This window comes from Apodemus sylvaticus, chromosome 9 (genome assembly GCF_947179515.1).
Source record: "Apodemus sylvaticus chromosome 9, mApoSyl1.1, whole genome shotgun sequence".
NCBI classification, from domain to species: Eukaryota; Metazoa; Chordata; class Mammalia; order Rodentia; family Muridae; genus Apodemus; species Apodemus sylvaticus.
This window is the reverse complement of record NC_067480.1, coordinates 72,458,804-72,527,848: the sequence shown is the minus strand read 5'-3', so window position 1 is coordinate 72,527,848 and position 69,045 is coordinate 72,458,804. Positions and strand designations below refer to the sequence as shown.

Below are 69,045 nucleotides of genomic sequence, written 5' to 3'. Positions count from 1 at the left end.
CAGAGGCAGGTGGATGTCTGTGAGCTCTAGGCCAGCCAGGATATGTCCCCAGTGCCACACTGACCAGGAGCACCACTGCACACGTCTCTTTAAGTTTAGAGGGCTGGAGAGATGGCTCAGTGGTTAAGAGCACTGACTGCTCTTCCGAAGGTCCTGAGTTCAAATCCCAGCAACCACATGGTGGCTCACAACCATCTGTAATGGGATCCGGTGCCCTCTGCTGGTGTGACTGAAGGCTTCTATGATGTACCTAAATAAATAAAATATACATGAAATAAATGATTTAAAACGTTTAATTTTTAAAAATGTAATAATGTGTGGCTCCTGTGGGTCCCGGGTCTGACGCAGTGGGTAAGGAGGGCTGACGCAGAAGGCCAGGCTGAGGCTGTTTTGCTTTGGTTTCCTTTTTGGTCTTTGGAGACAGGGTTTCTCTGTGTAGCCCAGACTGTCCTAGAACTCACTCTGTAGATTAGGCTGAATTCAAACTCACAGAGATCCTCCTGCCTCTGTCTCCCCTGTGCTGGGATTAAAGGTGTTCACTCCCACATCCAGGTTTTTTTTTTAATGATTTTTTATTTGTTTGTTTTGCTTTTTAAGACAGTGTCTCTCTGTTTGTAGCTTAGCTGACCTGTAACTCACTATGTACATGAGGCTGAACACCAACTCCCAGGGATCCGTCTGACTCTACCATTTTGGGAGGATTTTAAAAAAACAAACAAAAACAAAAAACAAAAAAAGTGTCACTCCATTCCAAACTGTCCTTTCCCCTCCTCCTCCTGCCTCGACTTTACTTCCGGCTGTCAAGGTGAGAGCGTGTGCTACGGAGCCCCTGCATTTCTACAACAGGAAGAAGACACCCTTTCCTAGACCAGTTCCTTTTCCTAGTCCCATCCTAAGACTGACTAGACCAGGAGACAGACAGAGAGAGGGCAGGGTCAACGGCAGCCTACTGGGGCCCAGATGGAGGGAGGAATGACCCTGTTTTGGGGAGGAAGAGGGTTGTTGAGTCACAGCCCAGAAGGGATTTTGCTCACTGCAGAGAGGTGTGGGGTAAGGCGGGATGTGGGGATGTCATCGCCCCTGAATCCTCTATCTCCCTCCTTCGCAGGCTGAGCTCTATTGCAGGCACCAGGGATGAGGCAGATCTTTAAGAACTTTATCCGCGGGCTGGCAGAAACTGGATTTTGCGCTGTGTAATGTCAAGTGGTGTCGCATGTACAGATCTGAGGTCTCCACGGGCAGCGCGTGTGCAGGGAGTGGGTGCATGCGCAGTCCCACTCCTACCTGAAGACCACCAGGACGGGTTCTCTTCCGGAATGTGCCAGAAGCGCCACAGTCAGTCAGGCCCACCTGTCTGCATGCCATTACCTCGAGGCTGCAGGACTTTCTCAGATACCAAACTCACATGGAATGTGGGACCTCGAGCTGCAGTGGCCAGTGGGACCAGTGGGAGGTACAGAGCACTCGTGTGCATATGCAGGTGACACATGCGCGCGTGCACGAGCACACACAGACACAGACACACATACACACAGAGCGAAGGCTGAGGCAGGTTGGAGTAGCACACAAACTTGGGTCACATTTCAAGTTCTAGGCCTGCCCAAGACTGTCTCAAACACAAACCCAAACAAATAAAATATGCAGGGGTGTCAGCTGTACACGACAACTGAAACCGGAGTGGACAGCAGTGGCTGTCCTTGCCTGTGCTGACCACGCCTCTCACGATGTGTATCTTTCCAGGTGCGTGAGAGATACAGGGTTGGGACATATGGATGGAAGCCATGACCTTCATGCTTTGAAGAGTCAGGTCTGAGTGGACCCCAACAGCAGACCGGCTTCCAGGCCCTGTCTGTCTGTCGCCTTCCCTAGCTAAAAATACCGTTCTCACTGCCCACCTCCCCACGCGGACAGGTCTGGGGCGGGTGCCAACCAACTCTGTCCAGCCCCAAGTCAGCGCCTACTGGCGCCACCAGGTCCCCAAGGACCTGGACCTTGTATCCTTAAAACATTGGCTGGGCACGGGAGGATGGGTGTACCATGGGGAGGGGTGCCGGGCTGGGGTGCAGGTGTCTTTGCCTTGGCGTTACCTTGACGCTTAGCAGGCATAAAGGGTGCCAAGCAGTGTTGGCTTCCCAGGGATCAGGGTCTGGAGGGGACCCATGAGGAGAAGGGTGAGGCTGCATTGACCAATTTGCTCCAACCTTGGCAATTCCAGGTCCTTATTTTGGGGTTTTTAGGGGTGACTGTCCCTGTCCAGCATTGCGCCCCGTCACCTAGACCAGCTCAGCAAGGCTTCCAGGGTGCCCTGCAGGGGTTCTTGGTGCTGGCCCCAGTCCATGGGTGTTCTCTGTAGAAGAGGAATTGGAGCCAGGCCCCTGCCTGGGAGCTCTATCCAGCTTCCTACAGCCTTTGTGAGGCAGGAGGAGGGAGGAGATGGATTTCCCACTCAGTTTCAGCTAAATCAGCCGATGGTGGCCAAACACCAGGATCTTCACGTGCTGTGGAAGCCCCTTGGGGCCTGTTCCTGGCCTCGGGTTCCCCAGTGTGCTCAGAGCACAGAGTCTCTTGCCCAGGTGGGTGTGTGTGCCCGTGCCGGGGGAAGCAGCCCCCGCCCAGGCCTGCAGAGGCCTTGGCTTCCCGTCTCCCACCCACTTCCAACATGCCAGCCACAGAGTGGGGTGGAACCCACCAGGCGATGGAAATGTAAACATTGTCTCCCGCAGCCTCAGCTCTGCACCCGGGCTCAGGCACCACACAGGGCCACCCAGAAGGCCGAGCGTCCCCGTCACACCCACTCCCACTCGGTATGGATTGTCCTCAGGGAAAGGACAACAACCACCCTTGGTGAGGCTCACAGATGAAGGTCCCATCTGGACAGCTGTGACAGATCACCCACCACCACAGGAGTCGATTGTGTCATTAACACCACAAGCAATTGCGGCAGACTCACCGCCAACCTGCGAGAGGGACCCTGGGCGTCAGTGGTCCTGGAACAGGGTGTGTCAGGAGCAGGTTCTCCTGATGTTGTACAGGTTTCTGCCTACCCAGTCCCTAGTGGGCAAAGTTCTGTGTGAAGATCCCAGAACCCCGGCTCTGGGCAGCTGAGATACCCATAGAGAGGTCCCAGATAAAAGGTGTCTGTCCCCAGGGGCTCCAGACTATGACCTCTGGGTGAGCCACTCCTGCCTGCAGGACCCTGGCCAGCCACCTCTCTAGAACCAAGAGGCCACACTGGGGACTGTCTGGTACCTCTGGTTCCATTGCAGCTTTCCACACGCCTTGCAGAATGCCAGGACTGTGCTCCCCACTCGAGGCCTGAGTGTCTCCCTCCAGCGGAAGTATGCCGGTAGCCCAGGCTGTCCTGTCTAGCTCCTGCAGGGACTGAGGCAGATCCCCCAGGCACCCATGTGGATAATGGGGGCAGGAAGCATTTGTAGTTCTTCTTGCTGGGCCCCAGGACCCCTGGCAAGGACCCGGCTTTCACAGCTTCTCTGGGATGCAATCCGGGTGGAGGGAGCTCTCAAACGCCAAATAAAACTTGTATCTGGCCAGAGTCTCCATTGTGTCCTTTAAGGGAGCTGCATATGTCCTTGACCATACACATGCATGTGGAGGTGACCCCAAAGCTTCTGGGAGTCCAGCACCCGCTGACTTAGAATCCCAGTTGGACACGACTCAGGCCACCAGTCTTGGCAGAGAGGCTGGCCTGCTTTGGCCTGGAGGCTCCAGCCACAGGTCCAGCCAGCCATAGGGCATGATGTCAGCGTCGCTGCGATAGGACACGGTGAGGTTGAAATAACCGTCCAGGGCTCACAGACTGCTACAGGGGCTGGGCGACCCCATGCTGAGCCATACCCAGTGCTGGCTTGGTGGCCTTGGCTGAGGTGGCAGCTGTGACCTGGGATTGGAGGTGACTTCACGGTGGTGGACGATGACCACCTCTGCTTGGGGTACACACTCTGGTTAACGGTCAGCTGACAGTCAGCCATGCCTGGAAGCATCAGGGGGACAGAGCCTCTGAGCGGCGGAAGGGTCACGTCCATCCACAGTAAGAAGAGGAAAGGCCACGGGACATGGGTAGCTGGGGTAGAGGGTGGTCCTGGGGGACTACCAGGAGCTGGAGGGCCGGGTTGGTACTGGGGGACTTGGACATAGGAGAAGAAACACAAAGCCCACAGAAGCTGCAGCAGCCGCCCCGAGAGGCACAGAGAGCAGGGACGCTGTGGCCTGGCTACTTGGGTCATATCTGTGAGTCAGGAGACATGGGAAGAGAAGGGAGGTTGATTAACTAACTGACGGACTGCGTGCCTGCCGTGCTGTGTGAGCACGAGGTGCCAATGTTAATATCACTGGTCGTTTGAATTGTTCTGAAGTGTAGCCTGTGCTGGCCTCAAGCTGCTCAGCCGCTGAGGAAGATGTTAGGGCCTTCCCGCTCCAGCATGCAGCGCCACAGCCAGCCAAATCTGACAGAGGTTGTCATTGTTTCTTCTATGACAGATAACAGTACTCAAGGGATATCACTTACAACAAAGAACCCCAGACCCAAGGGCCCAGCCCCTGAGGTACATCTCCTCCTCAATACGGGAGAGATGACCCTCCACCTGGGCAGGCGTCTCCAGGAAAAGATGTTCTCTGGTTCCATCTGGATGCCACACGTTCCCATATTCTCCTCTTGCTTGTTCTGGATAGAAAATCTCACAGGAGTTCCTAGAGTTTTAGTTCTAGGATTCCAGCTGGAGTGGATAAGACTGCTGGGAAGGTCTGAGGTTACAGCGAGGTCCCGCATGCATCCATGAATGGCCCTCACTGTGGGGGGGCAGGGGGGGGCCTCTGCACTCACCCAGTCCTGGAACCATCCGTCTTTTAAAAGAGGACGCTGAGTGTCAGAGACAGAAATGTGTCAGCCATGGACACTCAGAGTCACTGATGACCCAGAACCCCCCATCCCTTCCCCAACGTCTCCCCGACTTACCAAGTGGTGAGCCGGGTTACACACAGCCCAGACCTATAGACCTATAGTCTTTGGACGCCATCTAACTGGACCACAGAGCCCTTTCTGCATGACTGTGGGGAGTGTCTTCCTCACTTGTTCTCGGCCTTACGTTTTGAGACAGTCTAGAGTTCGCGTCTCCACCGCCCCAGCTCTGGATTTGAGACACGCGCATGCGCTTGTGCAGGCTTTTTTATGAGAGTGCTGGCGATTTGCACTCAGGTCTCCATTCCAGAGCAACAGAGTGAGCCAACTCCCCAGACCTTATCTTAGACTTCTCGAGACAGGCTCTCATGTAGCCCAGGCTGGCCTCAAACCCATGGTGATCCCAGCTTCAGCCTCTCTGGGTGCTGTGGTGTCTCACGCTGCCTGGCTTAAGGGGCTGTAAATCCTGGCACTTGGGGCTGGAGAGCACTGAGCATTTAGAGCACCTGCAGAGGACCCAGGTTCCAGTATTCCCAGCTCCCAATGATCGGTAACGCCAGCTCCAAACAACCTACCGCCCCCTTCTGGCCTCTGCAGACACTGCACTCACTCCCATACACAATGAATAAGAAAAATACACCGTGAGGGGGAAAAACAGTAGGAACAAAATAAGGAAAGAAAAAGAAACACAGGTGCTCTACATGCCTGTCACTAAAAAATTCCATATGAAAATGTCGCTCTCTGAATGTGTCCTCCTACTGCCTTTTACTGCAACCAAGACGGACCACTTGAGCCCCATTGCTGGGTCCCACGTGGCGGAAGGAGAGGAGCAGCTCCGGCCTCCGCATGGAAAGTGGTATGTATGAAAACTCTGTGGGTCACATGTAGGAATATCATGGTAGGCCTGTTGGACTATGGTGAAGTTTGGGGGGCTGAGAAAGTTCTAGAAACAGATGGCCAGGGATGTCTGCCAGTCTTTGCTTTCTTTTCCTTTCCTTTTCTTTTTTCTTCCTTCCTTCCTTTCTTTTTTCAGAGCACATGCACTTTATTGAATCCTCGATGGACAGATATGTGAGTGTAACATTTGCATATGTATGGGGTGAATGTTCAGGACTAAGACGAGAGTTTGGGGCAGCTATGGACAGTGGAAGACATAGCCTAGAAGGCCCCAGAATCTGTCATCTACTGTGCGATGCCGCAAGATGGCTAGGTCCTAGTGGCATAAGCGATGCTGGGGACGATGACCACGGGGATACTGAGGACGCTGAGGACCGGGAAGCTGATGTTCAGGCACTTGACGGTGGAGGCGTAGGCCTCGCCCCAGCTGCATCACCCACCATCTTCCTGTCCCCAGACTTTATGGTGGTGGGGGGGGGCATACGCCGTGAAACCCAGGCAGCAGAAATTCAGGAAGAGTGAATTGAACAGGGAGCAGAACATATGATCAGGCGTGGAGATCTCAACAGGCGTGTTGATTGTGGTGGGGTGGTTACTGCGGAAGCTGGGGTGTGGGGACCCCCCCAGTACAACCCCCTCTTGCTGCCCCTTGGGCATCTCTTGGCTTTTAAGGCTGAAGAGTTGTGAATAAGGAAAGAATCGCTGCTGGTCTTTCTAAAGCTTTCCTTTCCTTCTGTCAGGGATGGAACCCAGCGTTTGGGGGCAAGTAGGGGGAGTGAGGCTGCGCCCCACCTCCAACCCATCACTGGGGAATTTTCTGCTGGGCTCCACTCCCTGACCATGTCCCGACCCCCTCACTCCCTAGTGTGGGGTGTGGAGTTGGGGGGTTCTAGGCTGGAGGTCCACCCCTGTTCTCACCTATCCCATAACCCTCCTGTTTACATTCCCTGCCCTAGAAGTTGAATCAGGCAGGAAGGTGGAGGGAAGGATGAGTCCGGGTTTAAACTGAGCTCCTAGCAGGGTGTCTGGAGAGAACAAAGAAAGCAGCAAAGCAGGCTGGCCCAGCGTGGGTCCGAATGGGCCCTCTCCTGTTAACTGAGGAGCATCACTCCGTGAACGATGTTTTTCACAGATACAGAGTTCAGGGTCAGAGTTCACATGATCCCGGGCTGGGAAGCCCTGACCCCGTGGGAGCCATGGCTTCCAAAAGTGACCTGAAGAGCACAGATGGGCGAACTAAGAAGGAGCCCAACTCCTGTCTACACCACTCCGAGATACTTTCCCTAGCGCAATGGGAAAAGCCCACCTTCCTGGAATGGAACAAAAGCCAGCAAAACCCAAGCAAACAAGAGGAATGCCCCCTACCCCCAGCTTGGTATGCGGACACACTTGTGGTCCCAGTACTCCAGACGCTGAGGCAGGAGGACGCAGCATTCAGGGTCACCTGGACTCTATGGCAGTCACATCCCAAAAATCTAAGGCCGAGGGGCGGCTCTCAGTGGTCAGTGCTCCCCCAGTACGCACTTGGCTCTGTCCCCAAGCCAGGCATGGTGGCACCCACTGTCATCCGGGCATGGCGGAGGTAGAGGGAGGAAGATTAGGAGTTCAGGGTCATCCTTAGCTACATAGGAAATTCGAGGTCAGCCTGTGCTATGAGAAACTCTCGGACAGAAAACCAACGGCAACAACTGAACAGACAAGCGGAAAGTCCAGATCCCGCTTTGTCCCTTGTTTGTCTCGTGAGAGAATCAACGGACCCAAGGGAGCCCGTGGACTATATGACTTCCTGTCCAACTCTGGATCAGTGTAAGGTTTAAACTTCTCTAACTCCATCTCTTAAAAGTCAGAAAGAGCCGGGCGGTGGTGGCGCATGCTTGTAAGCCCAGCACTTGGGAGGTAGAGGCAGGCAGATCTCTGAGTTCGAGGCCAGCCTGGTCTACAGAGTGAGTTCCAGGTCAACCAGAGCTACACAGAGAAACCCTATCTTGAAGAAAAAAAAGCCAGAAGAATCTCTCTGCTCCACAAACCCCTATCACTCAGCTTCAATGAAACACCTGCTGGTAGACCCTGGCTGCTGTTTCTGGTCTGGACCAGTCTGCACGCCATCGGACCCTCCCCATTGGTGCTAGACCTGCCCTGGCTGCTACAGAAATCAAAAATAAGCAAGGGCAGATTAGAAGAAGGACAGGCTAAAATGGTCTCTTCTAAGAGCAATGTTCCAGAGTGGGACAAGCGGAATTGTCATCACAGTTGGCCTTACCTGGAGCAGGAAGCAGCCTTGGCCAAAGAGCTTATGAGCACCAACCGCCTTCCTTGGGTTCTGAAGAACTGAGGGAAGAGGAAGAATGAAGTGTGTGTAATTCTATCCTTTGTGCTCCCAGCCCATTTCCAGGGCTGTCCCAGCCACACGCATCAGCCCCAGAGGAACAGTGGCCTGAATGCCAGGTCCCACCTAGGCCTGTGGCTGAGGCCGTGTGGCTAAGTGCACTAAGGGTTCCTCAGCCCCTCGTCTAGATAAAAAACAGGGAGGCTGAAGAGCTTGTGCCAGCGCCGTGAGGCACTGGAACTCCAGAATGCTTTCAGCAACTATGGGCTGTGACAAAGACGGATCTCCGTGGGCGCTGCTGATGAGACTAGAGGGGGCCACACGAAGTCACCCTCAAGCACAGGGCAGCTGGGAGGCAGACGGGCGTCAGGTAGAGGGGTGGGCACTCGGGCATGTGGCTCCAGTCACGCTGCAGCAGAGCAGATGCGCTCGTGTTTGTAAAACCATTGCTTCCTTCCATGGCTTCTCCTGGCGATCCAGGGAACTTTCTTGTGGCAGACAGAGAATGTTCTAGAAGGCTGGTTTTGAATCAGAATCTGTCTTATCTTGGAGATGTAGCTTGAATTCCACCAACTCTTTCTGCTTTGTGCCACCCGCAGTCCCGCCGTCCTGCGTTTGTGGGCATCCTGGCATCCTTGCTGAAGGACAATGCCCTCCGTCTCTGTGACTGAATTAGTCTGTGACTTGTCAAGCAGAATGACTTCTGAGTTGTCTATCTTTTTTTTTTTTTTTTTTTTTTTTGGTTTTTTGAATTTGGTTTTTTTTTCGAGACAGGGTTTCTCTGTGTAGCCCTGGCTGACTGTGCTGGAACTTACTCTGTAGACCAGGCTGGCCTCAAACTCAGAGATCTGCCTGGCTCTGCCTCCCAGAGTGCTGGGATTACAGGTGTGCACCACCACCACCCGGCCTGAGTTGTCTATCTTAAAGTCACCTTGCCCTAGGTCCACGGCCAAGCACAGGACTGGTGGGACTCTGCAACACCTCTCCCGGGAAGCTACCCCAGGTTACCCCCAGTCCATCCAGCTCCCTGACTCACTGAGGCTCGCTGGCTCAGTTTGCTTCTCCTGGCCTGATTGCCTGCTGGGGACAATGCTAGAATGACAAAGATGTTGGATTTTATTTCATGGAATAAAATGAATTCTTGAAGCAGGCCTCCGGGGCCGCACTGCAGTGCTCCTGTCATGTAACATGGGCCTGTCCTTGTCGTCGTCGTCGTCGTTGTCGTCGTCGTCGTGGGTGGGGTTATGGCTTTGACTCTGGCTTCTGGTCATCAAGGCAGTTGGAGCCAAGCTGAGCTCACTTCCCACTTCTACAGCACACCTCGCTGATCCACAGTCTAGCAGCGGGCTTCTTAGTCGAGATTTGATTTCTAGATGTCCCTAATTGCCACAAAGAGAGCTTGGCAATCCCAGCACGGGTCACCGAGGTGCCAGGAGGTAGCCTGTGGGAGTCTGAGAGATCCAAGACCCCTGTCTTCCACCCAGCTCTAGCACGAAGTGGCTCACTCTCATTTGACCCATGGCCAGATGGATTGTGGGGGTGGCACTGGGAATCATCACACATCCACACACAGGTGTGAGGGCCCCTGAAGCCCCTGCAGCAACAGGCAGGCATCCGTCCATCAGCAGTGTGGGCTGCACTGGGAACCAGCAGGCCCCGGGGCTCGCAGGAATTTTCCACACTCCTAAGCCTGACCCTGCTGAACCTCCTGGAGGCTGGAAGCCCCTGGGTGCAGCCTAGTGGGTGTGATAGAGGCCAGGTCATGAGGCTGGTGACAGGGTGATGCTCCCAGGAGCCAGGCCATAAGCCTATGACCCTGGGCTGATCCCCTGATCCTCAGCTGAGCCTATGATCCTAGGCTGAGCCCTGATCCTGGTTTGGACTCGTTTGGTAGAAACCATGGCTTTGTCCCAGGCGGTGACATCTGAGAGCTTTGTGGACGGGTGAGAGAATCTACACCCTAGGCTGTCTTTCCTGGGACTGACTGGGGGATGTATTGTTTCCTCTAGTGTAACACTATATGCTCTTGGTGGCTTTTTTTTTAAATCACTTTTTTCTGTTTTGAGTGCAGTAATGTCATAGTAGAAATGACTTAATAATTCTAAGGTGGATTTATTAAAAATGTATGATAGTAAGCTGGGAGGTGGTGGCGCATGCCTGTAATCCCAGCACTCTGGGAGGCAGAGGCAGGCAGATTTCTGAGTTCAAGGCCAGCCTGGTGTACAAAGCGAGTTCCAGGACAGCCAGGGCTATACAGAGAAACCCTGTCTCGAAAAAAAACCAAATTAAAAAAATGTATGATAGAATTGAAATAACGATTACTGAATCAACTAGAAACTTAGAGAAAGTTTTAGGAAAAAGAGAATATAAATTAAGCAGTTTCCCTTGGGTAAATAATTATTCTTAGAAAGGTACAGAGAGGAGTCCTCGCAAGAATAGATTAGGGAAGTTAATGAACACACATGAACATGATGACAGGAGCTCAGGAACAAGGAACTAATCTATGTAGACTCCAAAATCTCAAGTAGTTAGGAAATAGAAAAGGTTGGTCAACAGGCAACCAGACCGTGTGTAAATGTAATTAACTTTCTTATTATGACCGTGGTTGTACAGGACAGAAATAAAGACACTTTCAGTGTAAACTCAGATAAAAGCTTGGAGTAGGTGTTTAAGATAGAGTATGCTAGTTGATGTCAGAGATGTGCTTGATTGTGAGTCCATCTGCTGGGAAAAAGAAAGCGTGTAAGAAAGAAACTTATAAATAACAAAAAAAAAACTTCAGAAAGTTGTCATCTGCTTCCTTGGAACATGTTTGAAGATTATAAAACTGAAACCGTATGCTTTATGACACTAAAATGAAGTAAATAGAGAGGCTTGAGCCCTCTGGGGCTTTCTCAGGCTTTTGACACCTGCTGGAGCTGGTCTCTAGCTCCTGACCTCGGGCTGAGCGCCTCACCTAAGCTGAGCCCAAGTCCTAGCTGAGCCTCAGCTTGCAATCTCAATTGCAGACGAGGGAGGGTTGGGGTTCAGAGATCATTCATAACTTCTGTTCCATCCTGTTCCTTCTGACCCTCCCAGATAAGTCCATCTGTACATAGGGACTAGGAATGAACCTGCAGGCCTGTGTGTGTGCGTGTGTGCGTGTGTGTGTGTGTGTGTGCATTTATAAGGGTGTGCAGGAGTGTGTGCACGTGTGTATGAGTACATGCAGGTACGTGAGTTCGTGTGTGTGTGTGTGTGTGTGTGTGTGTGTCTGTGTGTGTAGAAGTGTTTGTATGCACCCATGTGCACACATGAGTGCATCTTGTGTATGCACATGTGTGTGAGCATGCCCATGTATGTATTGTGTGTGTGAGTGTATGTGTGTGCACGAGTGTATGTGCATGCAGGCATGTGTATGTATATGAGTTTGTAGTGTGTATACATGAGTGTGTATGTATGTGTGCATGTGTGTGTGTGTATGTGTGTGAATGCATGACTGGAAATGAACCTGCAGCCATGTCTGTGTGTGTGTGAAGGACAGAGGTCAGCCTCAGTTGTCTCCCTTGTTCTCAGTCTTGTTTTCTGAGGCAAAGCCTCACTGGCCTGGAGCTCACCAGTGCGTCTGCGCTGTGTGATCAGCACGTCCTGAGCATCCTCCTGTCTCCTCCCCGTGCGGGAGAGCAGGCGCATAGCAGTATGTGTAGCTTTGCCCATGGGTTCTGGAGATTTACACTCAGGTCCTCATGCTAGGCCATTCCCCAGCCCTTTGATGGCCGGCAGTACTGCAAGAGTAACATCTTCCCTGAGCACCCTGCCCCTCACAGCTCTGTCCCCAGTTCAAGCCACCTTCTCAGCCACTGTTGGCTTTTATGCCTCCAAACTACCTCTTCTTCAAACACCTTCTTTTTCAGAAATGTTTGTACTACGTGATCTTCCTGGTCCCACCACAGTCCCTCAGCCAGGCAAAGTAGACAAGGACTTGAACAAGGCTGACCTGAGCAGAGGGCCAGTCACTGCCACCTCAGGGCCAGTCCTTGAGGAAAGGGGACCCCTGCCCGGGGGGCCCAGCATTCCTCCTGAGACTGCTGTGGGATCCGAGGCTTCTCTTGACTCTCTGAACAAGGGATGCCTTGCCTAGGCAGGGCTGACCATCCCTTCCCCAGACTCAGAGCCCACAGCCCATTCTGATGAGGGTCTGGGCTTCTGTTAGGTCCTAAAAATGCTTCTCTCAGCCTGAGCTTACAAGCCTTCTGGGAAATTCATCCCTGAGACCACAGACTGCAATGATGGAGGGGACCTGCTTGTCACTCGGGATGTGGGGCCCATGCCCATCCCCCATGGACTCGGGACCAGCTCTTTCCCTGCTGCTTCAAAGAAGCTCCAGTGGAGGCCTCGGGGGCCCTACACACAGACACACACACACACACACACACACACACACACACACAAGGAGCCAGGTGTGCTGTGTGGGTGGCTCAGAAACCACAGATACACAGGGTCTAGCTCAGGCCTGGGGTCACTGGTGGCTTTGTTGGAAGCACCCCAGGCCCCCAACAGTGTCACCTTTCACGGGCTCTTTGCATCTTTCTACGTGGAACAGCTGGAACACACCTCTGGCTTCCCCGCGCACTCACAACCACCCACCCTATCCCAGGCTCCCCCTGTGTGGTGTTTCTGTTTGTTACCCACTATCCCAGGCTCCCCTACACAGTGTTTGTGTTTGTTTTCTGAGACAGGGTTTCTCTATGTAGACCTGGATATCCTGAAACTCACTCTACAGACCAGGTCGGCCTCAAATTCATGAAGATCCCCTTGCCTCTTTACTGCTGGGATTAAAGATGTGTGCCCCTACACCAGTCCAGGCCAAGTTCTTAACAACAGCAGGAGGAGGACACTGAGGCCCAGGCTTGGATGCTGTGTTTTCCAGCTCTTGTTTACAATTCTGTAGAACCATATATAAAGACCCTTGAGTTCCTGGATGGATGTCACAAAGCCTCCCATCCCACAGATGGTGCTGGCACTGTAAGGGTCCATGATTCACTGAAGAATGACTCCCTGGACTCAAACAGTACGTAAACACAAAGAGTGTTATTTTCTGCAGAAGTCCAGCATGGTGGGGTCTTCCCCTTACCCCAAGACTATGTAGAGAGACCCTGTCTAAAAATGAATGAATGAATGTGTGAATGAATGAATGAATGAATGACTCGGCTCCTCGCTGCCTCCCACCCCTCCGGTGCTGGGACTGATGGAATCCAGCAGGAGTCGGGGAAACTCCATGTGACAGAAACCTGGCATCCCCCTTGTTGCCCGCCCCCGGACTGTCCTCACCCTGGGGCCCCTGACACGTTGGGGACTGCCTGCTCTGGCACTCCAGACTTGCCAGGTTCGTGCAGCGTTAGTTTCAGCTGGTGGTGGGCAAAGAGGTGGGCCAAACATGCTTAGTTTCCAATTTCTGAAAATAAATGTCACCAGGCCATCTTTTGTCAAGTAGAGGGAAGAATTTTAAAAAGAAAAGAAAAAAAAGCCCCTTGCCAAATAGTGTGTGAAGAAACAAGACCTTGTAGGTGCAGGGCAGCTGGGAGGCAGAGAAAATTCCAGAGACCACGCAGGGCCAGGAACAAAGGGGCCTTTCTCTCAGGCATGTCTTGGGGAGTAGAGGTGTGGTGGTTTGAAAGAAAGAAAGAAAGAAAGAAAGAAAGAAAGAAAGAAAGAAAGAAAGAAAGAAAGAAAGAAAGAAAGAAAGAGAGAAAGAAAGAAAGAAAACAGGGAGGGAGGGAAGGAAGGAAGGAAGAAAGAAAAGAAAAGAAAAGAAAAGAAAAGAAAAGAAAAGAAAAGAAAAGAAAAGAAAAGAAAAGAAAAGAAAAGAAAAGAAAAGAAAGAAAGAAAAAAGTCAAGCATTTTGCCAGATGGAAAACAGTGAGGCTGTGAGGAAGAGTTTAAAAAAGCATAGGGTTTTTTTTAAGGGCTTTTATTTGGGGGACTTTCTTTTTCTAGGACACCTGTCCCACACTAGTATAAGGGGGAAAAAAAAAAAAACCAAAAAACCCGAGCTAGGAATGTCAACAGCCTGGGCAGCGGGCCCAGCGCCACAGGGTGGGGGAGCGTTTGGAGATGGCACGTGCAGAAGACGCTCTGGAATGTGTCCCCTTCCGCCCTGCCATCCCATTAGCATTCTCTAGAGAGCCATAATTTCCCCTTCCCTGGACTCGGAATGTTCCGGAAGCTCTCATTTGCAGCTGGAATCCACCTGCCAGCTACTGAGACTTACAGCAGCCCAGCTGCAGTCCTCAGACCTGTCACCTCCCAAATCAGCATGGTGACAATTCCAGAAACTTTAATGTCCAAATGGGAGGAGAACTGGGTATAAGGCCAATCTCTGCCTCTCTCCCTCCCAGGACCTTCTGCTTCTTCACTGTTCTGACCCCAGGACCTTTGCGCATGCGGAGCGGTGCCACACCCTTCTGCAGGGGCTGCGACTCCATGGAAGAGGACTCACCGAGCATGTGTGGGGCCCCAGGTTCCACCCCCAGCTACAGAGCAAGCCGGAGGCCACAGCCTGGGCTACGTGAGACCTGTAGGGAAATTATCCTCTCTGCCCCTCCTCAGAGCAGCATCCTATGCTACAATCCTTGCACATTTATCCTGGCTTACCCATCTCACCAACTGCTTTGTCTCTGACAAGAGTTTCCTGACAGAGTGGGAGCTCAGTAAATTGAATGAATGAACGAATGAATGAGTGAGTGAGTGAATGAATGAATCATCTTAAGTTTGATTCCCAAACCTCCCTGTCTTGACAGATTCTACCCCCAGACCTGAGGCGTGCGATCTAGATCCCCAAGTCCGCGAAGGGGCAGTGTCTGAGTGGGCTTGGACAGACTCCCAGAGAGACCCCAGCTGGGCCCTGGGAGCCCTTAACCCCCGCTGGCCTCGGAGAGGCCTCAGGTGAGCTGGGCCTTCCAGAGTGGCACGGGTGGGCGACACTGGCTCTGGACAGAGTCCTGGGTGGCAGGCACAGGCAGGCTGGGACTGCTGGGCCAACAAGAATGAATAAACAGTCTTTCCGCGGCGGGCTGGGGGTGGGGGACTCTTTGAACCTCCAGCTTGACTGGGGATGTTTGCACAGGGCTAGCAGCCAGGGGGTGTCATCAGGACTAAAATTAGCCTGTTTCCCGCTCAGCCCCTCCCCGCTGGCCAGGAGGGAGGCTGGAGCCTGGCGGGGCCCCGTAAGTATGGTGGGCCAGACAGGAGGCATAAATCAGAATGGTTGATCCAGCGAGCCACCCGGGTGTCCGCAAAGCTAGTGCTGGCCTATTATTTCCATTTGACAGACGGAAAAACTGAGGCATGGTGACACAAATGAGCTCACGGTCACAGGGCCCACAAAGTGGCAAAGCCTAAATTCGATCTAGGGTCCGTAGACTGCAGCATCGCCTTTGACAGTTCCCCGAAGGCTGAAGAAGCAGAGTAATGTGTCTGCAGAGAGGCACAGGCCCTCGCCTCTGCTGATGTGCTAAGGAACGCAGGGCGTCGTTCAGGGCTCCGCGCTGACCTCGCCCCCAGCCCCTCAGGGGATTCAGGAAAGTCTCCACTGCTGAACTTTACAGTTTTGTTTTTTCCTTCGAATGCCTAAGAGGTGGGGGCCCTCAGTTCTGCTAGGGTCCCCAAATTTTGATCTCCGCGGCTCAGCTGAAGGTTGCCTGCAGAAGGATCTAGTTAGCCCTCACCATTGTCAGGCTGTCAGTCATCAAGGACATCTGCTCCAGTTTGCTTAAGGCCCCAGTCACACTGGGTCGCCAGGAGTACCAACCTCCAGCAGACACTTGGGTCGAGCACAAACCCCGCCATGCTGGGCACTCCCTCTGATTTCTCCCTTTCTGTGGTGATTCTGTACTTCACCTCAGGCAGCCGCAGTCTCCAGTCATCCAGCCTTAGGAGGAGGGTTGAGCTGGCTTTAGTGGCAAATACCTGTCATCCTAACAGGAGGCTGAGTGAGTTAGGAGGATTACGAGTCCCAGACCGACCTGGGCTGCTGCGTGGTGAGAGCTTGTCTCAAAACAGAAAAACAGGCCTCAGGGTGTCTAATGAGGCCATTCAGAGGCCTCCTCGGTGTCAGTCAGGTGACTACTGATGGTCTTTCCAGGTGTCAGGTGTCAGAGACCAGCTGCATGGGAGGGGACAGCAGGCCACTTCTCTCCCCCTCCATCCTCCCCTGCCTGTCAGTCCCCGCTCCACACTGCTGGTGATTTATTCTTAGTGGGGGCAGGGTGGGGAGGGTCAGAAGGCTGTGGGGAGCAGGGGGCACCTCTGCAGCTGGTGGCTGGATAATGGGAGTTTGAAGAAATGAGCACAGGCCAGGAGGGGAGCCCTCAAAGGACCAGCCTGGGACAGTAGGCACCCACACCCTGCTCCCACACACACATCCAGTTTCTTCTAAGGTTGAGGGGAGACATCAGAGATGGCCTTTGGCTGTCCCCAGACCATGCAGACGGGACCAAGTTCTGGACCTCTAGATGGCAGAGGGGCTTCTGGGGGGCTCTGGGTGAGGCTGCACATGACAGCCAGGACATTTGAATCTTCATAGCTGTGCTGGGGACTTGAACTGTCCTTAAATACGTCTCCCATGCTGCTCCTTGACTTTTCTCTCCCAGTAAACTCCTACACGTGCTTCAAGCCCCTACTCCACAGATGTCTGGATATAACAGGAAGGGTACTCAGTGGCTACAAGTGCTGTGATGCCAGTCACATTCCTCTTTCTCTCCATTTACTGTGTAACCTCAGGACTGTGATTATCCTTCTCTGAGCCTTCCATAAAGAGGCTCAAACAACAACAGTTAAGCAAAGCTTCCTGTAAATTAAACGGGCGGGTGGGGGGGGGGGCGCGCGGCACAATGACACAGATTAGGAGGAGGACCTCAGCCATGGGTCCCGTGCTGCAAGACTTGGCGAAGGGCAATGGTGATTTCCCACAAAGCTAATTTGCTCTGACCACAGGATCCCATTGTCACATTCTTAATATTTACCTAAAGAAGATAAAAACCTTGTGTCCATGCTGAGCCCACACGTGTTTGTTAAACTGTTTACGTGATCTCTAGGATCTGGAAGCAGACAGGATATCCTTCAGGCTGGGCAATGGTAGCACATGCCTGGCATCTGCACCCGGAGGTGGAGCCAGGAGGATGAGTTTTAGGCCACACAGTGAGACTGTATCTCAAAGGGCAATAGGAAGAACAAGTGCAACGATGAAACCTTCTAGAGAAGTCCTTCAAAGGGACAGAAGTGCAAGGAGCCACGGTGAAAGTCGCTGGTCCTTGAGCCACAGGGCAGAGGAGTGCAGAGGGGAAACACACGATTTTAGGGTCAGGAAAATGTCCCACCATCCTAGAGGAGTGGACTTGTCCTTTTACCACTCACAGGCTCTGGGGTCAGCCAGGCCATGGCTTCTAACAGGTATTGATAGTACCCATCAGTGACAACCAATGTCCTTGTTTGTTCAAGTCTGGGACCTGTGTGAACAAAATGGTGATTTATGGGACTCTGTCCTTTAGTCTGTTTCTCTGTAAACTGAGAATCGTTCACTAGTTCGCACTTTACAGGTTGTGGGCACAGGGCAGGCTCCCGCAGGAGTGGGCTTTAATGAAGATTAGGGAGGGGCACTTTTTTTTTTTTTGATACAGGATTTCTCTGTGTAGTCCTGGCTGTCCTGGAACTCACTCACTCTGTAGACCAGGACGTCCGGAAACTCAGAAATCCCCCTGCCTCTGCCTCCCAAATCCTCCCCCCACCCCCAGTAGGTCTCCAAATGCTAGGCTAGGATCAGAGCTGCAGTTGGAGAACAGAGCTGAGGCCGATAGAGCCTGAGGAGAGAAGACAGGAGCTGCTGGGGAGCCAGGGGCCCAGGCAGGCTGACTCACCCTCAACAGCCTTTGGAACCTCAGCGCAGCCCAAGTGTGTTTTACCTACTGAAGCACATGCCATAAAGTCTATTTTAGACATACAAAGACAAAAGTGATTTCTTTAATGAGTGGGCCTGCAAGTTTCCAGCCAGGCCCTGGCAGCTGCTTCCCGTTCCATGCAGGTGTAGGCGGGATACTCACCAGCCCCCCTTGCTCCCCACCCACGACCTGCCTCATGGGACGGAGGTGAGGGAGGCCGCGACCACCCAGCACTTTCAGGAAGCCCCAGGGCCTGGCAGGCTGTAAGGGGCTTGTGTGTGCTGATGGGGGTGGGGGGAGGGGGCTTCTTCCAGAAGGACCCAGGAATAGAAGGAAGGCTGTGTGTGCCTCAGTTTCCCTCCGGTTAGTAGGCCAGTGCTGCCCCTGGGAGAGGGCTTTACTAAGATGAGAAATTTTCATTTGACTTTTTTCAAAACAGGGTTTCCTGTAGCGCAGGCAAGCCAGCAACTCACTATGTGACAGAGGATTCCTCTGACTCCACCTGCAGTACTGGGACGGCAAGTGTGCCCCCTCCCACCCGTGACTTAGGCCTGCTCTGGGAGTCTGCCTTGCTCTGTGGGAAATACACCTTCACTTCACTTAGGCTTGACCCAAGATCACGGCTATCCTGGCTAGGCCGCTCTTCCACAGGAGCCAGACTCCCGCGCTGCATCTAAACTAACATTTATATACTTTGTGCCAGTCAGAGGACAATCCAGAGGCCTGTTCTGTTTCCACCGTGTCCATTTCTGATGAACCTGGGTTGCTAGCTCAGGCCTCGGTGGCCAGCGGCTAACCAGAGGCCTCACTCAGACAATAATTCCATGTGCAGGATGGGATGAGGGGTGGAACAGCCAAAACCCAGCCCAGCTCCACACAGGACAAGAGGACAATGACAACACGACACGGCTGCGTGTCAGGATGGGGGCGGGGGGGGGTGCTTCAGGTGAGAATCAGAGACACAGAAGCTGTAGCCAGCAACTAGGGAAGTCATTCAGGCAGTGGGGATGACCTGTGTGCCAAGGCCATGGGACACAGGACACAGTTGGGGAGCGGGCCTAGCGCAAGATGGAGCCTGGCGTGGAGAGCAGAGAGGTCTATGTGGCTAGAGGAGAGGGGAGGAGGCAAGAGGTAGGACTCCTGCTGACGCTTTATTCACCAGCAGACACCTCATGAGCCACTTGTGGCCAGGCCAGGGTTCTCGTGGCCTTGTGTAGGGATGGGCTCTAGGGAAGGGAATGTCTAGCATACTGCATGTGCTCTGGACAGAGGACATCTTGTCTCTGCTGGACCCCTCCGAGGGTCTCTTCAGAGCTGGACTTGTGTTGTCACGATGGTCCTACTGCTCCATACACAGTCTGTGGAGACGGTCCAGAAGGGGGCCGCTGTGTAGAGGTGACGTCAGCCCTTCTCTAGCTAGTAAATGTTTATGACCAATGGGGCCTGGTTTTGGGGCTCCCTAGAGCCTGGTGAGCAGTCACCCCATCCTGCCCCTTTCTGGGGGTCTGGTACAGGCAGGGGGCTGGGGGCTGGCAGGCTACTCTAGCCCTGGCAGCTGGCCCAGAAATGGCTGGGTGGGCTATGTGCAGAGCCAGCGGCACGGTATCCTCAAAGGCGAGGGGCAGGGAGCAGAATGGTCAGCTCTGACTGCTCCTTCTCAGGCCCATGAAGACACAGACATGGTGGTGACCTGCTGGCACTCCTGTCCCTCAGGCTGGATGGATGGGAAAGGAGATGGAGGCTGATGTGAAGTTACAGGACTGGGCACACGAGGCCCACAGGGAAGGACCTGTTGTGATGACCAGGGAGAAGTCGTTCTTCCCATTTCTGGGGCAGAGCTGAGGCTCTGCGCCTGTGCTGAGGGGCACAGCCCGGAGCCCAGGATTCAAAGCTGGAGCGCATCTGGACTCCAGCACTGTGGGGCCTGGGCTCCTGTGCCTTCCGTGCCTCTCGGGGTTTCCCATTCCTTTCTTGGGGAACCCCAAGTCCAGCTTGAACAGCGGTCAAGGTAGCCCTGAGCTGGCGCCTGGGGCTACAAAGGACGTGGTGTAGGAGGCAGGACGCCTGCCACCCGGGGCTGGCCCTCAGATCAGCTCGAAGCTTCCGGGAGGGCAGATGATATGCTCTCCACCCGCAAGTGTCCGGGCCCAGCAGGGGCCTCGTGAGCCAAGCTTCTCAGGCAGGACCCAGACCTTGATTTATGGCCCCGGAGCCTGCTGGAGCCCACGGCTTCCTCCACAGTTGCCAGGAAGCTTGGCCAGTGCGGGGCTGGGCGTCGCAAGCATTCCAGGGCCACCTAAATCAAAGGCTGTCAGCTGCTGGGAAAGGATCCTACGAGGCAGGGATTGGACCCTATGTCACCTGGCCAGGCTGGAAGGCACCAGCCCCGGCCTTGGGCTTGCCGAGGCCTGCAGGACAGGACGGCCCATCCAGGGCTCTCTGCTCCAATGCCCAGAAACTTGGAGCCAACTGGTGTGTGGGGCCCAGGCGTGTTTTCCAGAAGCCGTTGGTTTTGGGGATGGGCCACGGAGGGGAAGCCCACAGCCGAGTGTGGGGGTGGCCAGGTTGCCACTCACTGCTGGTTGACAATGAGGATCTGAGTTGTATCTGCAGAGCCAGGTCAGTGGCCTCTGGGCAGCCCACAGCAGGCTGGCGGGCAGGAGCATGTGGTCTTCTCCTGGCGGCCTGGGAACCCTGTGTGCAGGCCTGGGCCCCTGTCATCTCATCTGCTATGCGCCCTCCCCCGACGGCTGCCTCATGCTGCAAGCCTGCCCTCAGGACACGGCACACAGGGACACACAGCATTTATTTGTCACAGAGTTTGGCTCACACCTTGGGGGTGGGAAACAATTCCCAGCCTTCCAGCTTGCCGATCTTGAAGAGGGCGGCCGCGGTGCCCATGTAGACGCAGCCCACGGCTGCAGTCCCATAGCTGTGAGCTGTGGAGAAGGACAGCGTCAGGCACGGGGTGCTCCAGCTGTGATCAAGAGCATCCCAGAGAGCCGGGGTCTACGGAGCTGGGCTGCTTCAGCCACCTCTCTAGTAGCCCAACAATAGAGGTAAGGGGATGGAGAACTGAGGCCAAAGGCTGTCCTGCACCAACCACCCTTAACTCGAGACATCGTGTGGCGAAGGTGGATGTGGTTGGCCCTGACTCCTGGCAGTGGGGATACGTCCCTGCTGAAGTCTTTCCCACAGCTGAACTGAGGGCTATGAGGGCTGGCATGGCTCTCCTGTCCCCAGAGTACTAGGACTACAGGAGAGAAAGGCAGTTTGGGGTTAAGTCACTTGGTGACCCACATGACCCCTGGTGGGCGGGGACAACTGCCTCAGTTCCCAGTCTCCACATCCCAATGGCGAATGGCTGGGCAGGGATGCCCACTGTAGGATAGGCCTCCTCTCACTATCTGTAACAGGGGTGGCAGGGCAAGACAGGGCTTGGCAGGCTGGAGCAGCCGGCGTGGGGCCCATGACAGTGCTGAGTGCTGTGGGTACCTATAGCACTTGTGACTGTCACGGAGCTGCCTGCTGTAGAGAAGGCGGTGACTGCCTTTGCCAGGGATGGGACAAGAGGGAGGGGCTGGAGTGATCAGTGGTTACCCACTGTCCCAGGGGATGGCAACTCACTGCGCGCTCCCAACGTCAGGCCTCCCGCGCAGCCACCAAGGAAGTAGTTCAGGGGGTCATCCGGCTTCTCTCGGACCTGGGCACTGACACAGGTGGTAAGGCCAAATATTGCTCCGACAGCAGCTGTAAGGGGCAATGGGGGTTCGTGGTAGGGAAACAGAGGCAGTGTCGACTTAGCACCTGACTGTCCTGTGCAGATAAAGCTGGGTGTCACCGCCCACTGCCCTTCTGAGTCCCTAGCCAGTCTTTTTCCTTTTTTTTTTTTGAGCCGGTTTCTCTGTGTAGCCCTGGCTGTCCTGGAACTCACTCTGTAGACCAGGCTAGCCTTGAACTCAGAAATCCGCCTGCCTCTGCCTCTGCCTCCCAGAGTGCTGGGATCACAGCATGCACCACCATCGCCCGGCCCCGAGCCAGTCTTACAGTCTCCTAGGACCCCACTCAGTGGTTCCGGTCGCCTCTGAATGGCCTGTGTCACTGTCAGCAGGGCACTAGCTCACCTGCAGTGAATGTGAACCGGCCAACTCTGGCCACCGCTTCCAGGGCCGAGTCTGCAGGGTTGTGTGTGATGCTGTAAGCAGAGCCTATTATACCTGTAAGAGGGAGAGAGGGTGGAGGTTGTTGGGATGCCTTTCCGGGATACAGCACAACTGGAATCTAGGGCCAAGGCTGCTCGGCCAGAGCCTAGGGCCAGCTCTCATCTCCCCCATACCTAAGGCAGAGCCCTGCCCCAGAGGGTTGATGATGGTTCAGGACACTTGACCCGGGCCTCCGGTCATCAATATGCAGCTGCCGCAGTGCCGCTTCCAGTCTCATCAAAGGCCATGTTTTCCAAGGGTCTGGGACCTTGGCCTAATCCAGCTTGGCAGCAATTGGGCTCAGGATGCCAATCCTTCCACGTGCCGGCAGCTTGGCCCAGACGTGTCCCTACATCTGGCTGGCTCCATTCCTCCCACGCCAACCCCACTGCCACAGCAGTCAGCTTTTCCATCTCCTCCATCCACCCCTGCAACCCCACACTTTACACCACGGTTTACATAACAGGCTGAGGCCACGGTAGGTGGGCTGCAGGGCAGGCGGCACCGTCAGGTCAGAGCGGGCCTCAGCAGCCCTCCTCTACAGCGCGTAGCTCTCTCCGGGTGGCACCGGATCTCTGATGAATTCTGCTGTTAGTTCCCTTTCACTGGAGGTGAAGTGGCCCAGGACAGCAGAGCCACTAGCCTGAGGCGGCCCAGCACAGCCAGTCACAGGGCAGTGGGTCTGGCCCTCAACTCTTCTCCGGCCTCAGGGAATCACACACACCCTTCCTGGGGAGCTCTGGAGCCCCATCTGAGCACCGAGCACTTACAGATCTTGAGTTTCAGTCTCAGCACAGACTGAAGGCCTAGTGGGGCCTCAAAGATGAGGCTGGGTGCTGGGCTGGAGGCCCTGAAGGCTTTGTAAGCTCCCCAGCCCAGCCATCCCTCTGCCCCAACATCAGTGTGGCTTCTGTGTACACAGGGTGTGAGAATGCTCACACGGAAACCCAACACCACGGTTGGGGGTTGCTGGGATGTCTTTCCCAGATGCAGCAGGATTTGAATCCAGGGCTACTGGGAATCTTGATTAGGACTGGAGAGGCCACAGGGACCCTGGGTGACTTCAGTGACCTCATCTAACAAGCCAGATAACTGCTCCCCTGTGGTGATTTTCCCATGGTCCAGCAAAGCCACAGCCAAGCCTCAGCACCGCCTGCAGTATGGGGCCCTCGAGAAGCAGCTGCACCCATGAGCCATCCATTCCTAACTGAGGGCTGTGCCAGCAGGGTAGGAATTCCTTCATTCATTCCTTCATTCATTCCTTCACTGTGTGCCACAAACCACATTCATTCATTCATCCATTTTTCCACTGAGGACCCCAAAGACCTCACTCATTCAATCCTGAGTTCCACCATGTCTCCAAGTTGCTAGATCCTGCTGGGAGGGCAGGGTCACTGCCTTTCTGCAATGTCCCCTCAGAGGAATTAAGTAGGGAGCTTAGGAACAAAGGGGGTAGGATACAGGGAAGAGTGTTCAAACTAGGCCTAACTGTCCATCTCCTCCCTCAGCAGCTCTGACATGGCTGGCACCCCTGGCAAGGGCCTGCTACTCTCAACGTCAACCCAAGATAGACTCCAACCCGACGCCAATGTTGCAAACACTCATTCTCTGAACCAACACCCAGGGTTTCTCTGTGTAGCCCTGGCTGTCCTCGACTTGGTTCTGTAGACCAGGCTGGCCTCAAACTCAGAAATCCGCCTGCCACTGCCTCCCATGTGCTGGGATCAAAGGCGTGTGCCACCACGCCCGGCTTGTTCTGTCCACTTTAAAATCCCCAATCACCTGACCCTACAGCACTTGCCTGTGAGGCCTTGAGGGATAGCACGAGTGAGCAAATGAACCAGGCGTGAGGGCACCTTAAAGGTCCCAAATGCCAGGGCTGGAGCGGTGGCTCAGCAGTAAGGAGCACTGACTGCTCTTCCAGAGGTCCTGAGTTCGAATCCCAGCAACCACATGATGGCTCACAACGATCTGTAATGAGATCTGATGCCCTCTTCTGATGTGTCTGAAGACAGCTACAGTGTACTCACATATAATAAATAAATAAATCTTAAAAAAAAAAGAGAGAGAGAGAGAGAGAGAGAGAGAGAGAGACGCCTGGCAGTAGTGGCCCACACCTTTAATCCCAGCACTTGGGAGGCAGAGGCAGGCGGATTTCTGATTTCGAGGCCAGCCTGGTCTACAGAGTGTGTTCCAGGACAGCCAGGGCTACACAGAGAAACCCTGTCTCGAAAAAACAGAAACAACAACAACAAAAAGAGTCCCAAGTGTCAAAGGTAACCCCATGGCATCTCCCAAGACATCTGACCTTCCAAACAAGTGTGTCCTATCTGGAATCTTCCAGAATTAGGTGCTCATGGTGGTGCCTACTTTTAATCCGGGAACCCAGGAGGCAGAGGCAGGACAATTTCTTTGAATGCAAGCCAGTCTGGGTTACACAGGGAGATCATGTCTCAAAACAATAGTAAAGCGATTAGTAAATAGATAACAGCAATTAAGCATGTTCCGTGGTGGCGAAAAAAGAAACCAAAAAATAACAAAACAAAAAAATAATCTTCCAGAGGCTAGGTCGGGGTGTGTAGCCCTGTCATCCCAGCACCTGAGCAGCTGAGGCAGGAGGATCACACAGGCCAGGCTGGAGATAGGACAATCAGGACCTCAAGGCCATCCTCTGCTACATAGGGCTAGAGCCTTCGGTCTAGCCTAGGCAACACTAGAACAAGTCTTGTAAACTCCGATGACCCGATCACCCCTTAACCCTATAAAATCCCGACGACACTAACGTGACCTTGACATTTTCTCCAGCTTCCGCTCCGGATCTTGACCTATGCCCTTTGAAGTCACCAGGGGCGGCCGGGTCTACGCCCCTCGAAGCTTCTTACAGCCCCGCGCTCCGGCGCCCCGGGACGTCCGCGTGCTCTCTGACCTCTGTCCCCTGTCCTCGGCCCTCCGCCCCGCGCTCACCGCAAAGGCCGCCTAAGGCCGTGGTGATGTAGGCCTTGCGGTGACACTGGGAGCCGTCGGGGAACTCATTGTAGGACTCGAAGAACCGCCTCGCCATTGCCGTGCCTAGCCGGGCCGCTCGGCCGACTCAGCGTCTGGGAGAACTGCAGGGTGGCCGGCTAGGCTAACTCTCGCGAGGTTTCCAGCGCGCAACTTTATTGAACGCTGCGGACACGGACGTGGCGTGCGCGCATGCGCGCGGTGCAGGTTTGTACGGAAGCCTTACTTCACGTAGCAAAAACTGTGTGCTGCTCTGCCCACAAGTGAATCTGGACAGGGACACCCGTGACGTCACTCCTGGAGAGGTAAACTGAGGCTCTGAAGAAAAACGCCTCCAGCCCTAGCGAAGACGACGGAGAATGTTGATAGTCCATCCAAGGGACTGACAGGTTGACAGACCACTGCAGCACAGCGAGTACCCTGTCAGGCGGGTCAGTCGCGGGGCAGATATTACAGCGCGAGGCGGGACTCCACCTAGTTAGCCGGAGCTGCAATGATGAGGCGCGACAAAGCGCAAAAGTGGTTGGCTACTCGGGGCCGACTGTGTAGGGGTGTGGTTACGTGCCCTTCTGAATCGGAACCGCGTGTAACTATTTGGGGGCGTGTTCAGGCGGGGAACCAATCGCAGAGTGAGGATTATAATTGACGGAGATCAGGTCCATTCTGCGCTGGTCTGAGTACTCGGAGGCGTAGCCAGACTCGGGAGCTGGTCCTGAAAGGGACGTGAGCGTTGCCTACGGGGCGTGGCCGCACTTGGGCTTGCCTCTAGTAAAAACTGGCCAATGGTGAGAGCCCAAGAGGAAGCACGCGCCTCATTCCGGGGAGCTTATTTCGGAGTAGGGCGGGGCTTCTGGAGAAGGTTTAAATTAATGCAGCGGCAGCCTGCGAGCAGCGCCTCAGGGGTCGTGTCTAGGGGCGGGGCTTTTTGCGTTGTGGGCGGGACCTGGCAGGGTGGGGTGGAGCCTGCACGGCGGCCAGGGGCCATGTCTGCGCCGCCACCTCTGCAGATCAGGGAGGCGAACGCGCACCTGGTGGCCGTGCACCGGCGCGCGGCGGAGCTGGAGAGGCGGCTGCTGGCGGCGGAGCGCACGGTGCGTGCGCAGGCCGAGCGCCTGGCCTGCCACGACCAGCAGCTGCGCGCCGCCCTGGACGAGCTGGGTCGCGCCAAGGACCGGTGAGGCCCGATGGACATCCCGAAGGAGGCGGGTGGAAAGGGCTGGGAACCGAAAGCAAAAATCTCCAGAACACTAAATGCCCGGCCTTACAGCACTGGGGAGGCTGAGACTGGAGGATCAGGAGTTCGGGCCATCCTCAACTACATGGGGAGTTAAGAGTATAGCCTGGGTTACATGAGAGCATTTCACACTGTTAAAATGAAGCCAGCTGTCCCACAAGGCCGAGTCCGCTGGTACTGCTCGCCCAGGGGGTGCAAGAGTATTGTGTCTGATGATCAAAGGAGGCTGCTGGGTAGGGGGCCACATCGGTAGACAAAGGCACAGAGCCCCCTTATATAGACTGGACAGAGCTGTGACAACCATTTGTGACCACGAGGAAGTCCTGCTGAAGTACACACAAAACTGGCATTGTTTTGTTTTTGAGAGAAGGCTGGTCTTGAAGGCACTGTGTAGCTTTCAACTCCTGATTTTTCTGCCTCCATCTCTGGAGTGCTGGGATGAGGGGGGGCGGGGACAGGCCCGCTGTGGGGTTGAGTGTGCTTTGCCAATGACATCAATGGCTCTGTGTGTAAAGACACTCACTTGGCACTAAGAATAACAAATAATTTGATCCCATGGGTTAGAAGGCGTGAACCAACTCTTGCAATTGTACCTTAGCTTCCACATGTTTGCTGTACCACGTGGGCGCACATGTTCATAAACATGCACGCGAAGAAGCAGTGGAGGAGACGGAGGGAGCCTCAGAGGGTTCTGGAGCAGGTAGACGCCCCCATCCCCACTCCCTGTAGGTAACGACCTTATTTGATCTTCTCATCAGGGAGATTTTCGCCCTCCGAGAGCAGCTGCTGAACTCTGAGGCCACAGTTCGCAGCCTGCAGGCCGCAGTGGACCAGAGGGACCGGAGGATCCAGCAGCTACAGCCTCGGGCTGACCTGCTGCAGGACATCACTCGCCAGCGGCCACCCCTGGCAGCACTGCTAGCAACCCTGGAGGAGGCAGAGGAACTGGGCCCCTTGCCGGCCAGCCACAGTCATGGGGCCCAGCTCCTACCAGATGGGCCTGGCCCACCCCTGGGCAACAACGTGGAGGAGGAGGAGGGCCAGGATGACCAGCAGCCTGCTGTGTTTGGGACCACTGTGTGAGCTGCCCCGACAGATCTCAGAATGTGGGGTCAAGGCCCCTTGGGGATTCCACTCAATCACCAGTGGCCTAGAGGGGTCTTGAGACATTACCAGGATCCCATCTAAACATCAAAACAAGTGAAAAAAACCAAGATCTCATTTAAAACAACTCCCTCCTGCCCCTCCCCCCCAGTGCTGGAGTACCTGCTACATTCCACTGATTTTAAATAGTTTCCAACACAAATGAAGGTGTGGGCAGTAACCAGTGGGTGTAGCACTCTCGCACCCCAGCATCAGTGATGGTAGGAACCAAGCCTCCCTCATCTGCAGGTCTGGCTCTGAGGCTGTGCTGCGTCCCATGTGGGACAGCAGGGTCCCAGGCTTGTCTTTCAGGAGTGTGGCGTGGATCTCTGCTGGCTTGACAGGTTCCCAGCACAGGCCCTGCCTGCGGGGAGTTTGCATTTTTGTTTGAGGTGGGGTCTCTCTCTATAACCCGGCTACCCTGGAACCCTTTCAAGTCCTTGGAAAGAGAAGTGAACCGCCCGGCCCTGCTGCTGGGAGTCCTCCCTCCCTCCTTCCCTCCCTCTCTCACTCTCCTGAACCATTCTTGGTCCCAGGCGGGATCTCCTCTTTGTTTTATGTTCTGTTGCTTCTGTTAAATCATTAACCTTGCAGCTCTTTCCCACAGCTCTACCCTTCCTTCTAGGAAGGACAGGTGGGTTGAGACAGCACAACCAAGAATGCCTCAGCCTTTGTGCTCTGTTCCCGGTGCCTCAGTGTCTCCCTGGTTCCACCTCAGTTCCGTGATACCCGGGTATCTCATGCCCCTTTCTGGAGGGGCCTTCCTGCCAGCATCTCTGACGTCATTCCTGCCAGCTGGTCACTGCCCTGTACTGTGATTGTTTGGTTTAGTTTTCCTGAAGTTTAGTCTTGTAGCCCAGACTGGCCTCTAAACCTTTTATGTAGCTTAGGCTGACTTTGAACTTCTCATCCTCCTGCTTCAGCATCTCCGGTGCTAGTATGACAGGCTTGTGCAACCACTCACAACCTCGTCCTGGGACCACCTTTTCAGCAGGAAGGCAGCAGTTATGAAGCAGGGAATTTTGTCTTCTGTCTCCATCAGTGCCTAGCCCAGCCCGGGAGGCCCTACCTTAGCCAGGAGCCTCCTGGATATCTGATGAGCCCTTTCCTGGTTTCCAGGGACAACTATGTTTTTGTAGCAAGTCTCCTTTTGATACCCTAAGAGAATCTATTTTTTAAATCCTTGTTTCTATGCTTTCTAAGGCCTAAGACGGTGAGGGTAAATGGCCACCTCACCTGCGGAGAGTTTGCATTTTTGCTTGAGGTGGGGTCTCTCTCTATAACCCAGGCTTCCCTGGAACCCTTTCAAGTCCTTGCAATATAGACATGAGCCACCCGGCCCTGCTGGTGGGAGTCCTCCCTCCCTTTCTCTCTCTCTCACTCTCTTGAGCCTTGCCTCTTGAGCCTCTGACAAAGGTGAGGACACCCTTGTTAGAACAGTAAGAGGAAGAGTCCTCACAAACCCTTGCATCCAGAAGTGGTGTCTATGAGTTTCATAGTCCCTGTGCTCAGGGAATTGTCCTTGAGCAGTCACCAAGATAGAAGGTAGGGGCAGTTCCAAACAGAAGGGCCTCCAGGCATCCAGTCTGCCCAGAGTCTGACAGGGACCCTCAGCCTGGGAGACAGAGGCCCATTTTTTCTTGGGGATGGAGGAGAGAAGAGAGCTATTTGTACAGGGGAAGGCAGGCTAGGGCCTGTCTGTACCAGAATAAATTGGATATTTCTCAACCTGGACTCTACATTTTTTTCCTGTTGTGGGGTAGTGTGCTGCTAGGCCTCATATACACTTTACAGTGGAGGGGGCTGGAGCTAGCTGTCTTGGAGCCTCCATGTTCAAGTTATTCCAAGAGACAATTGAAACTCAGCCCAAAGAAGTGAAGGAAAACTACTTCTCTGCCCAGCCAAGGCCACTTCCAATTCAGGGAACAAGGAGAATATTGAAACTCATTACTCAGGCTTTCCAGCCCCTCACTAGGGGATTGTAGGTGGGGCTCCACCCTCTGACCACGCCCCCAGCCCCTCACTGAGTTATCCTAGGCAGGCCCCACCCCTAACCACGCCCCCAGCCCCTCACTGGGCTATCGTAGGTGGGGGCTATAATGCTAAAATATCCCCAGCCTTGCATCTTATTAAGACTTGGGCAAGTGGTGGTGGTGGCAGCCACAGAGCTACACAGAGAAACCCTGTCTCGAAAACAAAAAGACTTGTAATAGTTTGGGCTGGACCTTACAGGCTGGACTAGCTTGCCAAGGATTGAGAGATCCTGATTTCCACCCCAGCACTGAAACGGTTAGCTGCTGCATCTGTAAGACTTATATTTTACATTACGCTATAGAAAAGCAATAGTGTAGCTGGGCAGTGGTGGCACACACCTTTAATCCCAGCACTCAGAAGGCAGAGGCAAGGGGATTTCTGAGTTCAAGGCCAGCCTGGTCTACAGAGTAAGTTCCAGGACAGCCAGGGCTACAAAGAGAAAACCTGTCTCGACCCCCCCCAACCCCCACCACAAAAAGCAGTAGTGCCTTGGGTGTGGCTTAGCAACACTTGCCTGGCATGCCAAGGCTCTGGTTCCATTGCCAGCACTAAAATCTGAAAACAATGAGGCATTTTCTGCTGCTTGCCAATGTTTGGAGCATAACGGGCCATCATCTATTTGGGTAGCAAAATGTCACTTCGGTTTCTCATTAACTGAATCATGATTGGCTTGCAAACCCCTAATTTTTCTTTTGACATTGAGACAGTTTCACATAGCCTGGAACTTGCCCCCCCATCTCCTGAGTGCTAGGATTATAGCCATGTGTCACCAGGCCCCCAGTATTGTTTTTAAAGACAAGATCTCAGCTGGAAGCCCAACTTGGCTTTAGACTTTCAGCTATGTCCCTATCTCAAGTGCCACCATGTCAACTAGCTCTAGGTCGGCTTTGGCTAGGCTGGCCCATGTAGTCCAGAGTGGGACAGTGTAGGCTGAGTGGCACAGGAAACAAGGCCTTTTCTCCAGCCAAATTTCAAAGTACTGTGGCCAGAGGCAGACAGTGGGTTGCTCGGCCTCTTTGGCCGGCTAATGTGCTATGTATCCCTATGGGTTACAGCCAGGCTCCTCCCAGGCCCCAGAGCCATACTGCCTAGCAACAGCTGTGCCAGGCAGGACACACAGTCCTCCCTGGAGCTCCTCGGCAGGGTCCAGTGACACACATGGGGCTAGGTGAGTGGTGTGGGGAGCTCTGCTTGGGTTGTGCAGTATCACCAAGCTCTGTGCCAGGCTGGCTGAGTGCGGAAACTCATCGTGAGTTCCGTCCCACCACAGCTGTTCAACTTGTACCCATGATGGACGCTGTGAACACCACCATGGAGGGGCCTTGGGCATCCAGGGACTGGCTAGTAAGTCTTCACCCAGCAGATTCTGACCTGGGTCCTGCTGGCCCATCTAACCCCATCTTGACTCCCAGGTTTTTCCGTCACCCAGACTCGGATGGCATCTGGTCCCTGGATGCAGGGAGCTGAGGTAGGGCCTGGCAGGGCTGGGGATGGAGGTGGACAAGGCAGAGGCATTATGCAGGCGCTGGGACCCTGATGGCCAGTGGGACCTTAAGGAGTTCCTACAGCTGCTACAGGTGAGGCTGGCCTCAGTGACTGAAGGGCTGGTGATGGGTGCTGATCCCCACACGCCACAGTCACTTGTCCCCCTCCCACAGCCCTCCATGTCCTAGACTTGGGAAGCTGTCATTGCAGTTGCCTTTTACCAAGCTGGACTGGACTGAACTGGATGGTGTGGTGACTGAAGATGACCTGAGAGGGGTGTACAATGGTCAGGCTTACCCCAAACTGTACAGTGGAGAATGGACAGAGGGTGAGACCCTCCATCAATTCGACAACTCTGACACCTTCGAGAAGGATGGGCAGGTGTATCTTCTACCTAGTGCCCCTTGGTCTGGGTCCTCCTCACAGCCAGCCCATCCACACAGGTCACACACTAGCTGACTTCCAAGACTACTACAGTGGACTCAGCGCCTCAGTGGATACAGACCCAGAGTTTGTGGCCATGGTGAGCAGCATCTGAAGCCTCCAACGTTTAGCTGCCTAATACCTGCACTTAGCCTACCCTTGATCCACCTGCCACGCTCTGATACCACTGTCTCAGGGGACCCCAGCTAGACACAGAGAGGGGGGATGTGTGAGAATGGAAGCTGAAGAACTGGCTGAACCAGGTCTCCTGCAGGGCCACCCACAGGCCTAGCAATGGCTGACCCCATCGAGGGGCCCCATAGCCAAATCCAGCCTGCCTGCCTGCCTGCCTGCCTGCCAGGTGCAAAAGAGTCTGGGGCTTTAGTTAAAAGTTTTAATGCAGTTCTCAAATACATTTCATATGACAATATTACATAAATGTTCCAAAACACATGGGTGACGTCTGGATTCACTTGTCACTGGCTGGCTAAGGCTGGAAGCAGTGTGACTCATCTGCTAGGCAGCCTCTGGTGTCCTTGCTGGCTCCCCGGAAGTGGCCTGGCCAGAAGTGGAACCGTGCAGTCCACGGGTAGGGGCTTCATCTTCTGCCCGGGGACAGGCCCTTTGCAGGTTCTTTGCCTCTCAGGGGCACTAGATGGTCAGTCACCTCAGGGCTGGGTATCTGCTAAGGGAGACCCAGGTGGTTCGGGTAGGCAGGCGAGGGGGCAGGAACTCTCCTGGTTCCATCGCCTTCGTCCAGACAGGTGTTCTCAGGCCTAAACCTAGGGGAGCCCTGTGGGGCCAGGCACCACCCATAGGAGCATCAAGTCAGCTCAGCCCACAGGTAGCTTCATCTGTGACCTCGAGCCAAGCCACCAGAGATGAACGGGAGGCAGCTGTCACGTGGGCCTGGCAGAGTGGAGAGCGGACCAGGTAGCAGGTTACTCAACAAAATGTTGAGCCCAGAGCTCTCACTGTCGCTGCCCAGGGAGGGACGGTCACCACGAAGCTGTGACAAGTGTCAATGTGCCATTTCGATCGGAGGAGGGCGGGGAACGTTCTTTCTGCTCATCAATATGATGAGGTCTGAGTCCCAAGCCGCATCCTGGCGTCCCCATCTGCTGCAGAGGGGACACTCGGATCCAGCCTGTGGCCACCCCGGCAATAGACACCACCATGATGCGGCCGGCGGGGAGGGACGGGCAGCAGACAGACGACAAAGCAGCAGCCTGGTGCAGTGGCTCCGCCGCTATGTGCTCCCAGGAGCCTGGCCATCTCCTTCATCACCTGTGCCTATGGGGAGAGCAGGTCTCTCAGTCCCAGCACACAGTCACTGAGACCAGCTGGGGTCCCTCCCACTGGTCCCATGGTGCTCACCAGCCCCTGCAACCCCCGAGGGAGCCAGGACAGCATCCTCATCACTGTCTTCCTCCTCGGTGGCCCGGGGAGCTCCCGGCTCCGGTGGGGGGGCCTTGGCCTCCTGTTCCTGTTCAGCCCGGCTACGCAGAGCCAGGATACGGTGGTGCAGTGCGGCATACAGTTGGCCTGTGTCTTTGGAGCTGGCCTGTGGAGGCAGGGTGTGAAGTGGCAGTGTGTGGCCAGCAGCCACACAGGGCAGTGTCTACACATGTAGGCCCTGGCCTGTCACTAGACCACACTGGCCTGGTCAGCTGACTTCTCTGACAAGAGACAACCAACAAGGTGCCCTTTGGAGAGTTAGGTAGGAAAATGAGGTCTGGGCTCTGTTACCCCTCCACACGTGAGGTCTAACGGGAAAGCTGGAACTACCCAGGGGAGTTTTGTGTCCTGGCCTGCCCACTGCTAACATCCGCAGTCTTCAGCACTGAGCCCGTGCCACCCCCACTTTCCCTCAAGCTCACCGAGATCAGGAAAACCTTGACACCCTGGTCCTCGGCATCTGTGGCTGTGATGCGGATGCTCTTTTCACTGGCCTTATCCATCTGCATCTGGGCCCACAGCTTCGTGTTCAGGATAAGCCGCAGGCTGCCCTGGGTCCGCATCACTGCAGCAAGGGAGCTGTTTAGTGACACCTGCCCCAACCTGCAGCCCATGTCTGCAAGGGGCAGGGGAGACATGCCCTCGGGGAAGGGGCTAGCCTGCAACAGGGCAGGTAGTGTACACTAAGATGGAGACTGCTCCATCCCACCTGAGGAGGAAGCCTGGGCCTCTCCCATGTATGAGGCAAGTCCTAACCTGCCCCTGGCTTGTCACCTGCTATGGGTAGGAAAACCAACACTACTCTGTCCCCAGGGAAGAGGTCACACGCAAACTGCCACGCAAGTACTGTTGACATTTACTGTAGACTTTTCTTTTCTTCTTAACTTTTCTGGCCTAACTTTTAGGGGGAATGTAACGAAATGGGAAGGACATGGCAGGCTCATAGTGGACCAGGCCAGCATGAGCTACAGAGAGACTATTTTCACATCAAGTTCCCCAAACAGGAAGGACAGCTCTGAAGCCCAGGCTGATACTCTTCCTGCCCCCACCTTCCTTCCAGGCTGCACTCTTTAAAAGTGCACTAAAGACACTGGAGCAGGAAACAAGTGTGGAGGGCAGCAGGCCCAGGCCAGAGTGAGCGGGGGTGAGGCTCACTGCTACCCTTGCTCACAGCCATGCCCCTGCTTCAGCTGTGGAGCTTACACTTGTGGCTTTGGTTGTTGACTCAAGCCCACCTGAGAGGGTCTGTCCTTCCCCGAGCTCACCTAGCCGGGACTGTAATGTGCCGTCGTCGGTGGATGCCATGTCGTTGAGCCTGAGCAGTCCCCGGCCACGCTCCACCCATGACTGCGAGGTCTTATCGAACACAAACAGCTTACACTGGATCTGTAATACATGGGTCAGTGACAGGGTTGGGGGTGCCCATGCCCTCTGTACCCCAAAGCATGGGTCCCACTTCAAGCTCAGAGTTACCAGTGAGGCTGGGGTGTCTGAGTGTACTAGGTCCACAGACTGAGGACAGTGGCCAGCGCTGCTGCCCTCTTGTCTAGTCATCTATTGTCTGGTCTTAGTTTCTATGGTGCTGGGAATGGAGCCCAGGGCTCCTGCACTCTACTCTCTAGCCTGGAGACAGGCACCTAGCCCAAGTATGTAAGCAAAAGTGACCCTGGAAATACGGGGAACAAGCACAGAGAGATGCTACCAAGTTCCCAGAGCAAAGGAGTACTAGGTGCTGTGAAGCCATGCCCAGCTTCAGGGAACACACTACAGTGCTGGGGAAGTCCCCTACTGCCCCCCAGAAAGCAAGCACATGCCACACTGCTTGCCAGAGTCTTAAAGCAGAAAGAGGCCCCGTGTCAGCTCACCGCCACCAAGCACTCCCTTCTGACCACTACTGAGCACTACTACTAGCTAAGAGAAACAGTGTCACACATGCCTAAGACAGCCGTAGGGACGCTATGCTCGGTGACAATAGCAGAAACGGAACACCATGAGAAATCCCAAACACCGAGAAATGAGCTATGCCGAAGCCTTGTAGGTGCTGTGGTGCTAGTTCATTGGGGCGGGCCTTATTCAGGGGAGGAGCTGTGACAGTGGTAGTGGAACACATTTTTTTTCCTCTAGACAAAAAACAAACAAACAAAAACTTTTTTTTTTTTTTTGATTTTTTTTTCGAGACAGGGTTTCTCTGTGTAGCCCTGGCTGTCCTGGAGCTCACTTTGTAGACCAGGCTGGCCTCGAACTCAGAAATCCGCCTGCCTCTGCCTCCCAAGTGCTGGGATTACAGGCGTGCGCCACCACAGCCTGGCTGACAAAAAAAATTCCTGATTGGCCTGGAACTCTGTAGAGCAGACTGGCCTCAAATTCAGAGAGATCTGCATACCTTTGTCTCCCAAGTGCTGGGGTTAAAGGTGTGCATCAAAACACCTAGCTTCATTTTGTTGTTGACAACAGGGTCATGCTGTGTAGCACAGGCTGGCCCTGATTCCTGACAGTCCCCCTGCCTCAGCCCCCCGTGTTTGCTCTCACCTGTAGCACATTGCTCTCTGCCTCCTCCCCCGTAATAACCTCCACCTTCTCCAACAGACACGTCCATGCTGTGGCCTTTGTATAGGCAGCTGCTGACTCGGCCAGGGACTCTGCACAGCAGTGGGGACCCAAGGAAACAAAGCACAAATCAGCATGGCAGGACTGATCCTCTCAGGGACGTGGGGAGCCCTGTTGTCAGCAGAGCACGGCCACCCACTACCCATAATGGGCACTTGAGGCCAATCTCTAAGGTCTGTTAGGGCCACAGCTGTCCCTAGCTGGGAATCAGGAGTCTCCCCTGGGGTGCGTGCAGGGCTGTTCCTACCTTTCTTGGGGGCGGCCTCCTGGGATGACGACTCGGACCCTGACTGAGCATGTGCAGTCTCCCTGCTGGTGTCTGAATTGGCTTCATTCAGCTTTGGGGGGCTCTGAGGAAACAAGCGTGCCAGGGCGGAGCTGCTGTGGGTGCTAAGGACAGAGCGAGAGGCCCAGCAGGGACGGCCGCTCAGCACTTCCTGGAGGCCTGACTCCTGCCTGTGCCCTGCAGGGCCTGTCCTCAACAGCCATTCCATTCCCAGTCAAGCCCAGTCTCTCAGGCCCTAAAGAGAGCCACCTGTGTGTAGCAACCTGGGGTAGTGCTTAGGGTCCACACTGTGGCAGACCTACAGGAAGAAGATGCAGGGCAGCTAAGGGTCAGAAAGCAGGAGTGCACACACGCCTGCTACCCTGGCTGCCTGACTGAAGAAGTGGCAGGCACAGCTGGCTCTGTGGACAGACACACAGGGCATCTGACTCAGGGGTGTAGCTTTGAGTGCCACAACTGGCCACAGGAAAGCCTACATCAGTGGGCAAAAAAGACAGGAAGGGTGACGCCAGCCCCTGACAGCTCTGTGAGAAAGTCTTTAATGAATGGAGCTGGTCTCTCTCATTCCTGCACCTGAGTGTCCTGTCTGACTATACAGGAGACAGCATGTCAGCCACACGCTGTATGCGCAGTGGGAATAGGCACTCTGCCGGGGCCACTCACCAAGACGCGCTCACTCATGTTCTGGCCAAACACAAACTTGGTGGAGTTGTCAGCGCTGTGGGTCGAGCTGTCTGCGCTGGAGAGGAGTGGCACCATCAGTGTGGCACGAGGTGCACAGAGGCGCATGCAGCACAGGGGAGCCACACGCCATAGCATGTCTGCCTCCCTCACAACGTACTAGCACGAAGGCTGGGTCCCCAGCCCAGACCATGGGCTTGGTAGGAAGCCCTCTGGTCCCCCCCCCCCCCCCGCCGCCCCCCGGTGGTATGGGAAGCCCCCACCCCACAGCACAGCGCCCTCACCTGGAACTGATGTACTGCAGGAAATAGTTGGTCGCAGCAGGCGATTCTGAGCTGGGATGTGTGGCACTGTCTGCATCCGCCACGCCGGCATTCTCATGCATTAACTGCAGAGACAGAGGGAAGTAGGCTGCTCATGCGGACGTCTGATAAGTGCTTGCCAAGGTTAGCTGTGTAAATGGACTGCATATGGGGTGCAGCTGCCACCAGCACAGCCACACTTGATACAGCAGCTAAGACACAAAGACAAGCTGCAAGGTGGCACACGCCTTTAATCTCAACAATGAGAGACAGACTTCACTCTCTGTGAGATCGGGCTAGCCTGGGCTGCACAGTAAGACCTTGTTTCAAAGAGACAATAGTCTAGTGTGGGCCCACACACCTGACACCACAGTACTCCGGGAGGCTGAGGCAGGAGAATCTGAAGGTCAAGGCTGGAGCACTCTGACAGGCATCCTGGGCACTGCAGGGCGCTGAGCATCACCCGAGTCCTCTCCATGCCTGCCCTCCACTATCCTGGTGGTGCCCATAAGCTAAAAGGGGCCCTGACTCTGCCTAAGGGGGTTCCTGGATCCTGAAGCTAGAAAAGCAGCAGCTGGGTGTCTGGGGTGCCCTAGACCCAATTCTCCAATACTGCAGGCATCTGACGATGGCCGATCTTATCTGCCGGTGATTCTGTGGTGGCACCAATGGTCCTGGCTGCTGAGGCTGGGGTGGGGCTGTTTGAGCCCAGGCCCAGCACACTTGAGCTTTGGGTCTAAGTCAGGCCTGGTAATCGACAACCCTCATTTCAGCACCCTGCACTCAGAAGCTGACGATAGAGGATGTGGAGGCAAGGTCATTCATGCAGAGCCACACGGTGAATTCAAGGCCAGCCGGGGCTATATGCAATCTTATCACAAAATAAAACCCACGTGAAATCAATCATGCAGTCATTAGTTTAGTTATTAGAACGATATTCTCAGGTAACCTGAAATCCCTGGACTTGAGGATTAAGAGTTCTGTTCATCCTTGGTTACATAGTGGGTCTGAGGCTAGCCTGGGCCACATGAGACACTATCCCAAAAAGGGGAGGGATTCTTGGTGGGATGAGGGCCCTGGGCAATGAATATCTGGAACATGTGACTGTCACAGGCACCCGAGGTCATCCTTGTTCCACTGCCCAACACCCACCAGGCCAAATACCTTCACTCTATCTCTCAAATTCTGTCCAAACACGAAGGCCTGTGGGGCCACCTGCTCCTCTTCACAGTGCTCCTCCTCTGAGGTGCCATGTGGGGTTTTCTGAGGCACCTTCTCCTGTAAGAAAAAAAAATTATATATATATATATATATATATAAAATATAGATATATTATATATGTGTGTGTGTGTGTGTGTATATACATACATATGTGTGCATGTACAAAAGACAAAGAACAATCCCCTGGACTAGTTTGAATCCCACCCTAAGTCCTCAGATTTGGAAGGAAGCATTTTTAATTCATTGAGCCCTCGGCCCTTCTAGATGCTTTCAATTGTGACTCTTCTGACCTGGATAAAGAGAATGAGTCCAGTACCCTAGCTGCACATGGAAGGTGAGGTAGAGAAGCTGCAACATATCAGTGACAGCAACTTGCGATGCAGGGAAGGGTGGTAAGATAGTTCCGACTTCTCTGCTAGTCTGTGAAGAGTTTAAATGTTTCTAGTTGCTTGACACCCTACAAATCTGGCTCCGTTCCGACTCTCGTGGTCCTGTGCTTACACAGGGTGTGACTTGTGTGCACAGTCTTTCATATCCTTTTGGGTGCTGTCCCCCACTGAGAACCAGCCCCTGGGCCTGACATGGCTCTGCAAAGGTTTCTACCAGCACAGGGAATCCAAGTCTCAGGATTCAAAGAGTTCCAGATGACATGTATGTCACCAGGTGGCTGTCTCCTAGCCACAATCCTTCCATCTTCACTAAGCTCAGCATTACTGACCAGCTATGTGGCGTCGGCATCACGATCAGGAATGGCTGAGAGATAAGGGTCTTGCCTGCTCTTGCTACGTGATCAGAAACAGTGAGTGTGGTGGCCCTGTCCATCCCAGGACCGCCCGGGAGTGAGGCTCACATCTGGAGCGAGTCAGACCCAAGCTGCACAGTGAGAACCCAGCCTGCTAGTGAGGAGGTGGGCAGGGTGTCCCAAACTGAAGGATGGCAACTGTGAGGGGGCGACACAGCAGACCCTGCATGGTAGAGCCAGATGCCAGCACATGGCTGGAACCCTGGCCCCAATTTCCCTCCTCAGCCTCAAACACTCTCTTAAGATACAGGCTAGGAGTTATTCCTGGCCCTACTTGGGGCACTGAGGTGGGGCGGGCATTTTTCCAGGTGAGAACAGGCACATCATTATGCCTGTGACTCCACACAGTGGCCAGCCTGGAAAGTGGGGTCCTCATCCAGCTGCGGCTGGCACACTGCCCCTAGCCTTAAGCCTGGGTCTGCCCAAGTGCCTCTTCTCTCTTAGGCAAGCTTTTCAGGGCTGACTGCCACAGCACCATCATTCTGAGGGGGTTCATCTGTGACTCTGTGGGGGAGTGGCAGGACCTTGTATGGAGACATAGCAACAAAAGTCATGCATGGGCTCGCTGGCAGTGGGACCCATCCTGACAGTGACTGACAGCCTGCCAACCAATGCCAGGTGTCCACTGGCATGGTGTGGGGAGGACCTTTAACAGGATCCTGTGGAAGTGGGTAGGTCACAGGGGCACTGTCCTTGGCTCTCTGCTGTCCTCTCCATGGCTGCCCACCTCACGAGCACTCCTAGTGAAGTGGGCTGTAATCAGTCAGGGCAGCAGAGCCAGAGCCACACTGCTCATATTTCCAATCTCTCAGCTGTGAGCCAGCATGTTGGCTCTTCTCTGTTTGCAAGCGCCCTGCCTGGGTGTCTGTTAAAGTATGGAAAGGGCGGTAGCCTGGGAATAACCTTGTACAGATCATGCGCAAACCCAAGTAGCCCAAGCCGCTGCCCAAGCCAAAAGTGCTGGAAACAGCTATAGACCTTTGATACCAAGAACCCACACAGAGATCACGTCAGAGCCTGACACTGCAGCCCACCCTGGCTGTCCCCAAGACCAACCAACCTCGAGTGTGTGCGTCCCCTCGGCAGACTCAGAGGGACTCCTCTGTGTGAGGTTTTCTGGTGATACAGACGTGGCTGGCCCCGTGCAGTCTGCTGGCATACTGACCCCATTAGTGCCACTGCTGGGGACTGCAAAAAGGAAAGAGAGAGAGAGAGAGAGAATGGACAGGTGTCCCCAGCCCTTCAGCAGCTAACCAAGCTGCTAGACCCTGAAGTTCATTCATCCTGGGCTGTGTGCAGTGATGAGAACTTTTAATCTCAACATTCAGAGGCAGAGGTAGGTGGATCACTAGGAGTCCGAGGAAAGATAGATCTAGTCAGCAAATTCTAGGTCAACCAGGGCTACATTAAAAAAATAAAGAAAAAAGCCAAATATTCTTAGATTAAAAACAAAGGGGGGGGGGCTGGAGAGATGGCTCAGTTTTAAGAGCACTGACTGCCTGAGGTCCTGAGTTTAATTCCCAGCAACCACATGATGGCTCAGTAATGGGATCCGATGCCCTCTTCTGGTGTGTCTGAAGATAGCACCAGTGAATTCACATACATAAAATAAATAATTTTTTTGTTTGTTTGTTTCTTGAGACAGGGTTTCTCTGTATAGCCCTGGCTGTCCTGGAACTCACTCTGTAGACCAGGCTGGCCTTGAACTCAGAAATCCGCCTCCCAGAGTGCTGGGATTACAGGCGTGTGCCACCACCGCTGGGCCTAAAATAAATAAATCTTGAAAAAAAAAAACCAAAACCCAAAACTCACAGACATGAGGAGCTGCTGCCTTTATTCTAAAAGATACTGCTGTGTTGGCATATAGCTCGGGATGCTCAGGGCCTGGGATTCATCCTCAGGAATACCCACGCACACGCACGCACGCTCGCATATACACACACATGCACAAAAACATGAACAAGAACTGGCTTCCAGTGAGCTCAGAAGCAGGACTTCCGAAAAACGAGCAGCAAAAGAAAACCTATCATAGACTGCTCCATGCAACTGAAGTTGAGCCGGCTTATGTGTGGGTCAGCATTCAAGCCCCAGCACCTCACCTGACAGTCAGAGCCAGAAGGACTCTGGGATAGTGGTGCATGCCCTCTATCCCATGAAAAGGAATACAAGGTGAGTTCAAGAGGAGCCTGGCCTGGCTGCACAGGGAGATCCTGAGTCACAAAAATCCAACTAAACCAAGACAAAATGGCAATTGCCCTAACATGCCAGGCCCATCCTACTTGCCCCCAAGTCAAGATGAAATGAAACAGGAGTCTTTGAGGGTCTACTCTGAGTGTACTATGGCTGCAGGTGGATCTGAGCAAGGAACCCAAGCAGACTTCGGATGATTCATCAGCATGAGGTTCACCAGGTCCCAAGTGGCCGAGCTACTTCTGAGTTTTGAGTAACAAGACTAAAACCCAGCAAAACTGGAAACCCTTGGATGGGAAGCCTTGCAGAGCAGCTTGGGAAACTGACAGGAGACCTGGAGACACAGAAAACCTTGGCAATACCCTATTCGTCTACTGAGGGTGCCATCAGGATGGGTCTAACCCGAGGGGTCCTCTTGCCTCTGTGCTTCAGACTGTGACAGCTGCAATCCCTTACCCGTCTGTGACAGCACCTTGGGCTGTGGGGCCTGCAGCACAGCTGGACGAAGCACACCACGCTGCTGCTCCCTGGGTTTCTGGCTGGGCAGACCTGGAACACAGTGAGTCAGGGAAGCTCGACCCTGCTGCTCCAGGGCATGTCAGTCAACTCCAGTGGTTGTGCAAGGGGAGCCACACTTAATATCAACACTTTATAGTGACAGACACCTGCCGCTGAGACCTGTGACAAGGTCCAGGTCTTCCTTTGCACTGTGCTTCCCAGAGCTTGCATGATGCAAAGGAAAATAGCCAGGGCTGGTACAGAGTCACATGAGTTTGCAGGAAGGAGATACTCTGCTCCCAAAGGTCAGAGCAACTTCCCAGGGCTGCCGCCATGTCAGTCCCAGCCCCAGTAGCAGACTGGGTCTACAGCAATGGTCCTGGAGCCAGGTAGAGGCCTAGAAGTGTCACCCACCTGCACTGGGTGCCTGACCGTGGATGAGTGTTGGGGGCTTCAGCCGGAAGCCGCTGCTCTTCTCCTCTGCAAGCACAAGACACAGCTGAGCTCAGCCTGTGGAGGCAGGAGCACAGCGAAACAGGGTGCATGGTGGGCCTGGGACCCCAGAGAATGGTCCAGGCTACAACAGCAAAGTCGGAGGTCCATGTTAGAATATGGTTCTGCGGCAAGGCCAGCACAGGGGACCTGGAGGATGAAGATGCTGAGACGGGATGACATATCTGCTAGGCTCTGGGCCATTCCTCCCAGGAAGGGCAGTGATGGCACTACTGGGCAGGCCTACAACAGAAGACATGCACGCTAACGATTACAGGACCCGGGCAGGACCTGCCTCCAAGACATGCCTGTTACTCAATGCCAGCTCTGACGGTCATTCACAAGAGCTAGGAAGTAGAGTTGGGTCTGCAGGGACAGCTGGGAACCCAGTGTGATTCTACATTCCGGTGACCTCGTCCTGGTGAGGGAGAGCTAATGTGACCCAGGACAGGAGGAAGGTGTGGGAAAATGCACAGCCACAGGCAGTCTCGGAGGCTCAGCCATCAAGCAGACAGATGTAAACCCCATCCCCATGCGCACAACCCTCCTGAAGGAAGCAAAGAAGAATATAACCCACGGGCAGAGGTCAACAGCAGAAAACCCTCAAACAGAGCTGAGGGGCTGGCTCCGTAGGTAATGTGCCTGCCGTGTAAGCCCAAGAGCCCGAGTCCAGTCCCCAGTACCCTGCACAGCAGAAGCACATGTGCTCAGTCTCAGCTGGAAATTTCGAGAAAGAAGCAGCAATGTCCTAGAGCTCTTGGCCAGCAGGGCCAGCCACATCAGTGAGCCCTGCCTCAGAAAGGAAGACAGTGATAATACTGGCACTGACCTCTGATGGCCGTGTGCACACGCACAGGTGAGCACACTAGCACCCCCACAGCACGTGCACGACACACATACAAAAAGCAAAGTCTTAAGTGTAGAGAGGCTCCCATAGGGCAGAGTCCGTGGATAGGAAATGTCCACCAGTGGGAGACAGGAGGTAGATCCAGGATGGCCACGGCTGAGGATGAAGGGCGCTGAAGAGAGGACTGGTGGTAGCTCACGGGGATGAAGTTTATCTGTAGTTGACAGGTTGATACTGGACACCCTGATGCCACTCCAGCATCTTGTCACATGGGCTCCAGTAAGAAACTGGTCACCCTGGAAAGCCCAGGGGACACCTTGGGGCCAGTCAGAACTGCACTCAAACCCCGGGAATAAAGAGCTAAGTACACTGGCCACACAAGGCCTGGACATGTGACAAAGCAGCCACTGGAGCCAGCCACTGAGTGAGATGGAGGGACCTTCAGGGGGTAGTGCTGGACCACACTTTTCAAACTTGAGATTAAGTTCACAAACTGTGTAACCAGAGGCCCCAAAGGCTGGCTTTAGGTGCCTGTGTCTTGGTCATAGGTGTTTCAGGGTCCTATTCTCCATAGAGGTTAACCCCAACACAACCTTTGAGACTTGAGGGTAAGCTGGGTGGTGGTGACGTACGCCTTTAAACCCAGCATTTGGGAGGCAAAGGCAGGTTTATCTCTCTGAGTTTGAGGCCAGCCTGGTCTATAAAGTGAGTTCTAAGGCAGCCGGGGCTACACAGAGAAACCCTGTCTCCAAAATCCAAAGACTTAAGGGCAATACAGCTGACTACAGGGACTGTAGTCACTCACCTGCAGCCGTGTGGGGCCCAGAGCCTGGCCACTGTGTTGGCATGCAAGAATCCAGCAGGGCACTGCTGTGAGCAGATGGGACAAACAGAAGGCAAGCCTCCCTGCTGACACTAAGTTGGGAGCCAAGGCTTAGAGTTCTGTTCCCAGCCCTATCCATAGACACACAGCCTGGGCTCTCTCGGGTCTTGTAAAGACTCACTTTGCTAACAGTAGATGATACATTGCAGGACTGGGGAGCCCAAGCTCCACCCTCCTGCAGCTGGCTGTTGGGTGTACACTACAGAACGGGCAGAAGCGAATGACTGGGTGAGGGGAGAGACTGCTCACCCAAGGGAGTACCTGCTCAATTGGGAATACACTGAGCCGAGCTGGCCTGAGGCTGACAAAGCTCCCATACCAGTAGCTGGCATGGCTAGGCACTGGGCAAGAACACATGTGGCCAGGATGGCAGGACCAGAGGATGACGAGTAGATCCAGGCCTCTTCTTCAGACTCAATGTGTGGCTGAAGGTCTTCCTGCCTCCACCTCCCAAGCACTGAGATGACGGATGTGTGACACCTCACTGACTGAAACTGGGATTCTTTTTTTGTTTGCTTGCTTGTTTTTTTGAGGCAGGATTTCTCTGGCTGGCTTGGATCACACTCTATAGAGCAGGCTAGTCTTAAACTCAGAGATTCACCAGCCTCTGCCTCCCAAGTCCTGGGATTAAAGGTGTGTGCCACCACCATCCAGCTGAAACCAGGCCTCTTAGTGTCAGGAAGAAGGGCTTAGGGCATTGAAGAACCCTACCACTGCTGGCTTGGAAGGATAGGGCCACACACTCTGGGGCCGGCAAAAGCCAGCGTAGCCTGAGCATCAAGACCCTGCTTGTAGAGGCTGTGCCCAACAGAGAGGAAAGACAGATTCCAGGGCTGAGACAGGACGGTGAGCAATTTCCCTGTGGGGACAAAACAGAAAATGACCAGGGATGCGCTCTTCAGGTTGTCTAGATCCCAGGATCCAACATAAATTTGTGATAGTCCAGAAACCATCAAGCCAGGAAGATCCAAATTCACATCTACCCTGCTCAAACACCTGACAACAGGATGCAGGGAGGGAAGGCTCTGGGAGCTACTGGTGGGACAACAGTAGTGGGGCAAACGAGGAAGAGAGCCTCCTACAGAGCAGAGGTATCCATGCTGGGGAAACACACATTGAAAGATGGTTAGAAGGTAACAACAGAGACAGGATATAAACTGTGCCCTAAGAAACCAAGTAACCCTTACAGATAGCCCAAAGACAGCCCCAGGCCTGAAGACTGCCCTCAGAGGAATTCAGTTCTGCAGAATCCAAGGCATCCAAGTAGGCTAGGGAGATGGTTGAGTGAGTGGGGAGATGGCCGAGTGGGGAGATGGCCGAGTGAGTGGGGAGATGGCCAGTGGGGAGAGCTCCTGCTTTGCCACCTTAAGGCCCTAAGTTTACATCCCAAGTATTTACATAAAAGGAAAACCAATGGATGCAGAGGACGGATTCTGAGCTTGCTTGGCCAGACAGTCAAGACCCAACTGTGAGCTTCTGGTCCTGGTAGAGACCCTATCTCAAGAAAGCAAAACAGAGAGAAGCGCCCCTGCCCCACCTGAGAGGGGCGAGGATGGGGACACAGGACCACCCATGCCACACACGCAGATGCACACACATAGAATAAAGGCGGGCAGGCAGGCCACCGCGGCTGGGGACCCCTCTGTGCTACCTCTACATACCCAAAAGCTGGCACGGGGCCTTTAAATCAAAGCGGTGAACAGCTGTCAAAGGGACTGTAAAGCCTGTTTTGCAGGACCATCATGCTCTAGGTGTGGAGTAAAGACAAGGAGGGAGACCCCCTTGACAGAGCACAGGTTATAACCGCTGCCCAGGATGGGCCACCAACACCAGAACCAGAGCCAGCAGAGGCTAGGTCTTGCTCTTCAGGGCAATCGCCCCTAACCCGAGAGGTGCCTATGTGTGAAAAGGGATGCTGGACTTTGCCTGCCTCCAACTGAGCATCCATCCCAGAATCCCTCAGTCAGATCTATCCTCACTCCTGCACTGGCTGAAGCCTGGAGGCTGGCGTCCATGGCAGGGTGACCACATGGCCTGAGCTGGAGCACAGATGACTGCCTGGCTGGTCATGAGTGTACATGGTACCTAGTGGGCAGGTGCTGTACCCACAGGGAACCTCCCAACTCCACCTTAGGGCAGAAATGTGTCAGCTTTCCTCAGCCTAGGTGGGGCCCCAGGTATCACATCCTTGGGGCTGGCACTACCTAGCTCAGGGGAGTGTCGCTTACCTGAGTGCGTTAGAGAGGATGTCCGCTCACGCTTGATGGGAGGGCAGTAATTTCCATCCTCATGGTCAGAATCTAGACACAGAGAGAGTGGAGTCAGAGAGTGTTCACGTTTGTGCCCTGGACTTGGCTCATGTTCTAGAGACTTCCTTACCTTCTCCGGCTTCGGGACTGGAGCTGCCAGCAGATCTCTGCAATGAGAGCACAGAAGTGGTGAGAGACCCCAAGTGTCCCAAACCTGTGCCTCCAACTCCCCTGTGCCCTGCCAGGGGCTAAGGATGGCCCTGCATGGGTCAGGTCCAGTGATCCATGGGCCACCTTCCCCACAGACAGCACAATCCTCCCTGACCTGCCTAGGGCATTAGCACAGCCCTCAGCAAGGCCTACACCAGTGTGGACATCTGGGCACTAGAGCATCCTGGCTCCCACGCTCACCCTACAACATTCTACAGCACATATGCAAGCCTGCTTCTAGGCTATCAGTTCCAGTTCAAGCAAGCTCGGATGTCGGGGCCAAAATGCTCAGAGATGTGCCAGACTGCTGGGACCCTTCTTCAACTAGAAAAAGGCTTCATGGCCCTCTGGTTCCAGCCTGGCATTCAGGCTGTGAGTTTCCATGTGAGCTCAGCTCCTGTCCAACACAGTCCCAACTTGTGTGTCCACTTAGGACTGTGTTATCCTTATGACCCTGAAGCTAGAAGCCAAGGCCAGTGGTGGACCTACCCCTGGTGAACCCCGCCATGAAGGAAGGAAGGCACAAGAGCCCAATTCCTTATAGTCCTCAAGTGCTTTGGGCTCAAGCTGAACCACACAGGGAATACTGCCTTCAAGAAGCTGCCAAGAACCCATGCAATCAATAAACCCACAGAGCACCAGCAGAGACCCTCCGCTGGGGACCCTGGCCCATTCTCCCATAAATGGCCAGAAAGCCAGTGCTTTTGGCTCTCAGGTCCCATCTCCTCAATCTGCTTATAATCCTATAACAATGTAAACACTGGCGCAGCTCAGGAACTGAAACCAGGCAGAGGGCTGGAGCCTCCAGCAGTGAGCCTAGACACACACAGTGAATCTCTAACAGCCTAGCACCGTGACCTAGGCACTCTCCTCAATACAAGCTCACAGCCTGGGTCTGGGCCAAGAGAAGCAAGCCCACCTCTGCTTCCTAGCACCGTTCTCTCACAGAACAGGAACAGTGATGGTCCCCAGACAGGTTCCCACTCCCACCTGGAGACCTCGCCACTGGGACAAACCCAGGCTCTGCCTTCCACATGATGACAGATCTCTTAGGGGTTGCAGAGGACATCAGGAAAAGGGTCCTGAGCCCAGGGCTCAGTGAGTCTGCAGCACTTAGGGTCATATCTGATCCAAAGCTGCCCCACGAGGCTCAGCTGCTCCTCAGTCTGGCCTTGGGACTACCAGCCCTCTAAGAGGCTGCCCACAGGATCATGGAGGGGCCGCCAGCCTGAGGAAATACACACAAGGCTGTCCTGACTTCAGGATGGACTGAGTGCAAAGAGGGTGCCTGCTTCTGAGGTGTCCACTGGCTTTGGTATCATCAAAGGCAGAAGAAGGTCTGTTGTGTAAGAATTCCTATCACCTTGGCCCATGGTTCCATCAACACAGCTCTAGACATCCTCACGGGTCATGGCCACCTTGCTGCTGCTAGCGTCAAGGGAACAGGCTCTTAGGATCCATGTGGGCCGTTACTGGGAGTGCACATGGGGATGAAAGCTTCCCAGTGCTGCAAGGACAAAGGCTCCAGGATAACACACCAGGAGACACCGGCTGCCTGAGGCATCGACCTCACTAACCAGGGATCCAAGGAGAAAGGCCCGGGCAGCACTCCTACGGATCCTTGGAGAGATGGAGGAAGCTCACACGGTGATCTTTACCCACAGCTTTAGACTTGCTCAGTTCTGCCAGCAAGGGGCACAGGAACCAGAGAGGGGGGAAGTGGAAGCAAGAAGATCAGGAGCTCAAAGCCAGCCTGAGCTACTTAAGACCCGGCCTCAGAAAAATCCTAAAACAAAGTATGAACCTAGCTCATCTTAGCTAGGATCAGAAGCACACACACGCTACTTCTGTGTGCTATCAGAAGCACACACACGCTACTTCTGTGTGCTATGGGGTGGCCAGCTGACAATCGAAGATGCCACCCCGAGCGAGGGCTGGAGAGACGGTTCAGTAGTCACAAGCACTTGCTGCTCTCTACAGGATAGAGCATCTACATGATGAACTCACAACCACATGAACCCTCAGGCCCAGGAGCATCTAGCCTCTGGCCTGCCTAGCCACAGAACTCATAGGCACATCTCCCACACATGGACATGCAACTAAAAGTTATATATACATTTTATTAGTTACATATATTTAAGTTAGGTGTGTGTGTGTGTGTGCATACACACACACACACACACACACACACACGCACACAAAGAGATGCCACCCTCAAGAACACAAAAAGCTGTCCTCAAGGCTGGCATTGCCCTAAGGGCTGTGGGCAATGCAGGGACTCAGGTACACGTGGGGTGCTGCACAGCACGGTCTAGCCACAACCTCCAGGACAGCAGGCTGCTCACGGGCTCTTGGTGGGCAACTACACATCACTGAGGTTCAGTCGCCCTACATACACCCTGGAAGTGTGGCATGGAGTCCAGACAGACCGGGGTGATGAAGGAGCTCTCTGAACTGAGACTTAGAGCACAGCAAGATAAAAAGCCCATTCTGCAGCACAGGGACTGGCGAGCTCAGCCTGCTGTCCCCAGGATCAGATTCCACCCAACTGGATTTACTGCCCGACTCACCTAAATGATAGAGCATCTATGCAGTGTGCCAAACACAAGACCACTTTTGGCAGACAGCCCAGCTTCCCCACTGAGAGCCCTACGCTGGTCTGGTGGCTCACAGCTGTCACCAAGTGGTATGACAGTGCTGCTCCAGCCACTGTGAAGCAGGGCGAGGATGACCTCCGGCTCCCGTTATCTGGAGGTCCCTTTCCCTGGCTGATCTGGGGACTATATTGCTCAGGCTTATAGATGACGAGAATCAAGACACTAGGCTTTATGGGCCCAGTATACCACACAGGACACTGGCTCTGGAGGGCAGCTACCGTCACTGTCGTGAGAGCTCTAGGATGAACTTGCCCTGTGGTTCTGCCCAGAAGCCGACACCTGCAGAGCCTTGCACTCCAGCCAGAGCCTCTACACAGAGCAAGAGGCTTCTGGATACAGGTCACAAGGATTCTCTGTCCAGAGCAAAACCAGAGCACCCTGACCCATGTGGCTTCGGCTGTCACCCCACTTTGTGCAATACAGAGGAGGAGTCTCCTACATACCCTGGCACACCAGGAAATCTTGCTGCTTTCCTTCACAGGGCTGGGAGCTGGGATGCTGTGGAGGGAGGATGTGTGCGGAATCGGGCTGTGCTCGCACACATACCGTGTCTGGCTCTTTATGTAGGTAGGTGCTGGGAGTTTGAACTCACGTCCTCCTGCTTCACAGCAAATGTTAATTCACTGAGCACCCACCTCTGAGGCCCTCACTTATCTAGCAGTAAAGCAGACATTTCCTGCCACTGAGGTGTAATCTACTCACTGATGCCTTCCGCCCGTGCTACGGATGGACAGGCGCTTCCCCTCGTCCTGCTTCACTTCAGCCCAAGCTCAGAGTCTCCAGAGCCCCTCGGTTCCTAAGACCCTAAACTCTGCCACTCAGCTCCAGGAGGAGAGAAGTGGGAGGAAGCCAGTGAGGCCAGGAAGAGCCTGGAAGGCAGTGCTGCCCAGTTTCTGTTGGGGTCCCTCCCTTCTCCCAGGAAGCAGACCCATCATCACTGTGTAGAAACAAGCAGAGGTTTGGTTGCTGTCTAGTCAGTGGCATAACTAAAGCGGCCAAGTAAGTCCTTGCTGCCCCTCCCAGGTGCCTTGGGTGGTCTTGGGGCTGAAGAGACAGGGACTCAGGCCAGGGAGTGGAGTGCAGGGTGGGCTGTGGGCACTTACCCCTGACAGTTCTCGCACACAAGGAGGCTGGGCTGCAGGAGCGGGGGGCGGAGGAGAGCTGGTGGAAGCGCTAGCAGGGGCAGAAGGGTCTAAGGCATGCTCCCCAGTGGATTCGGGGTACCCTGCATCAGGGCAGGGCGCCTCGGCCTCCCCCCGAGGCTCCTCTCCCGACTCCGGCAAGTCTCTGTGCTCTGTGGAGGACTGGGGGGCAAAAAAGACAATTTTCCTTCAATGTACACAAAAGGCCACACTGTAGGGAAGGGTGAGGGATAAGTGTCAGGGATTGTATATGGTATGGCCCCTGGGGACAAGACAGGCCACTGGAGAAGGGGAGGGGCCCTGTCCCTACCTTTGCCTTTCTGCATAGGGCTTGTGGGCAAGTAGGGCCTTAAGCTTCCTTTTCAGAATAATGGTCTCTACGGCTCTCAGCCACTCCAACCAGACATTGCAGTGCTGTCAGTGGACACGTGAGTGACACAAGGGCCAGGAACCCACAGACTTTTGGCCTCTGGCTTTCCCAGGCTCACCCCACACACCCTGGGTGCAGGCTTATTTGGAAAAGGGCAAAGGATGCAAAAGCTAACATCCAGCAGCCTTTGCAGTTCGTAGACCTGGGGGCTCTGAAGGCCTCTAGGCCAAGCACCCATGGCCCCGACTTTCTCAGAGGTGACATCCTGCCACAGTAGTCCAGGGCCCCAAACCCCATGGTGTTCTCCACCAGTTGTTCTCAGCCCCAAACTAAAATGGCTGTGGCTGTCTGCCAGAGAGGAAGGACCGGTCTCAAGGGTGTGACCTGCCCACAGGGCTGTACTGTGATTTGAGTCTTGATGCCCAGGTCACCTTGAGTCCTGTGATCCAGGGACCCTCTTGTCTCAGCCTCCTGGGTGGCTGGGACGCAGGGCTGTGTCACCAGACGTGGCATGGGTGCTACTTTGAAACATGACCCCCATCAAAAGAAAACACAACAAACGCAGAGCCCTGTGGAAAGAAACGGCTCCATCAAAGCTCCTTCAAGGCTGGCTGTAGTGGAACAAGCCTGCGATCCCAGCACTCGGCAGGCAGAGGCAGGAGGACCTTGAGACCCAGACCAGCCTAGGCTATGTCGTGAGACCCTGGCCCAGAGGAGCAGAAAGAGATTACAAAGTTTCTACACAGGTCACTTCTTGCCTAGTCTTAGCATCAAAGGACACCACCAGCTTCCTAGGTCACAGCGGCCACTTAAGAGTAAAATTTAACCCCTTGTTGGGAGAGGGAGCCAAGACCAGCTGACTGGAGTCACATGGAGGGTATACGGTAGGCTCTCAGGAGCCAAGAACACAGACAAGGAAAGAGGGTGTTCTGCCTCTGTCTTCCATTACTGAACTATACCAACGCCAGCCTGCTACCCAATTCTGGCCCTTGTCTTCCCCAGGGGCAACCACATTAAAAAGCCAAATGGTCCAGATGCCATATGAACAATGGGCACAGATGCAGGGGACAGCTTGTCACCTGCCCAGGGAGGACCAGATGTCCAAAGCAGCATCAATTTCTGAGAGCTACTGCTGAGGGGAAGGGAGACTGACAGCTGTGTCCTGCCACTGACAAAATACAGCAAGCACAGAGAAGGAGAAGCAGCTACCTCACAGGCACACAGAGCGATGGCCTCATACCCACACCACACAGAGAACAACATCCCTAGGACATGGGGATGGAGAAGGGGAAGTGGACGCTGTGTGGCCAATCTGGCCACCAGTATTCAGGTGTCTAAGCCTGGAGTCCAGGGAGGTACATACCTGTCACCTCAGCACTCAGAAGTGTGAACTTCAGCCTGGACTACAAATCAAGACTATCTCAAAATAAGATAAAACAATAATCCGGTCTGTGGCTCCACTGTAGAGCACTTGCCTCCCGTGTAGAAGGTCCTGGGCTCCACCGCTAGTTCCCATGCCAGCTTCCCACTCAGGAGGTCAAGGCTAGCCTGGGACACAGTGAGCTCAAGGACAGATGGAGCTATAAAAGTCTCTGTCTTAAAAATAAAATAATGGCCGGGCGGTGGTGGTGCACGCCTGTAATCCCAGCACTCTGGGAGGCAGAGGCAGGCAGATTTCTGAGTTCGAGGTCTACAGAGTGAGTTCCAGGATAGCCAGGGCTATACAGAGAAACCCTGCCTTGAAAAAACAAACAAAGAACAACAACAAAAATAATGACCAAAAGGCTAGAGAGATGACTCAAAGAAAACTGGCTATTCTAGAAGACCTGGGTTCAATTTTCAGCACCTACACGGAAGCTCACAACTGTCTGAAATTCCAGTTCCCAAGGACTCAACGCCCTCTTCTGACCTGCTTGAACACCACGGTAGAAATACACCCATACACCTAAAATAAATCACTAAATCCAATGACCTAACTCAATCAGTAGACTCAAGACTGTTGTTGTTGTTGTTGTTATTTCAAGACAGGGTTTCTCTGTGTAGCCCTGGCTGTCCTGGAAATTACTTTAAACCAGGCTTACCTCAAACTCAAGAGATCCACCTGCTTCTGCCTCCCAAGTGCTGGGATTAAAGGTGTGCACCACCATCACCACCACCACCCACCACCACCACCTGGCTATGAAACTCTAACTCCAAGCATGAGATTTCTAACTCAAACATTAATAAATAAGGGGCTGGAGAGATGGCTCAACATTTAAGAGCACTGACTGCTCTTCTGAAAATCCTCAGTTTAATTCCCAGTAACCATATGGTGGCTCACAACCATGTGTAATGGAATCCAATGCCCTCTTCTGAAGACAGCTGCATTGTAATCATATATATGTAAAATAAACAAATATTTTTAAAAATTACTAATAAACTAGGCATGGTTATACACACCTTGGGAGGCAGAGTCAGAAGTTGGCAGATCTTAGAAGCAGACAGAGTTCAGGACAGTGAGCTCTACAAAGCAACTTATAGGTCAACCAGGACTACACAGTGAGGCCCTGTCTCTGAACAAAAATAATTACTAGGAACTAATAAGTAAGCAAGTAATCAAAAGCTTAGACTGGAGACATGCTTTGGGGCTAGGATGCTAGGCTGCCAGCACATTAGGTCCCAGCATTACAAACCAATGACAGGAACAAACAAACACCAATCAAGTAAACAGGAGTGGGGAGACTCATCAGGCCACCTGCCACCCTGGCTACACAGAGAATTGGCCCCTCGCCACTGCACAGCTGCTGATGCCCTGTCATGGAAGGTGAAAAGGTCCTGGCTGGCACGTGGCCACTTGCTCTCTTCCAGTCTTGCACTCCTGTCTAGTATAAGTACAGTCCGCTTTACATAGGCCAAGTAGCCCAGGCTAGGCCAAGTAGCCCAGGCTGGCCCAAATCTTGCAGTCCTTCTGTGCACACACTGGAGTTTCACTATTCAAACCCTGACTAGCCTCAGACTCACAGAGATCCACCAGCCTCTGCCTCCTGATGCCGGGATTAAAGGGTATGTACTACCATGCCCAGCCTTAGTATCGTCTTTTCTGAAGATTTGAGAATTTTCAAAATAAAACTGAAAATATAACAACAAAACCAACAGAGGAAGAGGGAAGCAGACTCCTGAGAGAAGCCTGGCAGGCCCTGGCTGGGGACAGAGGGACAGTGGTTTCACTCTCTGTCGGTGCTACTGCCTGTTTGCCTGACAGACAGGGTTCTGACCCCGAGGCCTCTTGTTGCAGAGGTCTGGGGTCTGGTTCCCAGTGAGGTAGGAGAGACTCATGGCAACCGAACTGCTGCCATAAAGATTTGGCAATACGTTTGCTTCAGAGACAGTAAGTCAGGAATGGAAGTAAGCTAAAGGTGGTTTCTCCAAACCCCAGGTAAGGAGCAGCTACCCAGGACTGTCAGAGGTAAGCAGACACCATGCCAGGCTGAGAGCATGTGTTCACAAGACTAACAAGTCACCTCCCAGAAACATGCCTCTGCTAGGCAGCCACAGCCAATGCTAAGTCCTAATCTCTAAAGCCCCTGGGTTTCCTCTGGAGAAAAGCAAAATTCCATAAAGTAGGCAAGATGACCTGGGTAACAACATGATGTACTGAAGAAATAATTCTGGCAAATCTGCCCACGTGCCCAGATTTGCAGTCTCCTGTCTCTGTTTAAATTGTTCAAAGTGTGACCCTGGGCCAGGCCCTGAAGGAGATGGCATCCTGTGTGGAAAGCAGGAAGCCAAGCTGTAACTTCGGAAGTCTATCCGAGCATCACTCCCCTTCGGCAGTAGCTGGAGCAGACAAGCTCTGCTGAAGAGCCGTCCCTTCATTAAGTCAACTGTACACAGGGATTCCTCATGGGAAGGTATGTTCTATGTAACAACAGCATCCAAATCAGGTGGCTCACAACCACCTCTAAGGCCAACCCGTCCTGGGAATCAACACCCTCCTCTGGCCTCCACAGGCACCTGCACACATGTGGTATACAGACAGGCTTGCATACAAAATAAGTAAGGAGACGGGCCTTTACTGTGTAGCCCAGGGTAGCTTGTAGCTATCACTTCTGCCTGGTGGTCACACTGCAGAAACAGCACTTTAGTAAGAATAGGTGGCACTCTTGGACGCATCAAAGCCATCGCAGAAGGGCAGTCATGTGGACCTCTTGGAGAAGCTGAACCCAAACCAGTGATCTCATGTGACCCCCCAAGGTCTGTGACACTTGGTGGGTATGCTTACACCTTGCCAGACCCCTAGCATCCCCCTCAGAGCTGTACCCTGCTGGCAGGCTGTGGCAATTCCCACTGGGAGCTTCCTCTTGCAAGGCTCGGACAGCGAGGACCTTCTGTGTCTGCAAGCCTAGGCAATGGCATTCAAACCTCAGAGTCACCAAGCTGCCCCAGTACAGCAGGTCCTTGTGATGGGTCTGTCCACAAAGCAGCAGAGGGGCTGCTGGGGACTGTGTGGGGGTTTCAACACAACCAAGGAAAGCTGTCTAACAGATAATTGCAGGAGGGCCTAAAAAAGTCCAGATAATATCCAACACTGGAGAGAAACAACCGAGACAGATCTGACACATGACTCTGACTCCTATCAAAGACCACACAGAGAATGCCAGGGCAGAACTGTCATCAGGCAGGAGACAAAAGTCCACATGGCATTTTGGAAAACACTCAGTCACCAAAGCAAACCTACAACTTCCTGTGGCCTCCAAATGTTTCGACAAAAGACAGAAATGGAGAGCCGAGCGGCTCAACACTATCACTTAGGGAGTGTCACCCTGGCAAGCATGGGGGTGGAGCGGACAGGGGCTTCCTTCACCTAAGTATGTACGCGGCGCGTGCGAGCGCTCTCTCTCTCTCTCTCTCTCTCTCTCAGCAGCGGTGGCAACCATCTGGCCAGCAGCAGCCCCTAGCTGGTTACCAACAGGATGCAATGTACAGGATTCACACAGTTGAGAGCCCTGCCAGCTGCTGTCTTCTGATGTTTCCAGGAGAGGACAAATGATGGCCTCAAGAAAGACAATCCAGAAGACAGTCCCATCCTGGTTGCTGCCTCTCCACACCTGGCAAGGGCCAAACATGGCACCACTTAGACATGCAGCACATGGCCTTTGGGCGATGGGCCCTCCAGGACGGAAGAGTCAGCTCCACAGGCAGGGAGGAGGGGCGGAAACAGCCGATGATTCCAGATGCAGGACACACACTGGCTGGGACACAGTCCCCAAGACACTCTCCTAGGGTGCTTGGAATAGAATGGGGGCTGTATGCTAAGTGTCTGCTCCACACACCCTAAAATGTGCACAATACTTGCTAGTGTAGAGTTCACCAACTTCTCTCCTCCCTGAAGTGCCTCCCCATCTCAGTCCTACCCTGTCTTTCCCAGGACAGAGAGACAATCCTAAAATACAGTCCTGGGAGCTGAGGCCACGTCAAGAGCTGATGTTCTGGTTCAAGGTAAAGTTCAGAGGCCCCATCAGCCTGGCCTCAATGGCTTATTAGGCGGCAGAGCAAGCTGGAGGAAGGTATGTATTCAGAGTGGGCAGTGGCCCCTTACCTTCTGTCCTTTGTCCTTCTGAAACACAAAGACCGACGGTGCAACAGCAGGCTTTTCTGAAAAAAGAAACATCAATGTTTGCTGAACACTGCATGTGAATGGTCTACATGGCTGGTCTGTCTCTGGTCAGCTAGGCACCCTAGTCTAGTACACCAGTGAGTGCCCATAGGTTGCCGACAACACTCATACATGCAACACACACAAAAACAAATTAAAAAGCAGCTCCTAGAACACCAAGCTGCCCAGAGGATGCATAAGGGAGCGCACCAGTGGCCCAGTCCTGTCCTTTCGACAAGCACAGTTCAGGATTCAGGATGGGGTGCAAGGAGGTGCAGGGTGCAAGACTCCAGAGCACCATGTGACTCCTGCCGAAAACCTGAGTACCAACTTGGTTTTGTTTCTGTTATTTTGTTTTTGAGACTGGGCCTCACTACGTAGACCAGGCTAGCCGCAGTCAGAGATGCCTCCCAAGTTCTGGGATTAAACGCATACTACCTGCCCAGCTGGCAAGCTGGTGCTCATACTGTTGCTCTCTAGACAGCACCCCTAGAAACCCAAACAACCTGGCACCCACCCACAGGTGCCGATTACACAGGACTTCAGCAGCATTGCCATGACATGCTGCCAGGGGCAAACAGTGGCAGGGTCTGCATCTGATGGGACAGGACGTGCGCCAGCAGTGCCTTCATGGCTGGGCTAACTCCCATTAGCACCATATGCCAGAGGTTGAGTAGGAAGAGGCCTCAGCACTTATATGAGGCACAATGCCAAAACCAGCCAGTGCCTGAGATGGCAGATGTGCACAGCCACACTCAGCGTATGTGGAGAGGAGACGGGAGGACCACCAAAGGGTAACCATATGAGAGCAGGTTTGAGGAGGGGCACAAGCATCAAGGCTGTGACCTCACAGATACCACCCACTCACCCCCAAACAACCTACTTCTGAAGAAGCAGGACACTGAACTTGACCTGGGCCACAGAACTTAAAACATGCAGCCTGGTGACAGTGACACTCTTCACTATTTCAGTCTCCACTGCCCTGGGCTCCTGTGACCATCTGTGTTCACCTGCCTAATAGCCCAAGCTGACATCCAAGCACCACTAAAGTTAACACGCCAGGCTCATAGCTCCTGTAACTACAGCTAATACAAATGATGGCAGGGAAAGAGGAGAGACTGGGCAGGGGAGCAGCTCACCAGAGTCTGTGCCAGTTCCCCAGAGCCCTGTCAGCACGTTTGTGCCCAAGCTTAGCAGCTGGGCCAGTGCCCATCTCCAGCTCTGCCTCTGCAACCAGCATCAGGGAAATGTCTAAGAAGCCAGCACTTCAGCCATCTTAGTCCCTTTCCACCCAGCCCTGGCTCTGGTGTTGCTGAGGACAGCGCCTCCACCTAGGGACACTACTTCATAAACATATGGCTGGGACTATGACGAGACACTCTTTTCCTGGCAATTACTGGGACTTACAGGGCAATTACAGAGTGGACAGCTGGAGCCTCAGTCCCTAGGTCCTGTGCGGTGCTGACTAGCCTCAGATGTTAGGCCAGTAAAAGGTGCCTGCTGTGCTGAAGCCAGCATGGGACTGCAGCCTGGGAGAGCCTCCTTCCTTTCCTCAGAGGCAGCCTCAACACAGCCTCTTAGTATGATGGGTATGTGTCCCCTAAAGAACAGGTCAGATCAGATACGCTGCAGAGATCAGCATCAGATTAGAAACCCAGAGGCATGTTCAGCTGAGGACAGAAGCAGCCAGACAGGCGACATCAATGCAGACCAGATCCAATGGAGGTCTAGTTCTCACTTGAAACCACCCAGACCTCCCTTTCTTGCATCTGCAATCACTATGGCCCCAGGTATGGCAGACACCTAAAGCTACCATACTTCCAAGTTCCTAGGGCATAAGCTCCACCAGGAGGATAGGCTGGCTGCTGTGCACCGTGGCTCATTCCTGTGGCCAGCTGTCAAGTAAAGTACGACCCCTAAGACCCACCCGCTCTCTAAGCAGGGCACATAGCTCCATGAGTACAGCACCTGCCCAGCACACACAAAGCCCAGGGATCCGTCCCCAACTGTGGAGAAACCACATGTAGAGGTGCACAGCCCTGCAGCCCTGCCTAGCACTGGGGAGGTAGAGGCAGGGCAAGATGACTACGTGATCCATGAGACTACCTCAAAAACACACAGGGTGGTGAAGTGGCTCAGCTGGATGAGATGCTTAGTGCCAACCACAAAAGTGCGTGCTGTGGAGCCCGCACGGAAGCAGCCCTGTCCTGAAGGCGGTCTTAAGTCTACACAGACACAGAAGGTGCCAGACAGCCATTCAGCCGCTGCACAGTTGCTGCTCTTGCAGAAGCCCTGGGTTTGGTTCAGGAACCCACATCAGGTGGCTCATAGCAGAGGAGCCGACGCCTTCTTCAAGGCTCCACCAACACTGTAGTCAACTATACCAACTCACACATGCAATTAAACCCACTTCATAAACATGACCCATGCAACCCCATAAATATTTATTAAATGCTAAGTTCCAGAACTAAAGTGGGTGACAGTGCAGGCTATAGTTCGGCCGCTCTCCTCTCCAGGGCAGGAAAGGAGGGTGCGGGCACAACAGGAGCCCCAAGGCTGGGGACAGGCATGAGCCTTGAGTTCTCTGGCCCACAGAGAGCTTCACAGATGTTACAGGCACATCCCTCCTAGCTGCTGGCTTCATGGGATCATCTGTACCTGTTTCTCAGACCCATGTCCATGCTCACTACTAAGACACTGCAGAACAGGCGACAGGGAGGTCGCTGGAGCCCCCTTGAGCACATGGAACGAAGCAGTTGTCATCTAACCCCGAGAGGACAAACACCTGGGAGGAACCTTAGGGTCTGAGTCCCCCAAAGCAGGGCAGAGACAGCCAAAATGGCAGATGCCACCTCACTTGTCAGATAACCATCACAGCTGATCAGCCACCAAAGGGCTCAGCACCATGTCAGCAAGGCGCCTCCATCTCCTTATCCAAGAACACCATTGGTAACTAACTATTCCTCCAGCGCCCTGGGCCAAACCAGGTGCCCTGAGAACCATCTGCACTGGCAGAGGTAAGTCTCCATTTGTCGTCACTGGCCCCCTGTGAGCTCCATGGTGGGGAATGAGACCTCTGGTCTGTGTCTCAGGCTTGCTGGACCTGAGGGTGGCCCCTGGAAGCATCTTCCTGTGACACTTCTCTGAAAGTTCCAAGCTGGCCTGATAGAGGAAGTGGGGGAAGCACTACTTGGGTAAGCACACCATTTGCCCTGTTTACAATATTTCACCCTGTGTCTAGTCCCCACAACGGGGGAACAGCACTCCACCTGTGGCCAACACACAGGGCACCTGTCATTCTCACTCGTATTTAATGCCATTTTCCTACTGTGGCCAGGTACTGAGTGACACACTACTGAGTGTCCAGGAGGCACAGCACAGGCCAAAGAGGCCTTGGCCACAGGGATGTCCTACTCCTCATGACTACCAATAGCAGTTAAAGACCAGTCTTTCAAGTAAGGGAGACCATGCCCACTGGGTCAGCTGAGAAGGACAGGCCACATCTGCTGCCTCCTCTATCCTGCTGTCCCTACAGCCCAGGAAAGTCCACTCATCCTACATCTGGCAAAACCCCAGTAAGTTCATAAAAGGGAAGTGATAGAGTCCCTCAGTTTAACAAACACAGGAAAGTGCCCTGCATGGCTCGACTTGGACACAGTGAAGTGAGATCGAGGAAAGGCTGGTGGAGAAAGTAGCCCAGCTAGAAGGAAATCTGAGGCCCCAGAACACCCAGAGCTGAGTGGTTGCTTGAGATTGGTGGTGGGAATGTGGGTACATTCAAGGCCTCGGCCACGCGGATCCAGGTGCCCTCTGAAACAGGGCAGGGTAAATAAGAGCTATGTTCAAGTGCTTAAGGGCAGTGACCCACTGCAGGCTCTAAGGCAGTGTCAGTTCCTGTCGTCACGGCAATCACACCCAAGACCACATGACAAATCACTGAGACCATCTGGAAGCATGGCTCATGCACAAAAAGACAGCTGCTACCCTTCAGGTAACCAACAATGACATGCCTGAGGCACTGCTTGGTGGCTGGCAATCCCAGAGGTCCTTAAGGCAGATTCTGAGGGAAGACAAGATGAGCTGAGAACCTGTAGGTGCCAGGCCCCAGGTCACCAGTAGGGATGAGGTCTCAGCTAACTAGGGAAGCTAAACCCAAGCAAACAGCAGCAGCTACATGCATGCAGGGGACATTCTCATAAAAGTCACTTGAGCCTAAAATATAGAAGGCACTGTGGTGGCCAGTGCCAGAAGGTGGGAGGGGCTGCGCTTCTGACATCCTTCCTGTCACCCAACACTGACAGAATTGCCAGCAGCCATGATACTGAAAAGGGGGGCAGGCCACCTCACACTGTGACTCCATCAACTCACTGCCATGCGAGGCTGCCCACAGCACTCACTGGGCATGGCACATGGGGAATGGGGAGGATCTCTATTCACAAAGCACAGGACCAGAGAGCCTCCAAGGCCAAGCTCCAGAACGCAAGATCAGCCACCCCATCTTAACATCATGGGAAGAAAGGAGGTCAGGTACTTGCCCATACTAGGCACCTGATCACACCTGACAGATAGCATCACCCAACAGAGCCCAGCTTCTGGACACCTCTCTCCCTGGCCTCACAGGGTGCTCAGGTCTCCCCTAACCTGCTTATTCTTTTGGTGACAGAGGGTGAGTGAATGTGGCTGATGCCCTGGCAAGAGGGGTCACAAAAATCACCAATCCTCCCATGCTAGCCCCAAAGACAGTCCATCTGCCAGAGTACAGCACGGAGAACATGAGCACCCTGCTCTACCCCAGCAGAACTCACACTTTCCTGTGGCAGTCACTCGGAACAGCTGTCCCGGAACCCACCACAGACCCCTCTTTCTGTCCAGCTTCCAGATGCAGGAACTCAGACAGGAGCCTGCTGGCTGGACCCCGGTAAAATGCCCTGAGTTGCAGACAATGCACAAATGCAGGCTCCTTCCTGGCTCTCAAAGCTTTTTGGCAGTAGGACCTACTGCCATCCCAGCATATGACTCAAGACTATAATTACCTTCACAGATAGGGGCAATGACTGCTAAGACCTGTGAGAAAGGAGCCAGAAGAAATTTCTAAGATTTATCTGGGATAAGGACACCAGGAAAGAGTAAGAGCTAACCTAATTTCTGGTGATCCCAGGGCCTTTGCACAAGTGCTCACCAGAGTCACACCCCAGCCAGAGAGGGTATGTGTGTGTGTGTATGTATGTGTATGGGTGTATGTTTATCTTTAAATAGTGGTGGTGTATACCTTTAATCCTAGCACTCCAGAGAGTGGATCTTTGAGTTTAAGGCCAGCCTGGTCTACAAAGTGAGTTCCTGGATAGTTAGAGCTACACAGAGAAACCCTGTCTCTAAAAACAAACAAACAAACAAGTTAAGAATCTGAGCCTGCTGGCATAGGACTGCCATCCCAGCTACCCCGCAGGAGCTTGGTGAGGTCATTACGAGGCTATAGCCCTGCAGTGAGGCTTCTGAGCGAGGGCACAACAGGACAGACATGTCCTTCAGTTAGCATGGACCCCTGGGGAGTTGAGGAAGCACTCGCCAGCACACAGCAGGCTGGCCTGGGGAGGAGAAAGGCACAGTGGGCACTGAGGTGCCCAGGGTCACTCGGTCTCTCTAGAGGAGGGGTGGCAGTGCTCCAGACCCAGCATACCCCAATGTGCAAGGTGGTCAAAACTAGTTCCCCATTTTTCAAGAAAAGTCAGAAACTTGCTGATTTCCCTGCAATTACAGAATCTCAGGCCAGTTCCTAATTAAAAACTCACACAGGAAGCCTCATTAGGAGGCAGCAGCCCCTCCACTGTGCCCCAGGTAAGGTGACAACTTCTGCTTATGGTGTTCCACTCTGCCTTCTTGGAGATTTCTAAACTCTCTGGATGCCCTGGGCCTCTGGAACTATCTCTGAAAAAGTGGTCTAGCTGGTGGCTTGTATTACACCAATGAGCTAAGGAGGAGCCAGTGCTGAGAGGGCACTGCACACCCAGGGCACAGTGGGACGGTGGGTTAGTGAGCTAGCAGGGGGTTCCAGCACCCTAAGCTACAAGCTTCTCAAAATACTCTGAGGGACCCCAGGAAAAAGCCTGTGCAGAGACAGCAGAAACAAAGGTCCTTAGGACAGACACGCCACTGCCACTCACTGGAGTGGTGGAAAGTTAGCACCTTGGAGAGCTATTAGCCTCCCCTCCCCTCCCCTGCATTACCAGGCCTCATGCTCAACTCTTCCCCACCAGTCCCTGGTTCTTTTGGGGGTGGGGGGTAGGGGAACTTGAGACAGGATTTCCTGGCTGTCCTGGAACTCCATCTGTACACCAGGCCTGCCTCAAACTTGAAGATCTGGCTGCTTCTGCTCCCCAGTCCTGGGATTAAAGGTGTGCACCACCACCACCTAGCTCCCAGGCATTGTCCTCCTCCCCTCACCCCCCATTCCCCCCAACCCCCATCCCCCCACCCCGTTTTGAATTTTGGACAGGGTCTTGCTGAGCTGTCCAGGCTAGTCTTGAAATCACTCTGGATTGCAGCCCAGGGTAGCCTGACCTTGAGCCTCCCAAGTGCTGGAATGACAGACCTAAGTTCTCCAAGTTCAACTGTCTCCACTCACTCCAACTCCCTCTCAAGCCAACAGTTGAACAGTTTAAGTGGCTCCTGACACACCGACTTTCTTCAGAGGATAAGGGTTCTGCAGACTGACTGTCATGAAATCCCTCTGCCACCATTCCACCTCTGCTAAAGAAGCAGAGCGAAGGCCAGGCAGAGGGCCAAGGATACACCCGGGACCACTGTCATCTGTCCATGTCAGCACACGGCCCTGTGCCCTTCCCTTGATCTAAAGGTTAAGTGTAGGACATGAAAGGTAAAGAGAGGCCAGGAACCAAGCCCAACTCAAGAGGGTCACAGGTGACACCTGGCTACAGGGCCTGTAATGTCTAGAGCAGCAACCTCCACAACCAAGAAGCCTGACCCAGATGTCAAAAGTGCCCAGCTGAAAAACCTTGAACTCTGAAGTCATACGATGATAGGCAGACAGGATTCAGAGGACAGATACGGACCTCCTGGGCTCCCACCAGCCACTCAGCCAGGATCATGGCAGTGGAATAGAGACACCACAACTTAGACTCACGTTACCTCCTCCCTCCCTTGCATCCATGTAAAACTGTAGGTGGAACACAGGAATATACCCCCAGCCTGTTTCATTCTTTTCCTCCCTCTCTCATCCCCAACTGAGCCTTTAAATTGCCCAAGATGGTCCAGGGTGGGACACAAGGTGCTAGTGAGCACTCACCATCTAAGGCAGACGCATCAAGGCTTACAGCAGTAGACCAGGATCTGCATTCCCATTGTGCTGGTAGGGAAACTGAGGCTTCAGTTCAGGGCACAGTGAAAGCACCAGCCTGGCTTGCTCTAGGGTAGACCTGTACCTAACATCTCCTGGCACCCTTGAGCCAGCCTGGGGATAACTCTGCAGCTACTCCCACTCCTAAGGTGGGGCTACGTATGGAAGTATTTTAGGGAATCATGGCCCTGGGGCAGGAGATAGAAGACAGGGTGTGCTACTATCATCCACATCCACACCACTGTGGTGCTAAGCCTAAAGTGCACAGGGCAGATCTGTGCAGCCCACTGCGCTCTCAGTTTCCACCATGTAGGGCCTCAGTTGGATGGCCAGATGCCACCGTTTCTGGGGTCCTGCTCTTCCGTGCCACATGCTTCTTCCACCACAGTCAAAACTGCCTTCTGCACCCTCCTTCCACCCAGTGTTGAGGGACCCCCGGAACAGAACACAGAGCCAAGGTGGGAGATCTTGGTTCCAGGCTCGCTCTCTCCCAGGAGAGAAGTAGTGCAAGGAGATTTCTCAAAGCCATGAGCTACCGAAGTTCCACAGAAGGGCTGTGTGAGGGCTGCTGGTCCTTCCATGAAATCACAATAGCAACAAGAGCCTGCAGGACACAGAGCTGGGCCACAACTAAGGATGATGGTGCATTATGTGTGAGCTGGGGCCCCTCACTGAACTGGACAGACTGCAACCTGGTCTGCCCATGGTGGTAAAAGGCCCAGGGATCTAGAGATCTGGGGCTACCGTGCACCATACTGGATGGAAATCAAGCATCTATGGACTGAAGCGGGCTGGGGAGGGGGAAGATGACTCTGAATGTCCAGTCATGTTAGACAGCTACTACCTCAGAATACCTGAGATGGGATAGCCCAGGGCAGAGAGATATGAAATGGATGAAGACAGAGTCTTGGGATCTGGGCCTGGAAAGACATGAGGTGCAGCCCAAAGGAGCTCATAAGTACAGGGTGAGTTTCACAACGTCAAAACACATACACACAACAGGGCTGATGCTTAGAGGTTGAGCGCTAGCCCAGTATGCAATGTCTAAGACTCCATTCCTAGCATCACTTCAGTTAAACACTTGTCGTCCTAACACTGGGAAAGTAGAAAGGCAGGAGGATCAGGAGTTCAAGGCCTCCTCTGCTACACAGCAAATTCAAGGCCAGCTTGGATTATGTGACTCAAAGGAAAAACCAAGGCCAGGCGGTGGTGGCGCACGCCTGTAATCCCAGCACTCTGGGAGGCAGAGGCAGGTGGATTTCTGAGTTCGAGGCCAGCCTGGTCTACAGAGTGAGTTCCAGGATAGCCAGGGCTATACAGAGAAACCCTGGCTCGGGGGAAAAAAAAGAAAAACCAACACCACATCTCCTTTACAAAGGTGACAAGATATCAAACTCGATGCTAGGAACACGTTCAAGAGATGGGGTGCTCTGGAGACACAAGATGGCTGATTCCAAAATGATGAATGTGAGACACAAACACTTTACCTCCTGACGACTAGGACAGAAGCAGTGTCAGAGGGTAAACCGCAGGCTGGCGCAGCCCTTCCTAGGCACAAAGTATAGAACCAAACATTCTCCATCTTAACTTTACATGCAAGCAGTGTGTATTTATAGTGGACAGTGTAAGGGCCACAAGAAGACAGAGCCCGGGGGACACGAATGCAAACTGTGCTCCATGGCAGAGTGTACTCTCATTCCCAGTGAAGAGTCCTCACCAACAAACTCCTTCCACCAAAAACTTCCTTTTCCATGGAATAGCTCTTGGCTGCCTCTGTATCAAGCACTGCTTGAGAAGCAGGGGCCCACTAGTGATGGAGGAGAAGCTCCTGCCCTGGCAGTGCTTCTGCTCCAGCAGAGGGTGGCTTAGCCAGCTGAAGTTGAAAAATAAAGCAGGGCAGAGGGGACAGGAAAGGTGGCCACCAAAGACCAGGTAGTCAGGGAATGCCTCATGAGTAAAGGATCATTTAGAACAGACCACCAGGTTGGGCTGGGGTCAGGGGTGGGGCACCCCAGACAGGAAATCCAGGAGCCCAGCCGGGAATAAGCAGGCAGGTGGAGGCAGGACTGGTCAGGGAGGGTCTGTAGGATACTAAGGTGCTGGATCAGAGGCAGAAGGGAAAGCGGTCCTTAGGAAGCAGTAAGGAACAGGAGAGGACTCCTGAGCACTTCAAGGTTTTGGGATAAGAGAGAAATTCCCATTGACAACTGTAACAGGCTGAGGCGTGGGTGGCTTTCGGAGAGGGATTTTGTTCTACACAGGTAGTACCCATTCTGAAGGAGGGCGCCACAGCATTAGCCCCCACAGACTGCACACACCAGCCATCCCAGCACTTGCAAGGTCGAGTCAGCAGGGTCAGGACTTCAAGGTTAGCTTCAGCTGTATAGTGAATTTGAGAGCAACCTGGGCTATATGAGACTGTCTCAAACAAACAAAAATCCCCTAATAATTTTTAAAAGGAGTCTGCATTTAAAACATACCCACAAAGTACATCACACCAATCTCTACTTCCCTGGCTCCCTCTAGTACTGCCATCCCCAGAGGCTTGGATAAAATAGATGAGAGAGAGTGTGTGTGTGTGTGGGGGGGGGGGGGGGAGGGTGTTGCCCAGACTACCCAGGTTCCCACAGCTCTGCTTTCTGACCTGCCTCTAATAACTAACTTACCTACATCTTCCTTTCAAGGCCTGGATGGAGACTGAGTGTAAACACTTCCCAATGCCCAGTCCCTTCCAGGGCTGACTGCACTCTCTGAAGAATCCCATGTCCCTGGGTGTTCTACATTAGCCTCAGACCACACGCCACTGCATAGTAGAGTACCAGGTCCCCGCTAACAGCCTGCCTGTAGTTGTTATGAAGAAAGGACAGGGCTAAAAATAGACCTCTGGAGGCTAGAGAGATGGCTCAGCAGTTAAGAGCACTGACTGCTCTTCCAGAGGTCCTGAGTTCAATTCCCAGCAACCACATGGTGGCCCACAACCATCTGCAATGGGATCCAATGCACTCTTCTGGTGTGTGTCTTAAGACAGCTACAGTGTACTTAAATAGATGAAAACAAATAAATCTTTAAAAAAAATAGACCTCTGAAGTCCCAAAACTACAACCCCAGAGGAGCCCCCAAGAGGTACCATCATGGGCCTCAGGCATCAGGATAACTGACTGGGAAAGTATTACATCCCAGAGTGCTCGGGTGGGGAGTCAGGGCCACAGGGGAGGGTTCACCAGGCAAAAGGAGGTATGTAGAAGCAATTGGTGCTCAACCTGTGGGTTGCTACCCCTTTGGCAAACGTCTATTTCTAGAAATATTTACGTTACCATTCATAACAGTAGCAAAGTTACAGTTATGAAGTAACAAAAATAATTTTATGGTTGGGGGTCACCACAATGAGGAACTATATTTAAGGGTCACAGCATTAGGAAGATTGAGAGCCACTGAATTAAGGTGGCCAAACCTAAATTAGGGGACATAAGCTGCACCCCAAAGGACTCGGGAGACTGGTGGGAAGTGCAGGTTCTGCAACAACTGGGTAGTCTTACCATATTCAACCCACTTAACTGACTCCACAGGGGAGGTTTCACGGTGTCAAAAATAAAAAACGGGATGTGAAGAAGCAGTCAGGACTTTCAAGATCAGATGGCCAGGCCTAAATGGGGGACATCAAGTGCACCTTAAAGGACCTGGAGGCCAGTGGCGGGAATAGGGGTGTCCGGTTCGGGCTTAAGCAGACCTCGGGGTGCAAGCCACAGGCCGGGGTGGCTGAGCACCTCCGGGATGAAGGAGAGCGGGACCTGAGACCAGGAAGGGGATGGAGGCTCGGGCCCCAGGCTAGGGGAGTGGGGAAGGGAGCGTGGCGGGCTGGGCCTGCGAGCAGGCCGGGAGGTCTCGCCCAGCCCGAGGCCGCGGGGCCGCATCTCAAGGCCCGTTGGGCTCCCAGGGCGGCGTGCGAGGCCGGAAAGCGTGGGGTGGTGGGGAGCGGTCGCGGCGCGGCTGAGGAGCCTCGAGGCCGGGCGGAGGCAGAAGCTGGGGCTGCCGCGAGGAACCGGGCCGAGGACCAGACTACATGGTGGGGGGCCCGTTGGGTACCCAGACCGGATGAGGCCGGACTCCCACAACCTGAAGCGCTCGCCCCTCGACTCTGGGGCTCCCCCAACTTCCCGCCCCGCGCCCGCCCGCCGCCAGCTGGCCCCCGACGGCACCTCCCCTACCTTCGTTCGCCAGGTCCGCCATTTTACTTCCTTAAGCCCTCCCACAAGGCCCCGCGCCCGGCCCCCGGGCTCGGCCTGCTTTCTGCTGGGAGAGTCCTGCGCCTGCGCATCCTATTAGACAGCGCCGGGGTGAGGAGGAGGGAAGCTCGCACCCGCTGGCGCTCCGGCCACGCGCCTGCGCAGTAACGGCTCTCCGCCCTCCTCCTCTTCCCACCCAGCAGAGGGAAGGGGGTGGCTAGCGTAGTACGCATGCTCACAGGTAGCACCGGTTTGCCATTGGTCCTGAGGCCCTTAGCGGCAAGGGTGGGGAGGGAGGAGGGAAAGGTCCGAGTCCCACGCATGCGCAGGAGAAACGTGCAGCTGCTTGCTGTTCTGATTTCCATCCCGCCACTTTCCCTGTTTGTTTTTCTGGCGTGAGCCTAGGCTGACTTTTTAGCGATACCGCGTAGTGTCCCTGAATCAGAAGCCAGTCCCTTTCACACAGCTTTCCTATGGCCATTTGGGATGGCTGGGGAAGAGGCAAAGTCAGAGGTCACCCTAGACTTCAGACACGGGATGTCTAAAAAAACCTAGACTTTTAACCTCTTTGGGCATTAGACTTGGCACTGGTGTGCCCGCCCTTAATCACAGCACTCAGGAGGCAGACGCAAGAGGATCTCGGAGGCCAGCCTGATCTACACAGCCAGATCCAGGCCAGCCGAGGGCTATACAGAGAAACTGTCTCAAAAACGAACACATAATAAATAAGTAATAATAATAAAAAAAAAAAAGATGTATTTTACTAGGTGGTGGTGGCGCATGCCTGTAATCCCAGCACTCTGGGAGGCAGAGGCAGGTGGATTTCTGAGTTCGAGGCCAGCCTGGTCTACAGAGAGAGTTCCAGGACAGTCAGGGCTACACAGAGAAACCCTGTCTCGAAAAAACCAAATCCAAAAAACCAAAAAAAAAAAAAAAAAAAAAAAAAAAAAAAAGAAAAGAAAAAAAAATGAAAGATGTATTTGTATGTGTGTGAATGCTATGTGTGTGCTGTACCTACAAAAGGCCAAAAAGGATACTGGCTGAACTGGACTGTGGGTGACCGGTCTAAGCCAACTATGTGGGTGCTAAGAACCCAGTCCAGTATTCTGAAAGAGGAGGAAGTGCTCTTATTACTGAGTCCTGGTTTTGTGTTTGTTTTCAAATCACTAAGACGGAACCCTGTGTTTCCAGCATACTAGTAAGGTACCACCAGCCCGCATGGGGTCGTCTGGGCAGGATTCCACCCTGACCCATAGCTCCTCACTGAGGGGTTCCAGGCTGGGCTCTAGTACTGGTGAGAGGCCTTCACAGGTAAAGGGGCTTCCTGCCCAGCCTCAAGATCTGAGTTCAGTCCCTGGGATC

The 69,045-nt window shown here is 53.8% G+C and overlaps 5 protein-coding genes across 6 annotated transcripts; 2 read left to right on the top strand and 3 right to left on the bottom strand.

Moving 5' to 3' along the window:
* Positions 1-6,244: 6,244 nt before the first annotated feature.
* On the bottom strand, positions 6,245-6,469 carry LOC127693010 (interferon-induced transmembrane protein 1-like). Its single transcript, XM_052193672.1, has one exon. The coding sequence runs from the start codon at positions 6,467-6,469 to the stop codon at positions 6,245-6,247; it is 225 nt and encodes a 74-aa protein (XP_052049632.1).
* A 14,370-nt stretch (positions 6,470-20,839) lies between these two features.
* Positions 20,840-25,403, bottom strand: Ndufa11 (NADH:ubiquinone oxidoreductase subunit A11). The gene is made up of 4 exons (XM_052192729.1): positions 25,219-25,403; positions 22,177-22,269; positions 21,680-21,802; positions 20,840-20,991 (listed from the first exon to the last, which is right to left on the bottom strand). Exons 1-4 carry the CDS (start codon positions 25,313-25,315, stop codon positions 20,879-20,881), a joined length of 426 nt encoding a protein of 141 aa, XP_052048689.1. The 5' UTR covers positions 25,316-25,403; the 3' UTR covers positions 20,840-20,878.
* Positions 25,404-26,212: 809 nt separating this feature from the next.
* Positions 26,213-29,362, top strand: Vmac (vimentin type intermediate filament associated coiled-coil protein). Its single transcript, XM_052192728.1, has 2 exons — positions 26,213-26,431; positions 27,250-29,362. The coding sequence occupies exons 1-2, from the start codon at positions 26,241-26,243 to the stop codon at positions 27,572-27,574; spliced, it is 516 nt and encodes a 171-aa protein (XP_052048688.1). The 5' UTR covers positions 26,213-26,240; the 3' UTR covers positions 27,575-29,362.
* Positions 29,363-30,826: 1,464 nt separating this feature from the next.
* Positions 30,827-31,712, top strand: Caps (calcyphosine). Its single transcript, XM_052191844.1, is given in 7 exon segments — positions 30,827-30,843; positions 30,939-31,016; positions 31,081-31,127; positions 31,130-31,245; positions 31,327-31,368; positions 31,370-31,550; positions 31,597-31,712. Coding segments are annotated over 7 exon segments (576 nt in total). The 3' UTR covers positions 31,692-31,712.
* Positions 31,713-31,956: 244 nt separating this feature from the next.
* Ranbp3 (RAN binding protein 3) lies at positions 31,957-67,826 on the bottom strand. Of its 2 annotated transcripts, XM_052192106.1 has the most exons (17): positions 67,666-67,826; positions 56,050-56,105; positions 50,063-50,263; positions 46,223-46,259; positions 46,072-46,143; positions 42,036-42,101; positions 41,580-41,672; positions 39,994-40,121; positions 38,075-38,188; positions 36,893-36,996; positions 36,591-36,666; positions 35,889-35,991; positions 35,564-35,673; positions 34,300-34,420; positions 33,457-33,599; positions 32,954-33,140; positions 31,957-32,869 (listed from the first exon to the last, which is right to left on the bottom strand). In XM_052192106.1, the coding sequence occupies exons 1-17, from the start codon at positions 67,685-67,687 to the stop codon at positions 32,826-32,828; spliced, it is 1,677 nt and encodes a 558-aa protein (XP_052048066.1). In that variant the 5' UTR covers positions 67,688-67,826; the 3' UTR covers positions 31,957-32,825. The 2 variants fall into 2 exon arrangements, with proteins under 2 accessions (XP_052048066.1, XP_052048067.1); XM_052192107.1 differs by lacking the exon at positions 50,063-50,263 and having other exon boundaries at positions 67,666-67,823.
* Positions 67,827-69,045: the final 1,219 nt, after the last annotated feature.

Coding starts and splice junctions, on each gene's coding strand:
- LOC127693010 (XM_052193672.1), bottom strand. CDS start 6,469: ATGCCCAAGGGGCAGCAAGAGGGGGTTGTACTGGGGGGGTCCCCACAC.
- Ndufa11 (XM_052192729.1), bottom strand. CDS start 25,315: ATGGCGAGGCGGTTCTTCGAGTCCTACAATGAGTTCCCCGACGGCTCC. Junction 22,270..25,218: donor GGCCTTAGGCGGCCTTTGCG/GTGAGCGCGGGG, acceptor TCCCTCTTACAG/GTATAATAGGCTCTGCTTAC. Junction 21,803..22,176: donor CCGGTTCACATTCACTGCAG/GTGAGCTAGTGC, acceptor TGCCCCTTACAG/CTGCTGTCGGAGCAATATTT.
- Vmac (XM_052192728.1), top strand. CDS start 26,241: ATGTCTGCGCCGCCACCTCTGCAGATCAGGGAGGCGAACGCGCACCTG. Junction 26,432..27,249: donor CTGGGTCGCGCCAAGGACCG/GTGAGGCCCGAT, acceptor TCTTCTCATCAG/GGAGATTTTCGCCCTCCGAG.
- Ranbp3 (XM_052192106.1), bottom strand. CDS start 67,687: ATGGCGGACCTGGCGAACGAAG. Junction 41,673..42,035: donor CGGTCAGGCACCCAGTGCAG/GTGGGTGACACT, acceptor ACTGTGTTCCAG/GTCTGCCCAGCCAGAAACCC. Junction 35,674..35,888: donor GGAGGCCGCCCCCAAGAAAG/GTAGGAACAGCC, acceptor ACTGCTGTGCAG/AGTCCCTGGCCGAGTCAGCA.